Raw genomic sequence first — 72,089 nt, 5'->3', positions numbered from 1 at the left:
TGGGTATACGGATAGCTCTTATTTCTTATCAGAAGGTACAATATATGACCGTTGAGGAGCTGACCAAGTGGAGCCTTGCAGGATTCTGTCACAATTCCGGTTCGTTCTGGCCGTCATATCTTGGAATATGTTTTATTGAATCAAATATTTCTATTTCCATTTCAAAGTAGTCCTTTCAATTGTCAACGGAGAAAGTATAACTTTACAAGCATGCATATAAAAATTTTTTATTATATACATTTTTTGTCAGAATTATTATGAACATTTGTTATATAATATTAGGTCAAATTTAATATTTTCAAGTTTTTTTGGCCAATATATTTTCAATTTCTTTAATTTAATTAGACTGTTTAAACTATTGACTTAGCTAAAGAGTATTGTTTTAATACCATATTATAGCTAATTCTAGATTACCAAATCATGTACACACTACACTACTAGTATATTTTATTAAATGTAAAGAAAGTTCTCCTGGCCTGAAAATGTGTGGATTTCAATTTTCAAATAACATGCATGTATGGGGAATGCATTTAATGACGGCCATTTTCTTTTATCATCCCCAATTCTTCATTAAAAGTGCGTCTCCCCTCCCCTCCTCTCTACACACACAGTTACATTACATATCTTAAATGCTATATCCATCGAAATGGAACGAAGTTTAAACAGAAACTTTAACATCCCATATTATTTGGTGGCAAAGCCCAAAATGACCAGGCAACGTATAACAATAATGCAATATTTGTAAATAAACAATAAATAAATAAATGTAAGAAATGATAACACGTAAATGTGCCGCATAATCATGTGCATACCGCGCCCATGGCCAAAGAATTAATCAAATAAAATGACACAAGAAGGATAGAAAAAGAGAGGATCGGATAAACCAATCCCATTGCAGGAGGACCAATCCCGTTGCAGGAGGGGACGCACAACTCAGAAATCGACATCGCATTTAGTGGGTTCAAACCCACTCGCAGTAGTGGTGTTAGAACTGAGAGGAACCTTGAGTTCACATTTCACCCTGGGATGGTAGTCGCCGGATATGACATCGCCTAGCCTGAACCTTATCCTGAAGTAGAGCTTCACGTCTATGTTAAAAGCCCCGCTTGCCTTTTCTTCATTGTACTGGGCTAGATCATCGGAACCCAGCGGCATCACATGCTGGCCCGAGAAGTAGGCGCTCATGGGGTCAGATCTCTTGGTGTACTGTCGGAAAGAGTTCATATGGGTGATGACGTCGACGGCGTCGAACCTCTGGTCCTCGTAGAATGCCCTGCCTTCCACTCGGTCATAGTAGACGCTGAGCTTTTTGTTAGGGTTACGAGCGGTGAAGTTGAGGACAAGGTCGTAACGGAGGGTGTTGTCGGAGTAGTCGAATTGGGTGAGCTTGGCGTCGGAGACGTAAAACTTGAAGGCGCGTGGTTGGACGATGAGCCAGAAGATGAGGATAGCGAGGCCGACGATGACGATGAGGGCGACGAGGAGCTTCCAGAAGAATCCGAAAAGGCAGCAGCAGCAGCTTCTGCCGCGGCGATAGCGGGGGTGGGGTTGCTCGGCCGGGGGAACGGAGGGACCGTAGTAGGCGCCGTTCAAATGGGGTTGCTTATCAGCCATGTTATACCCTTCCCTTGGAACGTTATGACAATTGAAAGAGAATGGGAAGATGAGAGGTGCACAGATGGATGACGGAGAAGGAGGTGACTTTGTTGATGAGAAGGAGATGAGGATGGACGCGTATATATAATTTTTCGACCTGAGACGCGTATATATAACGAGTATAGTGAGGCTGAGAACGAAGATTCAAAAGCAGAACAATGAACGCGGTAGAGTGGTTCGCGTAAGGGACTTGGCCAAATTGACGAATGGGCAGAGGGATTAAATTGACTATGGCATATTAATGCAAAAGGGGGGGGGGGGGGTTACGCCGGGTTGTTTGCCCAATTCAATAACGCATAAATGTCCACTTACACGAAAATTCAAGGAACCCGCTCAGAAGTATATCACATCACATACCAGCTGATTTGAAGTTTTGTACAACTATTATATAAGTACGGGACTAGGGGTATGGCTAATGTTTTTATATTTTAAATTTAAATGGGTGGGTAGTTAGTCTTTTAATATTAATTTTCAGGATCTGCTTGGGCTTATGGGAGAATCATTTTAAACTGGGCCAGGGAAGCGGCAGGCGAGCCCATCTTGGCACCGGAATCTTTTGCCCCCGTTCTCAACTTTCGCTGCTGATTAGTCCAGTTGGTAAGAATTTAAATATTTGGCTCAAATTATAACAGCATAGGTTTAAATTTTAGTGTTGACGTCAGGATTTTATTAGTAAGTGATCTACAAATACTTTTAAAGTTAGGAGACACTTTAATCTTGGTTAACCTATGAGACCAACTTATCTAAATTTTTTAGTATAAAAAAACAATTAGTCTTATTTTGAAACTTAAAATTAATAGTATCATATCATGATTTTAGTTGAAATAATTGAAAATTCGGACTGTGCAGAGGCCCCCCCCCTGGGGGGAGAAGGTCTGATTTTAAAATTGAATTGGAAGTCCAGGAATATGATCAAAGCAAACAGCTGTTGCAACAAATGAATTCTACAGTTAGATTCGATGCACCTAAAATGTAAATTATTCTATCGAATAACCCCTAAAGCAGCGTACATAGTAACGCGACATATATTAGTTTTAACGCTATATATAAACTAATAATACATTATCAGAGCCCGTAAAGCAGATAGAGCATTGGATATGGAGGTTGGATGTAAGCTATTGCTTACTAATAAACCTATTAATTCTCATTGTCCATGATCATTACAAATGACCAAAGATTAATGATTCGATTTCAATTTTATTATATAACGTTTTCAAAGATCCCAATTTTAAAACCATTAATTGAAAATGTTGAGTTCAAAACTTTTAAAACAAAGTAAGCAACCGCAGGCAATCATATATAAACAACATAAATGTTATTATAAATGCCCGACTCTTGTTTCAATATTCGTTAGCCTTATCTTGAATTTATATCGAGTTTAAAATATTAATACAAACATTATGCATAATTCAAATTCATACAAGCAAAGTAAAACATAACTTAATCTTTCCAACTGGCCTGATGGCACAAATTAATCAAGGGAGTCCACAACATTTTACCATTTCACAAATATAATCACAAATTTATCTTTGATTTAGCTAACTAACCATGGCCCTCATGACACAGGTACATACGCAACACTGCCCATGATCTAATATTACACTATAAACTCACTCTGTTAATTAGTTTAGAATTTTCATTAACATTATTAAGTTCATTAGACCCTAAAGAATCTAGTTAAACCCACTATAAGTCTCCATAGCCTGTTGTTTACCCATAAGAATTCTTTATTAAGTCTGGTATTTGAGGTTAAATCCCACATTAAAGACTAAGGTAATAAATTTCACATAAGGCAACGAATTAAAGATCTAACTACTAAAAATAACAATTTAGATGTCAATAACCTATTGACTGAATATCAGCTTTATCCAACAATGAACAAATTCAAAAGCAAAACTTTACTTGAACTACTTTGTGACAATGCAAAGATGGCTATTGCAAGTGATAAAATTAAAACTCCCTAATCAAGAAATGGATAAATGATCCAACCATTGAAAATTATGAATTAAATGTTACAAACATGATGACCAAATTTAAGTCCAATTCAACGGTGACCAAATTCAAAAACGTCAATTAACTGAGACTGCTATGTGAAGATACAAAAATAGTTGTTACGAATGGCAAAATTAATAACTCTTTAATTAGAAAATCAATTAACGATCCAACCATCAAAAAGGAGGAGTTGGATGCTACAAAACTTGTGACCCAATTTAAACCTGATCCAATGATGTTGATTTATCAAGACTGCTTCGTCTAGACGCAAAAATAAGTTTTTCTTTGCTTTTCTCTCACTGTAGCTCAATCCTGAATATAATATTTCTCTCATTTATAAACTGACCTCTCTCTTCTCTACTTACACAGGAAGGATGCCCAAACTCATTAGTTTTAATTTTTCTCAAAACACAATTTAATTTTTACTTGAAGCTTATAACTTCCTTAAATTAAATTCCTAAATAAAAACATTTCAGGGGAAAGTTACCTGCCACGAGAAGTGAAAACCCAAGAGGAGGATCAACATTTATTAACAGCTATTTGTTGATAAAAAAAATTAACAGCTATTTGAATATTTGTAATTTAAATTTGTCTATGGGAAACGCAATTTCAGCGACACCAGAACCAATTGAAATTGGAATCCATTAGACGGCGGACTGGTAACGTTGTTCAGGACGATGCTGTGGGATTCCTATCCCCATCACGGTGCAACTTGTAGTTTGTTCTGGGCTCGGGCCCTCTCTTATCCTATCAAAATAAAAAACCTAACCCATTCCCTCCCAATTATAGCGTAAACGGCCCGTCGAAGAGTTTGAGGATTTGAAAGGCATGCACTCACGGGGCCCATAGGCCTCAAAGAAGAATACTGGTTTATAAATGCAAATGGGAAGGAAGGCAACAAGGAATGATATTTCTAATTCCTCCATTGCGCTGCTGCTGTCAAAAGTACATATGATGAAATCATCCTTCAAACGAGGAGATACATGCAATCCGCTGCTTATTATCTGCAAACTGGACCGTGGCCATTCATCATTGTCTCAGAGAAGCACTCTCTTGTGCTGACAAGCTCGCCAATAATGCTCACCATATGGAAGTAGACGCTGCTCTCCTTAATGTTGTTCCTCCTTCCTTATTGTTTTGTTGACTACTTACGTGATTTAAGGTCTGTGATCTGTTACCACGTTTCGTCTTTTCAATTTGTAAGTCGCAACTTTGATTCGGGGTGGGGGGGGGGGGAAGTACAATGAAATGAAATTATAAGGTTCATGTTAAAATAGGCGTTAAATAGGGGATTAAATGCTGGGTAAAAAAAAAAAGTGCGAATATGAGAAGCAAATTGAAGAGGGGAGGTAGGCATATGCAGAAAGGTGGAAATTGAGGAGACAGGGTTTGTTAAAAAGTTACAATTGTGGGCGTGGGAGCGTGGTCATTTCGGTTTACAAGTGCGAGTGGAAATATGAACACGTGGGGCTTTGTCAAATAAAGTGGCCTTTGCCCTTTCTAGATGAGATAGCAGCATACGTGTTGCACCGTCATTGGTCACCCTTTGATTGAACTGCGGATGAAGATAAGCTCCATCTTCATCGGCCCCTCTATTACTGATCTCTGGAATCGTAATTTAGTTACGAAGGCGAGGTGGCTACAAAAAAAATCCCCTCCTCCATCCTCCCAACATTATTAAATTCAACTTTAAGCTTCATTACTCACAGTACCCCACGTCTCCGTTTCACTCCTCTCATTCCCTTCCACCATTACTTTCCGGATATATAATTACTTGCATCGTACATTTAATAATAATAATAATAATAATTTGCGGAACATTGTACATCATATAAATGCATATGCTTCAAAACATCTGATTAACCAAATGAGATCCAAGAACAAGAGAAAGAATGACACCACATCCTTCGTTATGTGTACCGTGTACGCCCGTGTGTGTCCGCCCAACCTAATCAAACATTATATATATGTTTTAACAACAATCGGTTCGTCACTAATTTATAATTTACATGCTTTCGGCCTGCCAACAAAATTAATTTCCCATTGCAAAGTGCGCACCTTTCCGAGGCTTTGATTATTTGCGGTCCACTACTGGTATGCTGAGATAACAAGTGTACAAATATATTTGAGAGGAAAAAAGAAAAGAAAAGAAAAAAAGAGCACGTTAACTAACGGCGATCGGTGACCGTCCGACTTCAGACGCTAACAGAGCATCGCTGGACCAACTGATACTTGACGGCGGAGGCAGAGCTCTGGGATCCCCAGTTGATGTAAGCGGGGCACCTGATGTAGATATGGTATCGGCCGGAAACGAAGGTCCCGACTTTCCATCTGACCCGTCCGTCGATCTTGATTGTCACCAGAATGTTGCCGGAGGACTGGTCCTGACTCAGACCGACGAAGTTGTAAGGAGCCACGGGTACGTTGTTCCCGTAGACGAAGGGTGACCAGACGTCGACCTCCTTGTGACCCTGGTACGAGGGAGGGATGGCCGTGCGATACGTGACTTGCTGGTTGCGATAGTCGACGTAGGTGTCGAGACGATCGTAGTAGATTCCGATCCTTCCGTTGGGGTTGCGGGACAACAGGGTCACTTGGAAACTCGTGGTCAGGAAGTTGGGTACGGTGGCATTGAAGGCATACACGGTCACGTCCTGGAGGGTGAAGGATGGTTTGGAAGGCTTCAGGACGGCCCAGATTATTAGAATCGTCAGCAGAACTATCAGCAGGAATATAAGGATCCCCGCAAAGATTCTTCGGAATATTTTCCGGCGACACCCCTTGTGGTGCTCACACTCTTTCACCGACATCGATCGTACACCGGTGGCCAAAGGAGCTGGATGTTTATGAGGCGAAGTGTGAGAGAGGGGAAGGCAGAGAATGAGCTAGAAGATACACTGTGAGGTCGGCGTGTATAGTGAAAGGATTTGTGTGTGTTTTGGTGTTTATATAAAGAAATCAATCCGTGTATTGACAACGCGTCTGATGAGATAATGCTCCAAACGCATCATATATTATACTCTCTGTTAAAAGAATATAAAATATTTTTAATTAAATTTTACCTTTTATAAATTATTATTTATTTTTAAATTAATCTTATATTTTTATATTTATTTTTATTAAATATTTTATAATAAATAAAAATTTATTATCAATAGAGACACTTAAAAAAAATAATAATTATATTTTAAAAAATTAAAAATATTTTATATTTTTAAATATTTAATTTTTTAAAAAATATTTTACACCTTTAAATGAATGAAGAGAGTAGTATTCATGTGACTTGTATGGGGTGAAGCCCACAGTTCTTAATTGCGAGCTAATCATAAGAACGGGCGATATTTATTATCATCAATACAATTGCTTTTGTGGAAAAGTTCGTATTTTACTGCCCTTCGTTTTGCTCATCGCAACGCAAGTTCAACTTCCCAGTTTATCTTCGTATTTTTGGCTTGTGACTGTATGTCTGTGTGTGTTGCTCTGTTTCTATATTTAAAAAATTGATCTTGTCTATTTTCTTTTTTTTTAAAAAAAAAAAACATACATAGTAGTTGAGTTATTCACTTATCGTGTAGCATTATATGTGAGATGGCCACGTAATTTCTAGAATAGACCGAGACAGGGACAGACACATGTCGGTAATCATTGATAATTCAAGTTGCATAATCAAGAACAAGACTTGTCAGAAATATTTTTGCGATCATCATTTTGGGTGAAACCTTCCATGCATTAGAAGGTGTGCAAAACTCAATCATGATCTTGAGCAAAGTTAATCAGGCAGACATAGGCGCACCCACTGCAAGAGTACATGTGATTGATTTTGATATTTATTGAGAAGCTAGGCAGTCCTTTAAAAACGTCGGTGCCAATTACTGTCGGAAGTCTTGGATGTGAAGATATAGCAGCGAACTTAATTAGTTATTAGATATTAAAGAAGGGTAGCTAATGACGTGAATAGAAGCATCTATGAAGAGAGTACTGCAGAGGAAGCCGTGATGGCAGGTGGAGATAACTAGAGAAGGGAGGGGTCAAATAATGTGTTAAAACACGGAGAGAGGAGGGAGAAGGAGAGGATCGACGAGGCATGGCTTGAAACTTGGAATGGGAGGGCACTACTTTAATGGGTGTCGGGGGGCGTTGCCCAGTCAAGAAAAGGATGCCTGGAATTTGTTTTTGACTTGGTGGATGGGAAACCAATACCAACGAGCAAAAGACAAAAATAAGAGCTTTAAAAAATGAAATGTGATGAGCCGGGTCCACGTAGGTGGAGCATTACATGATAGACATGTGAGGGTGCAGGACTGCTGTGCTAATCATGAGGGCTGCGAGAAGCTTCTGCCTGCACCGACCTCATCGACGTGACGCTGGTAGCCTGAGTCACCGCGGAGGCAACACAGCACGATCCCAACACCCACAGCTTCACAAACAACATACAAATCCTTGCACTTCAGTTTTTTGGTTCAAGCATAAATAAATAAAGCTCTTTTTTTTTACCAAATTTTACCTATAATCTTCTAATTTTATATAAAGTTTTAATTTAATCATTTAATTGTATAAAATATTTTTTTTATTATTTTAATCATAATGCTATTAATTTTAAATTATTATTGTGATGCCAATCGTTATTATTTTAAAAAATTAAATTTAATATGTCTATATTTGATGATATTTTGTTAATATTTAAAAATTAAATGTAAACAACTTTTGTGATGAAAAAATGTTAAAGACTTAAAAAAATATATTTTATAAAATTAAGGGAGTAAAATAAAATTTTAGTAAGATTAAAGAATCAAAGCATGCTTTAGCCCCTTTTATTCATGTTTCCCGTTGTCTTTTTCGTTATTAGTTGATCCAGCCCGTTGTTAATATATTTCCCTGGCAAGGAGGAAACTCAGCTGTAATGCAAGCATTGACTGCACCGACAAAATGGCATAATGAAAAGTGAAGTCATCCATATAAACGAAGTGCGTGTGGGCACTGGGTGTAGGCATTGGTACACTACGTCTTCAATTGATCAGCCTCTTAATTACATGTATACATCGTATGCGGGCGTGTCTATATAATTTAATAAGGTTCCATGGGGTGACACCCCGCCAACTCCTCGCTTCTGTCTCCTATGAATTCATTAGATTCGTTGCCACTTCAACATCTTCCCACGCAAGCAACGCCTGACCATGAGCGCGCGCACACATTTTTCCAACACATTTTTTATAATATTCAATGGGAACAATCTCCCTGAATCTCTTCTGTCTGTTAGTCAACTACGCATGCCACTTTTTTGAAATCGTTGTTACCCAACCTTTGAAATATTAACAAGTGTCTTTAAAAATATCAAATAAAGTCGATTAATATAATGGGGTTTACGAGGACGATGGGGACGACTCTAAATGTTGACAAGTTACGAGCTTAAACATGCGGGGAAAACGTGGGAAGAGATTCCTTCCTCCTCCCTTCCTATTTTCTTCCTTATTTCTAACTATTACGTACATCAAGTTTACTTTTTTTTTTATGCTCAAAATATTTAATTTAATTTGATTTTTATTGCATTGTTTAATTATTAATGAGAAAATGTGGAGTTGACCAAGCCCTTGCGGGTAGGCCTATCTGCCATGAATTCTTAATTTTTCTCACCTGCTTCCAGAATTTAACCTTAAAAGTTCCCATGAAATTAATTAATTGTTGGCCAGCACCAATAATTAAGTCCCAGAAAACCAGCATTGCGACCTGCTCCCTCCTATGATCATTGATCCTGTCCTGTTACTCCCTCCATCCCAAATTATAAAGTATTTTTGAAAGAAATTTAACATCTCAAAATATAAATCATCTTAACAAAATTAACATTTTATTAAAAGATAAAGTTGTTAAGCATGTTCAATGAGATTTATTGATATATGAAATTTTATCTAAAAATATTTTACAATTGAAGGTGTAGGGAGTACTTTCTAAAAAATATTGATAATTCTTAATGTAAAATCCTTGGTGCATTGTTAGTTATATTTTTTTTAATATTATCTCTTTTTAAGCTCATGAGAATGAAATAAAATTAGATTTATAATTTTGTCATTTAAATATAGACAAAAAAGTTTATTCTTGATTAGATAAATATGATGATTTAATCTTTTTTTTTTTTAATTCCAACGAGATGGTTGGAGGTGGCTTGCACCTGCTAGGAACAAGAGAGAGTAATATGAATGTTTGGTAGTTGGCTTAAGCGTGTAGAGCCCGACTTCAATTTCAATGATCCAGTCATATTAAAGGAGCACACTGTCTCTCGACTACCAAATCCATTTATCTTTCTTGTCCTTTTCCAACGACTTATTTAATAGGACGACCATGGCCTGCGTTGTATCTCAACCCATTCGTAGATCATAAACAAAACCGCGGGAAGAAGCTCGGCTGAGGAAAACTAGCATACTTACACGTGCTAGTATTTTTTTAACTGGTAAAAAAAAAAAAAACTAGCACGTGTAAGTGTATACTGTCTCCTATTTCAAACAAGTATCGAACAATTTTGACCAAGTTACATAGTTTAATAAAAAATTAACTAATCATAATAATTATGTTTAAAATTAAAATATTTATATTAAAATATCTTTATAATTAATGTTTACTTTTTTAAAAAAATTTTAAAATACTATCCACTTATGAGGGGACAATTTAGGAAAAATATAATTAATGCTTATTAAAATTTTTAGAAAAAATTTATCATTTTATCATTATAATTTTAATTTAATTGTAACTTAGTTTCTAAACTTTAATTGGTTGTAACTCAATTCTTATTATTTTAACTTGATTGTAATTCAGTTTTTAAATTTTTTCTCTTATAATTTAGTCTCTAGAGTTTTAATCACTTAAATATTGATCCTTATATTTTAAAAAATATAATTTTAAAGATTAAAAATATTTTAAACTTTTAATATTTATAATATCTTAAAATTTTATTATTTATAATATTAGTAATAAAATTATAAAAATTTAAATTATGTTAAAATTTAGTGTTAATATTTTAAATTATTAAATATTAAAATTATAATATTTTTAAATTTTAAAATTTATAATATCTTGAACTTTTAATATTTATAATATTAGTAATAAAATTGTAAATATTATAATTATGTCAAAATTTATTACTAATATTTTAAATTATTACCCTTTTAATCTTTATAAACATTATAACTATTAAAAGTTTAAAATATTTTTATTTTTTATAATTTTATTTTTTAAAATATAGGGATCAATATTTAAGTAGTTGAAACAACAAGAATTGAATTGTAAAATCTAAAGTTTAGGTATTGAGTTACAACTGAGTTAAAATTATAATAATTGTTTAAAGACTGAGTTATAATTGGATCAAAATTATAAGGATCAAATGATTAATTTTTTTAATAAATAAATATAACCAAGCGGGTGTGATACAGGTAGTAGCGGTTTGGGCTTCATAAACATTATGCCAGAGTTCAATTTCTAGATGTGCGTATAAAGAGCATCGCTTGAGAGAAGCCAACTTCTTAAATGGCATTAAGATTCTTTAAAAGATTAGTTCCTTCCAGCTATAGAGATATTTTAGAGAAAATATAAAATACATAAAATATATAAAAAAAGGAGTTTATCTTATATTTAAAAATGGAGTAGTATGCCAAAATTAAAATGCACACACACACACAAGAAATTGGTTATAACTTTAATAATCATCTTTTACACACACACAAAAGAAATTGGTTATAACTTTAATGAGTCATCATTTTATATGAAAAAGATGACAAATTAATTATTTTCTCTTAATTCTACCATTCATAAAAAATGAGTAGAGTAAGAGATTAAATTACATATAAAAAAAATATTTTTAAAGACGATATATTTAATAATAATAAATTATTTTTTATTTTTCAAACAATATCAATAATTTAAATTTTAATTGAGATAATTAAAATAAGTTATATATAAAACTGGGGAAATTATTTAGTTAACCCTTGTTAATTTTAATAAATCAGTTAAAAATAACGTGTATAAGCGAGAGTATTGCTTTTGCTTGACCCAAGCTTATTGAAGAGAGAGAGAGTGCGCGCGCCTGTAAAGGAGGGAAGAAAGAAAATGCGGACGTGCACCTGCGCTGACACTGAAGAAGATTCTTGTCTGGAGCTTCCTACTTACGCAAAGGTTTCCACTTTAAACTAGAGCTAAGAAAACTGGCCTCTTTTTCATTTAACTTGTCAATTTTAATAGGTTAAGTTAAAAAAAATTAACTTTTTTTTTTAGAATGTCCAACCCACAAAATTGGTAAGTTAAAACGAGCTGATTTATTTTTAAAAAATTAATTTATTTTTTAATTATAATATATCATTTTATAAATTTACAATAATTATAACATTTTTTAAATTTATAATTTGTAATTTTCAAATATATTTTTATATCCGAAAGATAATATAAATGTTTTTTATAATTTGTAAATGAAATTTTTGTTGAAGTTTTTAAATAAGTGATTTATTAGTTTTTATAAAAAATATTTTGAATATATGTTATTTGTTAATCTCATAAGATCTATTAATTGAAATCACAAATGATTCATTGGAAAAAAAATATGAATTTATATTTAATTTTTCTTTCTCAATAAAAAAATAATACATTTAGGTGAGAAGATAATTAATAGTAAAAATTTAACATTTTTTTAATATTTTGGCTTCATTTTTCTATTTAATTCTTAATCCATAAAAAGTAAATATAAATAATATCAAATTTACATTTAAATTTTTAGTGATAACAAAAATGTTTTTAATTCTAATTCTTTTTCTTTTGTCAATTTGATATCTGTTTTTATTATTCAAACTCACTTTTAATGCGACATCCAAGTAAAGGAAAAAAGGTTTGGATTTTAAATTTTTTTTGAAGTGGTGCGGGTTTTTAAGAATACACAATAAATCATTTAAATTTAGATAAATGTTGAAAAAAATAAAGCTTATTGTATGGAATTTATCTAATAGAATTTAGATGGGTGATTTAATTATTTATATGTATATGTGATATATTAATTATAAATTTTAAATTATTTTTAAAAAATAAAATTGTATTTTGCAGACTGGCATATGCAGGTTGGATTGAGTTTGTCTAATTAATTTATTTTGATGGCCTAACCCAATTCAACTCGTTAAAATTTTAACTTGTATGAATTCGCCCGCAATTCATTTGCACAGTTGTATCTCAAGCTCAGACTCTCAAGGTTGGAGCCTCAAATGTCCCCCAACACGATCTCGTCCGTTCTCATCCCCAGAAATTCCTAGTCTTTGATTAATTCTACTAGCTACTAATTAATTCCGTCGGATTAACCTCTTCAACTCACCTAACCATAGACGCGTGTATGAACACGCCTAGATTAATAGGTCGTGTACCCCGCAACAACTAGACCGGGCCCTACCGAACGTCACCATGCACGCAACCCAAGGTTTTCAGATTCTTCTTCTCCAAGTTTTGGTTGAAATCAGGACTCTGGCTTTTCTCTGTTTTGTCCGGTAGCAGGCACATGACGCCAAGTGAAATGACACCAAAACAGACACGTAACTGAGAGAAAAGAGCACTCGGAGGCCCCCTGGGGTGATCGCAGATTCTTCGATGACAAGAGGAAAACAACAAGATTTGGATAATCAAAACAGAAAGATATCGAGATTAGTCTTATTACATATTTCGTCTAAACACCAATGACTTTACCAATCACAGTCATGCTGAATAAGCAATCTTGCAACTGCTAGATGCAGGTCCGATAATATAATTTGATGACTCAGGCTTCAAATATATAGTTACTAAAAAAATAAAAAATACCATAATTGTTGGTAAGAGACACTCATTCTATCTGTACTGGTCTATAGGTGATTTCCTCAATTCCTCTCACTGTTATATGATCTCTATCCAACCCAAGTGGTAGATGTAAATTACAACTTTTATTAAAGCAGCTTGTTTTGCATATCCACATCAAAACACCCATTTTTGTCCCCTGCTTTCCTGAATAGCTTTTGATTAAAGGAGGATTGATTAGAGGAGAGATCAAAATACAACGATGTGATGTGATCGGAAGGCGACTTTTCCAATGAGCATGAGCCATGCATTTGAAAATAATGAAAGCAAGCACTAACGAGGATGTGGGACGAAGCACTACTATCCTACTAACCAAACCTAACATTTAGGAGCGTCACCTTGGAGGCTCCACCATCCTTAATATTTGAACAGTGATATAAGTATGACGCACAAATTAACATGCTATTATCTTTACGTTCTCATTTCAAATTCGTCTTCAAGGACACGGGAATTGCTCTGCTTCTGCACGGGCTTTCAACAGCCACACGTGGGACCAAAAGCATTCGCAGGATTGACATTGACCATCAGGTTGAAAAGCCAGTGTCGTAGCTTCATGGATCCACATTGGACATGTCTGGATGCTGTATCCAAGAGGTCCAAAATCCAGTTTCTAAAACACCCTGAAACTAGGGCCTCACATGCTGGGCCCAAATTCGCGAGACCTTCGTAGGCAATGTTTCATAGTCTTGGGCCAAATTGTATTCCTGTTTCCTGGACAAACTATTTCAAACAAGCAGACCCGTTTTAATGGGAACGCCAACAGTACTTTAGTGATTAGGGATCTAGATAGCTTCACTTGAGATCTCATGTTCAAGTTTCAAAATACACAGCAGCACAGGTGAGTATGTAAATCATATCTCATTAGTGGTACCTGCGAAATCTCTTTAAAGAGGGCCCTACCTAAGCAAAATTCATATTAATATGGAGGAGATTAGGCCAATAATGAACCCAACATACCCAAACATTTAGGATACCAAATGTGAAAGCAAAAAAAAAAAAAAACACCTAATATGAATAATCTCTCTCTCTATTTAAATTTTTCTTTGTTAAAAAAGCGTTGGGCAGAAATTTTATTTATTTTAAGTTCTACATTTATTAAAACAAAAAAAAAAAAACTGTCCAACCATTTATCTAGATGGTCCACATCAATGGTAGGGGATGAGTAGCATGGAATCCATTTTGATACTTAGACAGGGTGGCATCTCTCTATCTATACAAGTATACATATATTATAAACCCCCCCCCCCCAACACACACACACAATTTTTAAGACATGAATAGTCTTGATGGATACTTGCTCCCGTGTTGTTTATCTGTCGTTCGCCATCATATACCAGCTTTCTTATTATTGAAAATGAAAGTTTTTTTTTGGGGGACATGAAAACAAGTAGGGGGTATGAAAAAGAAGCCCATGGCAATAAATGCAGGAAAGCATCAATTTATGGTGAACAGAGACGCCGAGTCAACGCAAGAAGTCCGTCTCATTATAAAGGGCTTGCCGGCACCTCAAGCAATATATTATTAATTCCTTTCATATTATTTCAACTCACTTTCTTGAATAAAATCCAAAAATATTCCCGTGAATAACATGTAGAGCTAATTACATGATTTTGATTGTTTCGCTACAACAAGCTTTGGACACGATCCCATTCAATCAAACCGGAGCAAGAGATGGCGTCACCGCGGATTAACATGGCCGAATCCTTCTTCTCCGGCGGAGGAAACCGAACTTCCAAATCGAGGCAGGTCGGGTGCGCGATGAAACCCCAGGCCCACTCACCGGTACTAAGCTCCCCCTTCACCCTTATCTTCAAACTAAACCGGATCGCTCCTCTTCTCCTATTTTCTGCCATCGCTGAAATCACCGTATCGTCTACAATAGGCTGATCCTTCTCCCACCCCGTCGTCTTAAATTTCAAACTCACTCTCTTCTCCTGCTCCGGCACCACACCCAAATGTTGGGCATTCAGGGGACCGATAGAAGCGAGAGCTTCATTGTCCTCGTACCAAATGGACGCATCCAGGCATTGCATGGTGAGGTTGAGGGCATCGGTGATGGTCAAATTGACATCCCAAGTGGCGGATAACTCGCCGTCGGAGATGTTGAAGTGGGGAACATAGAGGGAGTTGAGGAGGAATGTGAGTGGGATGGGAGGCGGCGGCGGCTTTGATTGCCTCAGACGGTGGGCAACGCCGAGCATGAACAATGCAATCAAGGCGAATCGAAGCGCCATCTGCCACCGAGGGGAATGTCGCTGTGTTTGGAATTGGACGTTGCCTTCCTCAATGTCTTGAGGAAGGGGCGTGAACTCGACTGTGGCGCCCATTTGCTTTTGATTTTGTTGTGATTGATTGTTACTAGAGATTGAAATGAAATTGTGAAACACTAGTTAGTTACTGGGGAGAGATTGATTGTGATATCGGAAATGGAGGATTAAATAGAAAACCAATTTTGTTCGTGAGGCATAGCTGTTCATGATAACTACTTCGGTTAGTCGAATAGGCAAGGCAAGGAGCTGAATCAGACACAACTAAGATCAGTCATGGTGATATTTTTAAACTGAATTTTTGTTGCTTGTAATTGGTACCCTGTTTTGCTTTTCCTTATTTATTTTTAACCATTCATAAATGGCCAAACAGCCACGTTAGGAATATTGTCAGGTCAACTCCTTTTTCCCCTTAAGGTCCGATATTAAAAGCTGGTCACTTTAATGTTCTTTTACTGCTCTTTTAAAATTAATAATTAGTTGTCTACTCTTTTTCATCTCAAAATATCAAAATCATCCCATTCTCCACCTACAACTTCCTAATACCCGTATTATCAACTCCTATACACGCATCATAATGAATTTACAATTACAATTACAAATCAGATTCTTATAATAGAAGCAAGGTTGAATTTGAATTTTGACCCACCTGTATGCTGAAGTTCCTATCTAATATAAAATTAGGTGAAATGATTGGCACTTGGCAGCATGTTGTCTTCTACTCTTTAAAATATGCTCTACATGTTCTATTATAATTTATAATATAAGAAAGAGTTTCTCCTCTGGACATGCTACACTCTCTGGTCTTGTTTAAAATATAAAGAGAGAAGATTTTTTTTTATTTTATTTATAAGTCATTTTATTAAATTTTTATTGTAAATTTTTTTATTTGACCTTCATTGAATATTAAAAAAATAAAATATATTATTAAAGTATGTATATTTAATAGAGACAACATTAAAAAATTATTAAATTTTTAAATAAAGTTAATACATTTTAAAGTTTTTTTTTAATTTTGATGAAATACGTTAGAAGTGCTGTAAAAAAAAAAAACTAGAAGAGTGAAGTATAAAGAGATTTTTAATAATCTAATTTAAGTATGGCAACCACCCATTCCTTGAGGTCTTGTACTTCTAATTTTTTTTTTAAAAATTTTTATCTATCTTTCTTTATTTTGTGTAACAAATTGCTGCATCCATTTTATTTGTGTTTAAAATTTATTTATGATCATGTTATTCCCCTATCTTTTTCTTTGTTTGGGTTATTACATACTATTATTTATTGATCAAGAAGTTATTTCTTTTAATTGTTTTACTCGTATAACTACTTAGTATGTATTAATTACCGTTGTTTAACACTTAAGAGAATTTATAAAAATGACATTTCGTGTAACGCGCTGGTGATCAACTGATTATAATATAAGAAAGAGTTGCTTCTCGCCTGGATGAACGAGTTTGTTTTGGGAAGTAGAATTTATGGAATCAGATCTGGAAAGAACACTACAAGACGAGGAACCATTTGAGTCTTCATTTTCCAAAATATAAAATTAATGAGTTTAGCAAATGTACACTATTAGGAGGCTTAAAATTTTAACTGTTCTAGACGATCGAATGTTAAAAGATTATAACCTTCATCGAAAATAAATTAATAAATGTCTTAGTGTTCTTGACTGGTCTATGTGTTGGACTTAAGAGGATGTTGAGGTATTACACTCTAAGCAATATTATCTCTCCTTTTGATTAGTATGAGTGGAAATAGTAGTATAAATATGGGTATGAGTATCTAATACAATAAAGCATGATATGGTAATACGAAAAATTTTTGAAATTTTAAGATATAAGTATGGGCATATTTATAATGTATATTTCAACATTTTATAATATAGATATAAGTATTTTGATTTTTAAATAAGAATTTTTAAAGTAATATAAAGATATTTATAACAATCAAGTAAAATATTTATGTCTCGTTTAGTTACTAAAAATAAATTAAATATAATAGATTGAAAAAATTTAAATAAAAATGAACTAAATCACTTTACCCATGACAAGTATGATAAAACTCATTAATACACATTACAAATATAGAAATCATTACACCATTCAAACATATCATGAGTTATGATTCTTAATTTCATAAACTAAATTACCCCTCCCCCTTATGAATGTGCTCACCTTTTTCCTTTAATCATATTGTTTTTACTTTTATTTTTTTAATGTGTTGGGCATGGACAAGCAAAAGTCTTTTTAATGTGAGACGTAACATCATGCCACAAAAGGGTTGGGCATGGACAAGCAAGATTCACAACTACCACACCGTTTGGTTTTGTCTAATTGATTTGGGCATGCAAAAGGCATGCTGTCACAATACTCGCGTAGGAGTTGATTGATGCTTGATCCTGTGTGTTCATTCATATGTTGCTATTATTTGTTGTGCTCGCTTGTCTTTTGTGTCATATCTTTTTATTTTTGTGCGTAGAGATCATATCCTAATTTTAGTTACAGTGTTAGGCGCTGACAGTGATGTCATACATTGTATAGTAAATTGATTGTGATGCTGTTAATGATAAAGGAATATTTCATGGCCAAAAAGAAGATTGGCACTACCATGGCGGATAAGGATAACAGGGAACGAACAAGGGACAATTTGATGACTACATTATTACTGATCAATCGTAGTAACTAAGCGCCTAGAATGTTAAAACATGAAGTGTGCTACTATTCACCGCTTTTGTTCATTCCATGTCTTGCTTTCAAAAAATTCACCCAGCATTTGCTCAAGATTCTCGGGAGAGTATTTTATGTACTTCTGAGGATTTTTGCCATTCTCTATCATAGGCCTGAAAGTTTAAAATACAATATCATAAACAAGCAGTGGGGTGTATTTTAGATGGGTTAGAAGAGTGGAAACAAAATACATCCTCATAAAAACGTACCCAAAACGTTTAATGAAAGATCTATAGGCGGGCAAAAGCACTTCAGCAACGGCCAACCTTAGAGATTCGCGCAACTCGCTATCAGGAACTGTCCATTGAGATTGTCTTTGATGGAGCTCCTCAAATTGAACATTAAAAGTCTTGAACCTATCTTTTATTGAAGCTCTGGAAACTCCACTATTGCTATCTCCACCCCCACCTGATGAATTAGCTCCTTGGACAGTGAGGCACTGTAATATCTGCAGGATCATAAATCCGCAGTTACTGACTGTGTCGACCTTTGTCATCCAGCCTCAGGTAAAGTCAACATTATTCTAATTATCATCATAATGCCCATTTTAAGGGATAAGGACTGCAATCCTAAACCAGTAAATACAATAAGCAGCTTGATCATTATCCCACGAGACATCAAGTAGAATCAACAAACATGTTGCCATACAACTCAAAAACAATGAGCCAGCATAATTTTATATAAGAAACAATAGCATTTTTTGATAAGAATGCATTCTATGACGAAGTATAAAAAACTAACATTTTGGTTCCTTCGGTACCACAACTGTATGGCGATATAATTTCAAAAAATTCAATCATTGACCATACAATATACAAATGAACAACCTTCCCATACAGATCAATCAACATAAATAAAAATAATTAAAAATAAATCGGGAAGTTAATATATCAGACCAAGGAGCAAAAGTGTCAGTTTCTTCTCAAATTTCCAGCACTCAAGACCTCCTTAGAGGAGAAGCGTAGTGAAGATATATATCTAGATATGAACCAAGAGGTCAATTATGTAATTTATGCTCATAATATATATACATACATAGAGAGAGAGAGAGAGAGAGAGTAACCAAAAAAAAAGAAAGAGATGCTGCATCACAAACATTCATAAATTTGATAAATTAACCTTTGCCCACGAGATTCTTTTATACTGATTTGCATGCTGCTGCACAATTCTTCTGTGTATCTGCACCCAGTCATCCCCCAACATTTCTTTTGCCTCTGACCTGCAAGTACAGTATTCAGAATGACAACGGATCCGGATAGAAACTGAACCTTCCAATCTTTTATTCAACAAACCTTCTTACGGATCTGACAATGTAGTGGATATTATTCATAAGAAACAACTGGGTCAACGCAGGATCCTTATACTGTTTTGATTTTCCATCCAAATTATTTTGAAGTGCCTGCATAATTCTTGTTGTTACAGATGCTAACTGCTCTTCTGGATCACCAGCATCAAATTCTTGAAAAAGTTGTTTCAAAGTTGATTGATAACTGTGCACATTCGGTGTCCGCGGGGAGGAAAAAACAAGTTAAAAACTCAACTACAAATAGAACTGGAAAAGGCAAGGTATAAAACGGGAGAAGTGAGTCGATGATTTACAATCCTCTCAATCAACAAAATCACGAGGGAATGAAGGGAAAAGGCTACCATAGCTGGAATGAATGAGAAAGCATGCCCGAATTTCAAATACAATATGCAAGGATTTAAATCCCCTAAACAGGAAACAAACATTATTTTCAGGAGGCGAATATTTTCAAAATTGCATAACGAGTAAAAATTAAGAAAAATAGAAGAGTGTACATAACCCTGGGTCAACTGCCATATTTTATGAGTTATGGACATGAAGAAAACTATAGCAGAAAGCCGCTAACAGGAAAAAAAAAAAGGAAATGGAAAAGGGGACATATATGCATAAAGACATAAATCTATCAAACAAACAAATGGCAGCTCCAAGAAACCTAAAGGCAAACTGATCACTTACTCATAGAGAAATTTCACGTAATTGATCACGTAGCTAGTTAGAGGATGGACAGTTCCATCTAGTACAGTAGTCTTAGTGGCATCCTTCTCAACTGCTTCCTCGAAGTCACCAAACGTTTCTTGGGCTGTCTGAGCTAGCCGCTTGGTCAAACTCAATGCAGTATCCCGCATTTCCATGCAAGCTTTGCTTCCAAAAATTGTCTCAATCTGCCTCCCATACACCATGAACATAGAAAAGAGAAAAAAATACATTAAAAAAATAGTAAGCTTCAAAGTAGGAGGTAAGCGTCTCAACTCTCAAACCACATCCCTAACCTAAAACCAATATCACTTCACCTCTTTCCTGTCAATGTGTCAGGCATAAGCTTACCACCGGCATGAGGCCAACCTAAAGGTAGAGGCTTTAGCAACTACTTATTATATTGTGCTCCAATTCCATGGTGTAAATTTTATAATAGATGTTACTAAAATCAATAGTCTTCATCGTCAAATCACCGTTTTTTACCTCCCTCTTTGCTTTCATTTGGTTGGTTGGTCTAGGAAAAGTTCTTAATTTGTGGATTCATTTGTCTAGGAATAACACATTTTCTTCATACCCATCTGAGGTCTGGGGAATCGTGAAATCCTAATAGATAGCTAAAAGCATAAAATAACAACAATATTGATATCTTGAGTCTCAATCCCTTGTCAGACCTCTTGCAGTTAGTGTCATTAGATTCGGAATGAAAACCTGAACAGAAACTATGAAAACTGTGGTCTTGAAATATAAACTGACCATACCTCCGATTGAAGTTCTCTCATTATCTCATACATATCCAGCAGAACAAATAATTTTTCTGGAGATCTTTTGCTTTTTGCAATAGCCTCTCCAAAACTAAGAAGCATAGCCACACTGTTAGCAGTAACTTCAGCAAAACATTGAGATCTCAAAGATTCAACCCCCTCAAATATTTGATCACAGATTTTCTTCTCCCCAGAAAATAGCAATTTGATCTGTTCAAGCAAAAATAGGAAGATGCGTGAAAAAAAAGTCCAGAGCAATTAACATGGAATATTATATTCATCCTTACAGCAATCCGCATGTAGTGAATCCAATTTCCAATCTTAGCCTCCAAAACTTCCCACTGCATTTTCTGAACGTCATCTTTGCTGAGCCTCTCTACACCTAACTTCCTAAGGCTCTGTTCCAGGACTGCAGCACGGGTGTCCCTGCATATTTTGAATCACAAAATTACTATATTTAAATAGAATTTGGAAGAAGTGCATGGACAGACTTTTTACAATTAAACATGATTTTTTGTAATTACAAAAATTTACTAGTCATGATTTTTTGCTTTTCTAAGGTTAATTTTATCAATCTAATTCATTGTACGCATGTGTATGTGTATGTGTAAATATATATACTTTTATGCAGTGAAAATTTGCTTGGAACTAGTTTGGAAAGAGTCTGGCGAAAAAAGAATCGGACAAGAAAAAGAGGAGATATCCTAACTCTGTGACAAGAGGTCCCCCAGATTCAACTTGAAAAGAAGTAAGGTTCATTTTATTAAATGGACAAGAAGAGACGAAGTTACCTGTAAATTCGAAAAAGCTGTTGCTGATGGCCAGCTTGAACCATTTGTAGTGCCAAATCATGTAGCAAAGGCAGAACTCTGGGTGGAATCAAGGTTGGAAGTGTGAAAACAGGCTTTTCCAGGGTATTTTTCTGGCTTTCAGAATGACTTTTGCCACCACCCTCGCCTTGTTGTCCAGTAGTTGATGGCCTCAGAGAGTTTGGCAAGCAGTCAAAAAGGCGATCAGGTTCCACAGGCTTGCTGATATTCACACTCATTTTGTTTAAAATTTTGTCATGATAGACGTTTTAGGATCCAATAATACACCAGCTATCATTCCAGTTTCTAAAGTGAGATTTACATAGGAACCAACATTCATATGAAGAAGATAGCTTATTTTATAAGTGAGAAATAAATAAATGAGGTTTTACCTGTTCTCGCCAAAGTTCAATAGGCACTAATATGTAGTAAATTAAACTACAATTTGGAATTTTGCAATGAGTTGCAGATGAACAATGATCATGCTGAGTGCCTTTAGAATCGAAAACCGAAGACCAATCAACTTTTTTTTATAATTAATGTGTGTGTGTGTGTGTGTGTGTGTGTGTGTGTGTTTGTGACAAGGAATCCTCCTGATGGCAATTAACTTTAAAGTTTCATGGCCAAATTCAACCACAAAAAAATCAACACATAAACAAAAACAAGCGAAAGTAACAGAATGTATACATTTGGTCCTCGTCTAAAGTCTTTATCACATCTTTCCTTTATCATTCGGTTCTTTCCAGCTTAAAAAATTTTAGAGACACGGAACGAAACACATATGAATCAGCATGCGTGCAGGGAGAGGATAGGAAAGAGAAAGATAGATTACGTAAATCTGAGAAATGTGACCTGTAATTTGTCAAGAGATTTCTGAACTCGTCTTCCAACTTCGAGATAGCTTTAGAAAGTAAATTGTTCGCATGATTCAGGACGGTATCTGTATTTTTCATACTCTTATAGTTGCTGAAGAAATTAACAATGGATCTAAGCTGATCAATTGCTTCTAAATAGCTTTCAAGATCTTCGTGTGGCCCTCTCAATATTTTTGCCTCCGCCTAATATTGAATTTGGATTAAAAATCAGCAAAACTTGTAGCATTTAGCTACTAAGAAGATTGAAATGAAAGTCATGAGGAAAAAAATAAATAGTACTCATCGATCGTCCCTCTAGTGCAGTGGTTTGAATAAGTGATGCAAATTGAAGATGACTAATGCCAAAATGGATAAGTGGGAAGCTCAGTACTGAATTTTTATTATGAAGTGGAAGATATTAAGCGACTTTAATACGAATACATGGAACCTTGAAAAGGGGGAGAAGGAAATTAAATGTCCGTCAAATTCATCGCTGGAAAAAATAGAAGTATTATGATAAAAGACTGTTTTAAAGGCCATCAATTGCAACATACAGGCATATATTAAAACAGAGGCTTTAACTTGCGGGATTGGGGTGCGTATACAGAGAGAGAGAGAGAGTGTGTGTGTGTGTGTGTTGGGGGTAAGTAAATTACATGCAAACAAAAATAGAGGCCTACCTTGCGGGACAGGTCGAAATGCATCAAGATGACCTCAGCAGCTTTTAGTGTCTTGTCAATGTTTTCATGCGCCCTTCGAATCGAGTGTGTTTTTATCTACCAAATGCCAGAATGCATTAAGGAAAAGGAAAATTGAGGTAAAACCCAAGTCACTCTTTATCCAACTGAAATCGCCAGATCATCTTAGCTCGAGAAAGAAAGAAAAACAGGGATTAACAATACAATGGGGAAGAAAAACTTGTTAGTACACCTCCTTATGCTTTACCACATAATAAACGTTGTTTCAAGCGAGGAAATCAATAATTGATTGTGAGCATTCTGTATAGACGTTTCACAGCACCTTACATTGATGGGTGGAAAAGAAAACAGAGGAAGAGGAAAGTCCACCTGAGTAGGACGCATAGCGGTCTCAAGGGCGGAGAGGCGGTGATCAAAAGAACCGAGAATGGCGACCATGTTGTCGGTAATGGTCTGGCTCTTATGCAGTGAATCCCTCACAAATGCTGCTCTGTCCTTGAGAAAATCCATTGCTTGAGGGATCCCCATCGCTCATCCCGGATTTTCTCACACTTTCGCGTTCTTGTTGGATCCCGAGGAAAACTAAGATAGAAGAGGCCAGTGATGAATCAATATTCGCCAAATCCCTTTTATTTCGAAATTCGACAGTTGCTGTTCCACTTTCCGTCCTTCCTCCCCCGACGAACCCAAAGGCGTTGGAGAGAATAGCACGAGCCCACTAGCGGGTCCGGTGGTTATATGGAAGGGAGAATGTCAATAAAGAACCCTTAATTAAACTTATTTACATTTAAAATTTTTAAATTTTTAAATTTCAACATAGTCCAGGATAATAATTTAATATTAAATTTTAAAGAAAAATGACAAAATTACCTCTACTTTAAATTACTATCAAAACTTTCCTATTTCACTTATTAATTATCATACTATATTTATTTATTTATTTATAAAATATTATTAATTGTCTTATTTAACTTATTTTCATTTTAAGTATTTAAATGATCTTTAGACAACTTGTTATTTTTTATACTGTATATTATTTATTTACTTACATATTATTGTTAATTATCCTATTTTAATTATTCATTATTTTACTTCACTTATTTATTATTAGACTTTTATTTTATTTTATTTTAGAAAAATAAACAAGTGAAGTAGGATGGTCTTGATATTAATTTAAATGAAGAGTAATTTTATCATTTTTTTAAAAAATTTAATGTTAAATTAATACCTCAGACTATAATAAAATTTTAAAAATTTATGAGCTTTATATGTAATTCAGTATGGTTGAGAAAATTTTATTGAAACTCTCTCTATATGGAATCCATCCGCTACGTTCTTTGTGGGACCGCTTGTGGTTCCGAGCTACCTTTCCCTGCCATTTCTTTTCACTTCATATTAAAAGCTAGAGGAGTGGCTTCAATGTTTAAACTTCGAGAAACCTTATTTTTTGTAGTAATTGTTAAATGGTCATCTTTACTTTTAATTTTAGTCTTGATCGTGACACAGTTAGAATAATGAACTTTCTAAATCTCAGACTGCGCCAGGAAATCAAGGACTGGAATTTCAAATTAATTTCAATAAATTTATATTACGTAATTCATATGAAGATGAAAATACTTTATTTGTAAATTCAAACACCGGTTATAAAGATTATTGGTGTAAAAAGTGCCTTCTTTTTTACTTATCACGTATCTGTTATATGTTTGATTTTTTACACCGGATGTTTGAACAATGTAAAAAGTAAAATTACTTTCAAGCTGTGTAAAAAGGGGTTCTAAGTGGTGTAAAGTGTCACCCTGCAGCAAATGTTATGTGGGGATTATTTAATGTTTCAAGTTGCGGGTTGGCTGGTGCGTGTTGTGTGTGCATTTATAATTAAAAGAGAGGGATTTTAATTTGGAAGAATTCGGAAGGTGATGCTAAGGTAAAGCATGAACAAAGGGGAAAGCAATGAAATGCCACCGCAACCTCCCATCCAATCCTTTAGAGGCAAGATAATTAATCCTAAGGGTAGGGGTGTTCACGGGACGGGACGGGATCGGGACACCCCCGTCCTGTGTCCCGTCCCGAAAAAAATATCGGGACTGAATTTTGGTCCCGTGTCCCGTCCCGTCCCGAAAGTCGTCCCGTCCCGTTAAGAGTCGGGACGGGACCGGGACAAGATCGGGACGTCCCGCCGTCCCGATAAATGGAATAATGTGAAAAAAAAATTTGAATAATAATGTTTTTTAAAATTTTAAATTATATAATTTATTAAGTTTAAAATCAAAATAACGCAAGTACATAAATAACAATAATTTAAAATCAATTATTGAATTATATTAATCACAACTACATATTATAATAAAAAATGCAAGTGATCTTTATGCTATAAGATTAGCAACAACAGGCAAATCAAACACAACATTAAATAATTGTTCTTCTTCTTTAGTGAAGATGTATTAAGCCAATTACTCTTCTAAAAATAAGTAAGAAATATGTTATAAAGAAAATTTATTAAATAGATAGATATAAGAATAAATTATATTAATATAATTAATATATTATAAAAAAAGATATCACCATGATTACTCCATGCCATTAAAATTATCAATATAAAACAACTTTAGTTTTAAATAAGAATTACAAGTATTAAAATTATAATTGATATAATTAATATAAGTATAGATTATGTTGATATAATTAATATATTTAAAATAAAAAATAATATATATAATATTCGGGACGGGACGGGACGTCCCGATGGTAATCCCGTGTCCCGTCCCGTCCCGCACTCCTTTCTTGTCCCGTCCCGTAAAGTCCCGTCCCGATTATTTTCGGGCCGGGACAAGACCCGTCCCGATATGATCGGGACGATACCAGGCCAATCGGGACGGGTTCGGAATGAACACCCCTACCTAAGGGTGTAGTACATTTGATACAAGCGAGCCGTTTGACATCATAACATATCTTGTACTTGTATATTGCTATATATAGTTATATACATTTATTTATTTATTACGCTAATTGTTGATATAATATATTAGATTTTTAAAATAAAATCATTTCTTAATAATTGTATTTCATTATTATCACTTTGGTGGGTTGTTTCAAGGGAGAAATTCTATTCAAAACTTTCTGAATTTTCGTGGAAAGGATTAATTATGCTTCAAAATATACTCTTGAAACTTATGTACGTGGAAGCATTGTGACCGTAACTTCATGCGCGCGCATGTATCGCTCTCACAGTTTCACTATTTGAATCTCTTTCTTTCTTTCTTTCTTTCTTTCTTGGTGAATGTGGCAAAACTCTACTTTATTCCATTACTAAAACTCTTCTTGAGTGAGCAACGCCCAAAGGGTTATTATACAGTAAGCTCTGTAAAGAATGGAGAGGATCCTACAAATGAATAAACAAAAAATTATGTAAAAAACTGTAATTAGCAAGTCAATTCATACGTTGGTTGCCTTCCCTCTATATATGTGTGTGTGTGACAAAAAACAATACTTCTAAAGAAATCAAGAACTCTACATATATCATCAAGAAATATACTATTAGATTTCTTCTCCACCCAAGCATTTTTCAACATTAATAAGACAATAGCTAAATCTCCTTTAATGATTAAATTTTTCATTAACAGCTCCTTTACCAACCTTACATCCCAAAGAACACCCTATAATTCAGCATTTATAGTAGAACAATCACCAATTTTCTTGCAAAATCTAGCCACTTAGTGTCCATGATTATTCCCTAGCAGACTATCACACCTAGCCATACATAAGTTACTCTTTGCCACACCATCAAAATTCAATTTTAACCACCCTAAGGGAGGACAAGACCATCTAACATTAATAACAGTTTTTTTTAAAAAATAATAGATAATCCACCACATATTAAATTATCCAATTCCCAGACAAAATGTTTTATAATGCCTGCAGGGTTTTCAGGCATCACAAAATCACAATCAAATAAGGCTTTATTACACCAAAATCATTGCCACACTACCAAGTAGTCACGGGAAAAATTTTACTCCAATCAGATCTACTCCTCATATTCACATCAATCCAATAATTAGGATTTAATTATTTGATATTAACTAAGTAACTTTTAGACGGGAAAAAATATTGTAAAAATTGAATGTCAGGATTCTAAAGATTAGAAGAAGATTTAAGATACAGTGGCCAAGTCTTTGTTTCACGTTTATCGGCTAATTAAGTCGTGATAATAAAATGTATTTTAATTGCTTGACTTTAATGATATTTGCAAATCCGCATACATATAGAGAGGAGAGAGAGAGGGAGAGAGAGAGGAGGGCCGGAGATATATGAACAGATGGGCAATAATATTAAGGACACACACGTGTGTGTGTGTGTGTGTAAGAACTGAGGTAGGTATATTTAAAAAAAAAAAAAAAATAAAAGGAACTGAGATTCATCATAGAAGTTTAATGATGTATATAGATCATCCAGTTGAATAAACGTACATGAACCTCTTATTGGTTTAGAATACTGGTTGCATAGGATGGACAGAGGCACGGTTGAGAAGGAGATGAGATGATGTTGGAATCATCAGTATGGCCACTCGCTGGGCAAGACCACGTCATAGTCCGGTTGAGATCGAGGGCATTCCTCCTCCTCCGCCTGTTTCTCCAGCCTTCCCTCTTCCGCCGACTTTGTGCTGCTCTCTGCTGTCTTTTCTACACCTCCGTTCTCATTCCTCTTTCCTGCCCCACATTTTCCATTTTCAAATCTCTCATGATTAACCCCCGACATGCAGCTATACATACAAATCTATCCATGCAAATAATTAAGTACCCTGAAGTTAATACATTTGAAAGCTCGGCGTTGCCATATACCGCACTTGCATCCTCCGAATAGCTTTCACAGCCAACAATTCAACAATATACATATATATCTATCACAACTAACAAGTAATAGAAATCCACGTCGCCGGTCCCCACGAACCGTAGATCAGTGAAACAGAAACCAGGAAAAATGAAATCATGTTCACGCGTCTGTAAATGAATAACGTAGGATGTTTCGAAAAGGTTACCTTGTTCAAAATGTGAACCCAGTTTGGCGTTACTCGCTAAATAATTATAATGGTTAAAGCAAGCAATCATGCACAAAACTCTGAAACATTAATAGCGCCGATATAGAGATGCGTGACGAACTTATATGGACAAATTACAGACACATACAACATACATGTATAGGGACAGTAACCACCTCTTTTCCTTGCGCGTTTCTTGTTTCTGGGTACATGGTTGTGATCTGGGGGATGAAACACACCGGTCCCGCGGCTCTCCAGCTCGACGATCCTCGGTTGAGAAGCCGAAATGCGGTTGCGCTGCTCCTGCTGTTCCATCGACGTCCCCGTTTGCAAACGCCCATGGACCTTCAAACCATCAAACCAATGGGCGTCCCTCAGTTTCGTAACTTAAAAGATGAAAGGGACAAAAACAAAAGAAAGCAGGCATGTCGCTGGGTAGAAGAGGTCAATTTGATTCATCACCTTGAGTTGAAGTTGAATAGGTAGAAGGCACAGATACCCGTAAGGTCCGACGAAGCATGGCCCAACACCGTAAAATCCGCAACCAGACAGGGCAAAACGATAGGCGCCATAGTTGTCGATGGTAGCATACGGCGTGGCTGTAGCCTGCTCAGGCGGTGGAGCGAAACCCTGAAAGCCGAATCACAATAAATAATAAAGGTAACGAACGAGATTACGAGAGAGAGAGAGAGAGAGAGAGAGAGAGAACCTGTGGGAAAATTGGAGGGTGTTTGAATGGGGGAAGGAAGGGAGATATGGGGGACATGCAGGAAGTATGGATGAAAGTGAAGGAGAGTTGATGGAGGGGAATAGGAAGAAAAAGCCATGGCAGCGGCTGAGGTGGAGATGGAGAATTGTTACGAGTGAGGCCCGTCATGATGGGGTGGTGGGTTTGGAAGGTGGGGGAGAGGGCCGGGAGAGAAGAGAGAAGGGGAATCGCAAGAGAGATGAGAGGATCCGGACCCGAGTGAGTGTGGAGTTGCAGTGCGGTGAGAGGAAATTTAAGAGAGTTTGGTGTCAGGATGACCTTCCCAATTCTCTTCTCTCTTACAAATCAAATCACAGGAAGGCTGCTAGGCCTTGCTTGGACGTGGCCTTTTGCTTTTCAAATCTCCCACCGCATGACTGCCGTATTTTTATCCCCTTTTCTTTTTTCTTTTTAAAAATAAACCACACAGTCAGTTTTTCACTCTTTCCGTTTTAAAATATAAAATATTTTTAATTAAATTTTATTTTTTAATAAAATAATTATTTATTTTTAAATTAATTTTATTTTTTTATATTTATTTTTATTAAATATTTTATAATAAATATAAAGTTACTATCAATAAGGATATTTTTTTTAAAAAAATAATGATTACATCTCAAAAAATTAAAAATATCTTATATTTTTTAACATTTAATTTTTTTAAAAATATTTTATATTTTTTAATGGAGTAAATACTCTTCTTTCCTTTTTGTTAATAAAAATAATTAAATAATTAATATTGTCAACAAAATTTCCCTAATTAAATATATCATTTTTAACAATTTCCCTCTTACATGCAGCCTCTTGCCCTATTTATCAAATATTACAAAGGAATAAAATTAAAAGAAATTAATTAATAATATATTTTTATGTAAAATAATTTATAAAAAAACCATTAATTTTTTAATAGCAGTGTGCCAAAACATGTGTTCAAGGTAAAAAAAGGAAATTGATTCTTGTATGGGCAGTAGTCATTACTATTTTTCTCAATGTTAAACAAATTTTATTGACAATTGAAACAAATGATATATTGGTTCACAATTTAAATGCCAAAGCATGATTCAACTGATCATAAATAAATTGATATATTTTGAATAATTTATACTTAAAATAAAAAATAATTATATATAATAATAATTAATAAATGTGAATTTTTAAATTTTTAAAAAATAACATAAAATAAAAAAGATAATATTTATCAAAATTCCATCAGTTTAATCCAAAATATATATGCTTATTTCATAGTTTATAATTTACAACATTAAAATATACAAGTATATACCTATTCTATACATATTTTTAGCATATTTGTTTATTTTCTCATTTATCAATACTTACTAGGTACACATTGATATGACAAATTGTAATTTATAAATTCAAATGTTAAAAAAAATAAAAATTTTAAAAAAATGGCCAGTTTAACTAGTTGGCCTACCATTTTCTATTGGTTTTGGTGGATTCAAGACCAGTTTAGTGTGTTTTTGAGATATTCTCAAGTCGGATGGTTTTTTGTTGCAGTCGAATCGAATTTAGAGTTGATTTTTGGTTTAATCGATCAAACCAACTGGTCTAATGTGGGTCTCATATCATTGATTTTTCTTTCAAAGTGTCATGACTCTTGTCAAAATTGAATTCTCGTATTTTTTTTTTTAAAGAAAAACTTCTCTTTCAAGGCTCTAAATTGTTGAAACTGTTGATGTCAGGCAAATAACATGTTTTGTGCCAGGCTGCCCGTCATTTTTTGTTTCCCACTTTCTTTTCAAGACTATATTTATGATTATCATCAAATATTTTTTTAATAAAACAATCAATCTTTGCAAAATTAAAGCTCATTTCTATTCTTTAATTATATACAAAAGGTTACATATCTTTTAATTTTAAATTTTTTTTATCATTATCTTAATATTAAAAATATTTAAATCTATTAGTTATTTGTAAGTCTCACTATTCTTTAATATTTTTTATTAAGTTAAGGGTCTTTTTTTCTCAATTTCTATTTAAAGGATTATTTTTTTAATTTAAATATTTTATAATAAAAATATTAAAAATGTAACATGTAGCCCACTAGGTGTCAAATAAAGGTGAGAAAATGGCAGAGTGATGAGAAAAAAAATATTTAAAATTAAGGGACAGAATTGATTCATAATTTAATTTAGTGACATTTATGACTTTTTGTATATAGTTTAAAAACAAAAATAATCCTTAATCTATTTTTGTAAGTTGATATATGAGCATTCTATTTCCTCATATTTCTTAATAATACAGATGTATTCTATAAGATAATTAACGATCGTGCAGGCGCCAAACAATAATGCAAGGAATAACCATTCTCTAATTGCATTGTTAATTATAAAGTTAGGCAATATTCAGATTCACAATATTTATAAAAAGAAACGAGTTTAAAATTTGTGATTAGGTTGGGGGACGGAGAGTTTTTAGCACATATAATGCTGGAGGACTATATATTAAATGACGTGATTCAATATGTTAATTAATCACACTGTGGGTGCATGTATTTTAAAAAATTAATATAATTAATTATAATTTTGAACACGATACATCCCCAGACCCCAAGTAACATGCAGGTACCTGGATAAAATAAAAGAAATTTGGATTCTGCAACTATATATAGTATAGAACTATAAATATTAAGTGCAAGTATCATTTAAGTTATTAAAATTTAAATTAACAGTTTAGATAAATAAATTTATTTATTAATTTTAAGTGAGATATAAATTTATAATTATTAATTTAAATTTTAATATATGCATTTAATACTTATATTAAATATAATTACTGTATCTAAATTCAAATAAGAGATGCGTGGTTAGACGCTTGTTGAGCTCGACCGTTTAACATTCCCAGTCACGCGTCCCATGCATTTTTCATAAGCATTACTTTGACTTCGTGAGCTATCCATACCTTCCGCCCCCTCTTAAGACCAATTAAGAGTTACTTCCAGTTTAAGAAATTTATATTTAATTTTTTATTTTCTTTTTTCACGCATATTTTTAACTGACAATCAATTTTTATATTACTTGCGGTATCAGGTCGGGGGAAAAAAAAAACAACAACAACACTCGCTTTTCACCGCATTTCTAGAGAAAAAGTAAAAATACTCATCAACCTTTTTTAAGAATGCTTAGTATTTTTAAATGAATGAAGATATAATAATATCCATGAATTTATTATAATGAGTGCAAAAGTATTCATTTCATTAAATTTGAATGACGTTTATTACCATAAAACGTTAAAAAAATAAAAAAACAAATGTAAAGTACAAAAATACTTAAAAAAACATTTTTAAGAGTTTCTAATATTTTAAAATTAACAATAATTATGTATGGGAGCCCATTAATTATAAAAGAAGTCATACAGCAACAACTTTGATTTTATAGCTTATTCGGGTTGGCACGAATGCCTGAATTATTAAATTTTATTTTATTTTTTCTTCTTAATCAAAATCAACTTTATCTTAAAAAAATTAAGATTTCAATTTTTATCTAATTTTAATTTTATTTTATTAATAATAAAAAATTTGGGTATTTAAGTTAAGCCCATTTAAGTTTGAGTTTGGCACAAATTTCTTCAAACTTATTTGGATAGCTTGAATAACTCAATGTAAAGAAAATTTTTAAAAATTTCAAGTTCTATCTTAAGCTTTTTTCTTTTTTTTTTTTGCATATTCAAGCTAACATATCAAGCATGACCCAAACTACTGCTTTTAATTCTTTTCAATTCATTAAAATAATTTGATGTTGACCATAAAGTTCTAATAATAGAGCTTATTGAATTAGGGAAAGTTAGCATCCTTTGTAAAATTAATTTAGAGCTTATTGAATTAGGAAAAGTTAGCATACTTTATAAAATTAATGGGTACTCATATACTATTATTATTCACTTTAGAATACTAGAAGCTTCTAGAGAAAAAGTTTATGAATATTTTTACTCATTATGTTTGCTTCCTTTTTTTAATGATCCATGTTAGTGAACATTAGTCAAATTTAATGGAATGAAGACTGTTGCACTCATTAATTATAATAAATTCATAGATATTCTTGCACCTTTGTTAACTTAAAAATACTAAGTACCTTTGAAGAACAAGTTAATAAATATTTTTATCCTTTGATCCTTTCTTGTAAGTGACAAAAAATGTTTGTGTTGACATGGGCATGGATTGGTTTCACCCAATATGAGAGGAAATTGCTGTGTAGCACAACAGTAGAATTCTTTTTTGATAAAATGTAACTATATGTTTACTATTGTGATTTCAAAAAGATAAATCTGATATAATGAAAATTTGTCAGTCATGAAAGTTTTTTTTCCAGCAAAGATTAAAAGAGGCTGAATAGTTTAATTTTAAAATTGAGTTAAGAGACAAAAATACTCACAAACTTTTTTTTTTTACACTTAATGTCCTTAAATGAATTATGGTGCATGAGTATAATGAATTTGCTTCAAAGGTGCATCCTTCCCCACATTGTCAAAAATGCCTCATGTCCGATTAATTTTCCACATTAAGCCCCAAAATGTTTGCCACGTCACCACCTCCTTCCTCCCTTGCTCTCAACTCGTTGCAGCACACTTCTTCCCCCGTCACCTAGCTTTGTTGGAGCTCAACCACCCTCTCAAAAACTTCCTCCCCTATTGCCCAGCTTCACAACCCACAGGAGATATATCTCTAGTGCTTAATCGTCGTTTCACAGTCGTCTTCCGCTACTACTTATTCCAATTCAGACATTGAGAGACTTCGTGATGACACCTCTGAAATCTCTAAACCATTGGACGAACGAGCGAAACAAGGAACGTAGGAAAGTTTTGCGAGAAAGTCGTCAAAACCTCTGGAAATTTGACTAAACAACCACGAGTGACTCCTCTTAGAGTGTTTATACCAATATTTTTAAAAACTGGACTGGACAATTGAAAAAATCAACAGCTCATGATTCTCATAATTCAACTTGTTAGATTGAGGTCAAACTGATCACATAATAATTCAATAAAATTTAATATTTAAGTGCATATATATATATAATAAAACATTAATTTGACCAAAAAAACTACTATATAACACCGCAAATCCACAATATATTCTAGTTGTCAACATTAACAACACCATAATATATAATATTGTGAACAAAATAATACATCACTACAAATTCTACAACATTATAACTTATAAGTTGTAATTTCAAATAATATTTTTTACATATAAACAGAATGTGGAATATAAACATATTAGACTAAACAGTGGCATTTTACATATAATATTTTTGTAACTTATAAAGATTTTATAGTTACTTAAAATCTCTGTTAAAAAGAAACAAAACTAAACACTGGCATTCTACTTAAAATGCTTCAGGCTCACAAATCAGTACAATAGTGTAAGATATTATATGCAGTAGAGACTAAACATATGTGACCCTATCCCAATTTATGATCAATAATTAACTCTAATACATACGGCAATGCTCAGTGCTCACTCCACCTCGTAATTGAAATAATTGATAAAATGCAGTTTCACTCCACTAATGGGAAATGAGAATAATCTATTATGTCATAAATATATCAAATCTCCATTGACATGAACAAGAAATTTGTTGACCGCAAACTCACTATATGAGAAAAGCGGAGACCCTTAAATTTTAGTGCAGAATCTCTCAAATCATAATTCAGATTCTTCCAAAAATAGAGGAAAATGAAGAAGAAGGACCCCCCCATCGAGTTGTAAAATGTTGCTTGTCTGCTTGGAGTTAACGAAGAAAGATGGTACTTGGACTTGCAGCAACGAGCTATGGATGAGCCGATGAGAGAATAAATCAGGTATGATTTCTAGCGAGGGAGTGCAAGCCCATCCTTAAGTGAAGTTTCAATGACTTATTTAGGGAAGAGATGAACCTTCAGGGTTTAGATCTTGAGTTGAGTTGTGTTTATGTGTGAATAATAAATACCAGGTGTGTCAGAGACGCTAAGTCTCAATTGATAATAAAAGGGTTCTGAGCTCTCTTACTACAGTTCACTTGAATGTAAAAAGATACAAGACTTTGATAAAATAAGTGTTCGATTACTATTAAAATGTGAAAAGATTACAGACCTAAAACTAAAAACTATAAAGGGCTAACAAAAGTAAAATTGTGAGTCTTTGATTGAATGTTGACTAGTTTTTTTTGTATTTTTTTCTTCTATTTATAGTGTCAAAGTAGTGATAGCCTTTTCCTTGAAACCTAGCACGTTTTGCCGAAGAATCAGGGATCTTGTAAAACTTATGGCACGGTCTTTATTTCATGCTTTCTATTTTGGTAACCAGCCTGTTTCATCGAGATACTTAAGCATAGATTTCGGCATTACTTAAGATCACGTTTTCATTCCAACGGTCCAATATTTGAAACTGACGAGATTTTGACATGTTTACTTATCGTGGCCTTTATTGAGCCTTGGAGCTAGCCCCTTTAATTCATATTGGGTTTGACACTTCAATTACTCAGCCCAACTAACCCCGTGATTTATTTAAGCGACATTTTATATTTAGCCCAAACAAGTTGCAGATGGCAAGACGGGGCTTGTAAAGGATGAAGAAGCATAAAGACGCAATGAGGATGGAACGAACAAGCCAAGAAGATGGAAGCCAAACTTGAATCGAAAGAGAAGACCTATAAGCAAGTTGTTGGTCAGTGATCGCATCTCAAGATTCTGAGATTCAAGGTCAAGAAGACAAAAGCAGGTCACTTTTCTCTCAATCCAACATTTCAGTTTTCAAGCTTCAATGATTTAGTGACCCAAGTCTCAAAGAACAAAGAGGTTTATTTTTGTGCCATGACCTACTTTAAGTCCTTTTCACTTGTTCTTAGGTTTTGGATTGAATCCAAGTCTTATAAAAAAATGCTTGACTTGAAATTGCTTAACAAGCAAAATTGAGCTGTCTCACTGTTTAAGAAGTGGCTAAACCGGTCTAACCATTTGGATTGGTTCAGTTGTCAAAACAGTACATGATACTCAAAGAGATGATTCATGAATCTAAAATCTGAGGACAAAACTCATAGAGGTTCCTGCAAAATTCTAATTTCACTAGTTGTTAGCTAAACAAAACCATGCAAATTCATTCAGTAGCGATCAACATTCACATGTATTAATAAAAAAATTGAAATTAACATTTTCAAATTGAGAATGTTTCCAACCAAAATTTCATATTTATATTTAAAAAAGAGCTTGCCAATAACTTTGAATCCAGCTTGAGGAGGTCATTGAGATTGTTGAGATAAGCGAGATGCAAGTAGTGAAGGCCCAGTCATGATGAAGATGAGGAATAGTTTGCAAGTAGTGAGATCGTTAAGATGCAATGTTGATGAGGGGATGGAAGATGAGATTGGGAAAGATTATTATCCATCAAGAAAAGACTTTATGAAATGATAAAAGAGAGGAGTGATCAGGAGATGAAGGTTAGTGGTGTGATGGCCAATGCAACAAAGGAGAGGAGTCAATTAGGAAGAGTTGAACATGCCATCAAAGGTAAGGGATGAGGGAGCTAGAGGTGAAGTGATGGAAGAGAAAATGTGAGGATAGACAAAATAAATGCTAGCAAGGATAAGCTTGGTTAGACTATTCACTCCACATCAATAAAATTAGTTTACTCTTCTGGATTTGGATTCAATGAATAGCTCAAGTGGACTCACTTAATGAGTGTCATATGTGCAACAATAATAAATGTTTGATTTAATTCAACGGCTATTAAAGATTTTGTCATGTAATATTAAAAAAGTATTAAATTTCAAATTTTTTAAAGAGAGAATATAAGCAGGGAGTGTTTTGATTATGATAACTATTTTGAATTTTTAGAGAAAAATATATCTTGATAATTTTCAAGTATTGATAAAATTTAAATGTTATAATTGAGACATATTAAGTAAGTGTATTTAAACCATTTATCAAATCCAAATCTGCTGTTTGCTTACATATCACTTAAAATGGTCAACATTGAGGTTTTTCAACAATTTTAGGAAGGATGGACTCATTAACACTTCATGGGCACTCCTACACCTTTATTTAGTTAAAGATATTGATATCTCTAGAGGAAAAGTTTCTAAATATTTTTTTCATTTAACCCTTTAAAATTTAAATAAAATCATAAATAGGGTAGCCTACATCTTTTATTTGGAGTTTCGTGTATCATTCAAGCCTCAATGTACAGTATCATCAATTTTTTCATCTAAAAAAATATCATTAAATTATTATTCCCTCATATTCGAAATTTATTATACTTATTTTTTAAACTTACAATTATTACATACTCCATCTATCTAAAAATATAAGGCATTTTTTGAGGAGTTGGATGTCAAAAAATGTAAGGTATTTTTAATTTTTTAAAATATAATCATTATCATTTTTTTAAAAGTGCCTTTATTTATAATGACTTCATATTTATTATAGAGTATTTAATAAAAATAAATATAAAAGATAGAGTTAGTTTGAAAATAAATAACTATTTTATTATGGGTGAGATTCGGTTAAAAACGTTTTACATTTTTAAACAGAGGGAATAAAAATGAAGAAATACAATAAATATGTAAAAATATGATATAATTTATAAAATACACCTTTCTTTCTATACTTCTAAAAATATCATTATATTAATAAATTGTAAATTATTCTAAGGATAAAACATGAAACATGTTAATAAATATTATTTTAAAATTTTTTAAAAAACGTGTAATATAAAATAATTTTTTTTCTCTCAAAAGATAAATACAATAAAACAGATAAAGTAATGATATAAATCATAGAAAAGAAGATGGATGGCTTTTGGCAATGATAAATTGATAAACAAAAATTTAAAATAAAATAAAATAAAATAAATCCACAATTACTGTAATGAAGGCATGGAATATAGCGTTGAGCGCTGAGGTTTTTGGGTGAATCACATATAAGACCCACTGAAATGAAAAATGATGTGGTGACAACAAAATCCCATAAAATGAGGTAACCACACTGCAGTCTCTAGGACTTTGCTGACATTACATTGTTTACCGAATTACCATAATATCCTTCATTTGAGGGGGAAAAAAACAAGTTCCTCAGCCCTTTTGCATTCTCGCTTCACCCCTTTTCCATGAATGCTTGATGATCCTTCTTCTGCATCACCGCTTCGTCCAATAGTCCTCCTCATTAAATTTCTTCCAATCCTCAATATTTCCCATGGAGCCTAACCCTACCACCATCTTCTCCAGTTTCTCACTTAGCGAATCTAATGGCGGTGTTGGGTCATCAGCAAACACAATGGATAAATAGTGGATAAAGAAAATAAAATTCCTATCCTATTGGGTTTCCTTTTTGAAACTATTTTTCTTGCGAGGCTTTTGATTCAGTAACAACTAGAAATTACAAGGATTTGTAATTCTCTTTTATGCCTAGCCCAACTGAACTGTTTGCTATCACTGGTTAGGAAATGGATTCTTTTTATTGATTTTTCATATTTTTGCTTTCTTATATGAGATGTATATCGAATGAACATCAGTGTTACTACTTTTTTGAGAACTTTGCATCCATGATCATCACCATCTCTCTCTTCTCTCTCTCCTTAGTTCTAACGAAAGCACGCTGAATCGAACCCATGACTTGCAAAGTGAAGCCGAAGCCAACATGGCTCTCTATAAACATCAAACCATGTTTGATCCATTCTCTCTCTTCGCTCTCTCCGTGTGCAAGCAGTTGGTAGAGCGAGAGGGTGCATAAGGGATAAGGGACTTGTTTTATTTTTTATTTTTTTAAGTGAAGGACATTGTGGTAATTTGATTAAAAAAATTTAATACCATCACAGTCCCTAAGGACTGCAGTGTGATTTCGTGGGACTTTGTTGTCAGTACACCATTTCAATAGGAGTCAAGATGTCATTCTCCCAAGGCTTTTTTGCCATCTAGGATTTTTTTGGAGTCAAATAATAATATTAATAAAAAATGATAGTTTACAAAAAAAGTCACCACCATGAAAGAGAGCTCAAAAAAAGAGCCAACAAGCCATTGTTAAATTTTTGATAACTAAGATTGCATCAAAAGACTTGAGCATGCTTTCAAAGTCAATTATTCTCTTCTTAAAAAGCTAGCTCAATAGGATATAGAGTGTACCCGTTTATATGCTCAAAAACCTCCATAAATCCTTTTGATATATGATATAACAATTTCTTTTGTCAATTTGTGACACCCTTATCATAAGTGGTCCATCAGAAGGGTTCACTGGCTGAGCAGACTTATATTCAACTTTGATACTACTTTGTCATAGAATCTTTTTTTTTTCTTCAAAAATATAGCTCAATGTGGTGTATAGCACACCCACTTCTACATTCAGGAGCCTTCCTAAATTCTTTGGATGTGGAATATAATAATGTGCTGAATTTTTTGCTCGATTAAGTCTCTCTTCACCCGATTGTGGAGATGAAGAAAGTAACCCATATGATAGATAATATGCAAATGACCTTATGTCTAAGTGTTATGAGTCCAAATTGAAAGTTTAGAAAAAAAAAAAAAAGAAATAGGGTTTATAAATGTAAAGAGCTTTTACATTCAACATATTAATATTTTGAGATGAGATCTTTCTTTGTTTTTACTCGTGACATTGCTGTTTTCATTTAAAGGTCAATACCATGGAGAAAGCTGCACATGGAGAGTTTGAGTTATGACCAAAAAATTCAAGTAAAATGCTAGAGTGGTGCTGCCAGGGTGTCAATTATTGAGTGTCATTATTATGAGTTCCATTGAAAAGTCTCACTTCACAATATAAGTGAGATTTATAAATGTTAAAAAAATCTTCTACTTAATTAATCGGCTAATTTTTAATTTTTTAAATGAACTTTCTCTTAAACTTGTGCACCTTAAATTTTCTAAGTTGATGCTTTAAAATATCGTGATCCAGTAAAAAAATAAAATGGACATATGCAAAGCCAACTCATGCGGGGTCCATCTGGGGCGATCTCGAAGTCAGGATTTTTTGAAGTTGATAGTTATTCAGAAGGATGCAAGCTGCAAAACTGGTAAGATTCTTTCGCTTGGACTTAGTTGTCATGATTTTCCAGTTTTGATTGTTGAAATCAAAATGACCCACTCGGGAATTAGGAGGGCAAACCTGAAAGATTGCTGGATAAGCTCACATGCAGATTGCTATTAAATTAAAGAGAATGATATATAGGTCTCAAGAAATCAATTAATTTAAATTAAGTCCTAAAATATCAAACTTTAAAAATTTATAAATTTAGCTCTCAATTTATAATTTTATTACTTTAAATTTATAATTTATTTTTTGAAATTTTAATGTAATTAAAAAATAAATAAATTTATTTTCCTTGTTAAAATTTAGAACATAAGTGACAAATTCATCATAATAAAATTATAAAATTAAAAGCTGAATTTATAAATTTTTGAAGTTTGATACTTTGAAACTTAATTTGAATTAATTAATTCTCTTAAAACCTATTTGTCATTCTCCCATTAAATTATTTGCCATCACAAACCCAAACTTGAGTTAATCAACTCTGGCATTGTTGGTAAAAAAAAACAAAATAAAATCTGGTACAAGAAGTTAAAATTGAAGCAGAGGACTTACAAAATCACAATTAAAATGTGCATGCGCACGCATGTACGAATTGGTATGCAACTGTCACCAAAAAAAAAAAAAAAAATTGGCATGCAACTCTAATTTGGACATGGAATGCTAACTACAACTTCAATGTAAACTTGGGGTTCGAAGCGGCAAAAGAGTCATAAGGATAAGTAAATGTGATTAAAAGAGATCGCAGAGTCGGCTGCTTTTGAAGAATTTGCTGATAGTATCCGAGATATGCTTGTAAATGACTCCAGTGTAATTCTTGAACATATGAATCAAGAAGCTAAAACGTGTGCTAATTAACTTGCCCGAATCCGGAACTAGTCTGATGAAGTAGATAATTCTTCTTTGTTAATCTAATCAAACAATAAAAAATCCCTCCCCGAACAGTGCTATATAAATTCCTACTCTTGCTACATGAACTTCTCATATTTCATAGTAGAGAATATGCTCATATATAACCTTAACATTCTTAATGAAAGCATTCAAGGTTTTGTACGTAAATCAACACCATAATTAACATTATGCAATAACTACAACATCCATAATTCTATAAAAGTAATCAAAACATGGCTTAGCGGATTCAATTTCTATGACTCTGTTTTGTTGTCTCTATACACCAAGAATGATCCAGTGCCAGTGTAACTTGATGCTAATGCCATTCCAGCTGATGTTGGCTGAGAGAATGCTAACTGAGAATGGTCAAGCACGAAACCCATGCAGAAACTTTTCCTGCAACAAATTTAACAACACAGGAGAGTTAGATACGAATAAGTTGACCATTAACTGAAGAATACAATTGTTCAACTTCAACTCAATATAAAGCTCCGGTTATACAATTTTCTACATCCGCTTCTTCTGGCAGCGCAAGAGTGTCAGTCGGGCATAGCTCTTTAAGTTCAATACAATGCACCATTATGAAGATATGCTGAGTTGGACGCCCAAAAAAAAAACAAAAAGAAAAAGAAAGATTATGATATGATACGCCACTGACAAATAATTTTAGTTTCTCATATGAAGACCTTTCTAGATACTACAGTTCAACTACACATTGGACTAGACATTTTTATAAGGCGACTAAACAAAGGCTAGAATCTATAATCATCAAATTGTTTAATTTACCTCACAGCATCTAGCAAATGGGTGGCAATGCGTTTTCTTCTGTTGGAGGAAGTCACCCATATGGCTCTAATGCCACAAACTGCAGTGATTGCCTTGTCTTCACAGAATGTTGCCCCACCATGTGTTGTGTCCAATTCTGCAAATTCATTTCCCGAAGAGGCTCTTTTTTTAACTTCTCTTCGAAAAATTATATCCCCAAATTGGAGAGTGGTTGAACATGAATTTGTTTCCTTCTTTCTGCTGCCATCAGAACTTCCAGCAACTGAGCAAGAGATAACTTTAAATGCTTCTTTGATTGGTTCAGCAACAAGGCACCCAACAATCCTCTGTAGGGAAATGAACAGATAAACCTGCAAATATAAGAACAATGAATTAATCTAAGGAATAGAACCAAAAAAACATATGTGGAGGTGCTTTAGTAAACCAGTTTCATCTAATTACAAATGAGCTGTTAAGCAAAACAAAATAGCCAAACAAAGGGACGGCATATCCACCTTGCAGTGTTGATGAATTATCCATCCCGTTCCAAGGTCAATTTCCATCATTTTCACAACCTCTTCGACCTGTCAGTGATGACAACTTCTCAATAAAACGTTAATATAGTATAAGGGCCAGACTTGAAAACATGAAGAAAAAGTAGTGGGGTTTCGGAAAGTATAAGGGCCAGACCTTATTTTTCTGAGCTAGAGGGTCACCCTGCAAGACCAAAATGATTCGACCCCCTTTGCCATTAGGCATATGGACAACCCTTTCGTTTGTCCATCCCTGCATAATAAAGATAACCATCAAAATGATGTCCAGCCAAGCATGTAACCCTTGTTCAAGAAGAATTTTTTTTAGTGAACTTACTTTAAATGGAAGCCCTCGAGTATATGTTTTATGAAATTCTTTGTGTGCCTTCTCATCCTCTGCATCACCTGGAGCAAATTTGACACCGCAAGTGGAACAATTGTGTAACAGGAAATCAGATTGACCACAATCTAGATGGAACTGAGCATAGCTCCTCTTCTTATTCTTGATAATCGTCCTTCCTGTTGTAATGAATTCTTGTTTTGAACACGACTTAATAGGCGTGATTTCTTCGTTTGGTGAATTCCCGCTGTATTGCCTTGGCTTCTTTGTTGACCAAATATATATAGATATATACACAGACATCAGAAAGGGAAAAAACTAATCTCCTAAGAAAAGTACAATGCCTTCAAGCAAAGATTGTCCAGTCTGGTGTCTAAGAAAGTAAGGAACATATACATTTCTTCAAATTAAATAGCCGAACTTCATTGTAGTTTCTCAAAATTCCTATTAACTAGACATATTCTGAAAAACTAAAAAGGGCAAACCAGTTTTCAAATATAGAAATGGAAACGAAGGAGTCCATCAAGGCTTACATTTTTGGATCGGAACGTTTTCGCTCGTAGATATTGAAGATACGATGCTCTTTCTTCTCCAGATTGCTAGTTCGTCATCGTCGCCGTCGACAACCAGAGCTGGGTCACTGGATTTTGGCACATGAGCGGGAGATTTGAAGAAGGCGCTGATTTTGGACTGCATAGAGGCACCGACGCTAGGTTCGAACAGCCAACAATCCTCACTGATTTTTGATAAATTATTGAAATCCTTTAATTTGGCGCCCAAAATTAGCCGGGAAAGTGAGATTTATCATTTTATTTTATTTTTTTTTTTTTTCTTTCCCGCTGGCCGTCACTGATGGCCTTTTTTGATTTGTCCCAAAGTGGAAAAATAATGGGAGTTATTTACTTGAACAGAAAAAATAAGGTCTGTCTGATTTTAACAATGAATGAAATAAAATAAATTAAAAAAATAAAATTAAAATAAATTAAATTATTTTTTTTATTATAAGTATAATAAACTCACTAATATATAATATGAATATAAAAATCATCATACTTTTTAAAAATCTCATGAATCATTATTTTTAACTCATGAATTAAATTATTTTTCTGTTATAAATATGTTTATTTATCTTCTTTAATTAATTAATTTTTTATTTTTTAAATTTATTTCATTTCATTTTTGTTTGATGGCACCAACAGGAACTAAGAGAATGCATGGTGGAACCGTCAAAGAGGCGAGGAATAGTGAAGTTGAATGACAAACGAAGAGGAAGAGGATTCTTCACTGAAATACCAAGCCTCGCCCTTTCTTCTTCAAATTGCTCTTCGGTTGAAAAATACGACTTTGACCTGAAATCCAGAGAGAAGAAGCCGAAGAGGAACCTAATACTGTCTGCGACTGTGAGTGATGAAGAGAGGGAGTGGCCGCCCTGCATATCTCCAGGAATTATAGGTTGGAGGGGAAGCGTGGAAGAGAAACTTTTATTTTAATTGACTTTTGTCTTTTTGTTTTTGAAGAAAAATTAAGGGAAAGTCACGCATAAGTCCGTGCAGATTTATTTATAAATAAATTTTATAAAATTTAAAAATTACAGTTAAATTTTTTAAAACTTAAATATATTTTAAAATTGAGGTCAAAATATAACAGTGTTCTTATTAAAAATATATTATATCAATTAAATAATTTATAATTATTTTATCAGTAATTTATAATTATTATTTTAACTTTTAACAATTATAATTTTATATATCTAATAATTAAATTAATTATGCATTATTAAAAAGGTTGACATTAATTGGTTACAACTACTACATCACTAATTTATAATTATTACTTTAACTTTTTATAATTATAATTTTACATATTTAATAGTTAAAATATTTAAATATTTACTGTAAAAAAATTAAATTACAATTGAAAAAAATTGAAGTGATAGTTATAAATTATTAATGAAATAGTTATAAATTATTTAATTGATATAATATATTTTTAATAAGGTCATTATTATCCCTGTGCCTTAATTTCAAATCACATTTAAGTCTCAAAAGATTTTATTATAGTTTTTAAATTTTGTAAGACTTATTATAAATAAGTCTACTCTATGAGATCTATACATATTTTTTTAAAAAAATAATATGCATCATTATATTTTTTATTTTAAATCAAATTATTATAGTTTATTTTTTAATCTAGTTTTTATAGTTTAATTCGTCAAATTTGTTGATTAATCCCTAGAAATAAAAATCCTTATTTTTTCTTTTAAAACAGAAAATTAAGAACTTTTAAATTTTCATTAAAAAATTATATAATTGTAAAATTAATTACATAATTTTTATAACTCAAAATTTATATAATTAAATTATGTTTTCTTAATATTTTTTAAACATACACAATTTTTACAGAAAATGATAAAAATAAAAACATTATATTACTTTGTTTTTTTTTTTGAATAAATGTATTAAATTAAAATTTATATAAACTTTAAGAGATTTTTTTTGAAAATGTTAATAATTCATTAATGATTCTAATCTCCATGGATTAGCATATTTAAAGAATCAAATCATGAAATCTTGATTAAAACAAATAAACTATAAAGATCTAATTTAAAATTAAAAAAATTATACAAATATACAAATTTATTTTCTATTTTTTTTATATGATTTCATAAATAATATAATTTATTTTATAAGTCACAACAGTAAGGCCTGTTGTTGTATAAGTCACAATATTAAATTTCTTTTAAATTTAATTTTAATTAAAATAATTATAATAGTATATTGCTTAAAATAATTTCTTTATTGAGTTTTTCATTTTGACAACTAAATTTTTTTATGAGTGGGATTTTTTTTTCCAATTTTCAAAATTAAGCTACATAAATCGTGTAAAAGCAATAGTTGAAATTACAATATACCGAAGAGTCATTATGACTTTTAAATGGGATAAAGTGTCATTTCACCTCTTTTTTTGCACTGCTGGGTTCGGAAAGGAATCCGTTTCTCACCCGAACTCCAAAACCGGTTATTGGGCCCTGGGCTTTAACGTCGTAGTCCAATCGTTTTTTAAATGGCAACACGCATCCCAACGAAAGACAAACAGAGCCTAATGAAACCCATTTCGCGGGTCACCGCCTCACCACTAGACAGCCCGGCTAGAGAGGGTTTTATGAGTTACACATCAGTCCGTTACAGCTTTCTTTCATCTGGTTAACGTCTCTGATCTGAATATTCCTGTATTGTCACCATGGTTCGCTCCCCAAATTCAATTTGCAGTCTCGGCTACTTTACAACTTGAATATTGCATCCTTTTGCTGATTCTATGTTATGTTCTTTCTTACTTGTTTCATTCTCTTCTTTAAATGTAGCCACAAGGGGATTACATAGAACTTCACAGAAAACGTCATGGCTATCGCCTTGACCACTTTGATCGCAAGCGTAAGAAAGAGGCTCGTGAGGTTCATAAGCACTCTGGCATCGCCCAGAAGGTAAGTCTTGCACTTGTTTTGGGTTCTTTCATCTTAATTAATGATAGTTATGTTTTCATGATTCTTATTATTTTGTTCATTCGAGTGGAACAGGCTCTCGGTATCAAGGGTAAAATGATTGCCAAGAAAAATTATGCCGAAAAGGCGCAGATGAAGAAGACGTGAGTTTTGCTTTTTACTTTCTTTTTCTCATTCAATCTTAATCCTGTCCTTTTCAATAATTTATTTTTCCCTTTATTTTTCATGGGCTGACTTCATTTTTTTGTGGGAGGATTTAAAAGCAAAAGATAAACCCTGTTATAGGTTAAAAGTAGCTTACTGATTGGACTTGCATGGTTGATGTATTACTGAGTTTGTTACTGGCATAAGGATCAAACAAACGTGGCTTTAGTTTAGTTGTATTTAGAATCATTTCATGAGTGAAGACTCGATATGATAGCAAATTCTTAAAATTTTAATAAAACACCACAGAATTAGACAGGTTTAGAAATTCATCATTATGTAACTTCTTTTTTTCCCTTTTTAAGGGCGCGTTTCTTTAGGGCTAGCTGTGGCTGAAAAATTCAATAGCATGACATAGCTAACGTTTATTCTTTCCCTTTTATGTTTGCAACAAAAGCAGCCTTAGCCTTAAGGTGGATTTTAAGATTTCTTATGGCTTTGTATGGGTACCCAAACAAATTGTGGTTGAATCTATCAACCTACTTACTTTCGAAGTTATAGTAATCCGAGACTCACCCATTAGTGTTGGCACGCTGAGTACATTAATTTTTCTCTGCTCCGCAGACAGACCCACGCAAACGCTTACCGTCCAAGATTGACAAATATGCGAAACATTACATAATTTACCAATGGTTTATAAACAGTTTGGCCATGCATGAAGAGTCAACGTCTAGGCGCAAGGTAGATGATGATGTTCACGATGGAGCTGTTCCAGCATATCTTCTGGATCGTGAGAATACAACAAGAGGAAAAGTATGACTTGCATGCTATATTATTTTCATTATATTCGGCGTACTTATTAGTCTAATCTGACATTTTGCTCTAGTAGGTTCTCAGTAACACCATCAAACAAAAAGGAAGGAGAAGGCTGGGAAATGGGATGTTCCTCTTCCTAAGGTGAGATTTCAATGTTCCAATTACATAAAATGTGATCTTTTTTCTGAGTTATAACTAATTACATCTGTGGATGCCTCCTCATCACTTCAGGTACGTCCAGTGGCTGAGGATGAAATGTTTAAAGTGGTCAGGTCTGGTGAAAGAAAGAGTAAGTATTATATGCCATCATTGGCTCTTATGGTTTGTTTGTAGCTGGCTACTAGTTGGCAAATGTATTTAAAAGTTTAGTTTTGTACTATCTTTTGTCAGCTAGTGGGAAAATGTATTTCGAAGTATAGTGTACTGTTTTTTTCAAGTATTTTACTGCAAATTTTGTTTGTTGTTAGCCATATATTATTTTTTCTGCTTGAATTGTGTTGGAGTGCCAGAATTTCTGTTATTGGGCTACGGATCAGTAAAAATTCTAGTTGAAGAGTTTTACCATTTTTCTTATGGGATCTAAGGATGTTCTTTTTATCTCTAAACGAATCTGAGGGTCTTTTTGTTGTACAGTTTCTTAGTTCCTGTTTTAGCATTCTAGTTAATGGCTGGCTTCATGGCATAGCATAAAGAATGCATCATAATCCAGTCACCGCCAGAAACACATGATTAATTTATTTTGCAGCCAAGCAATGGAAGAGAATGGTCACGAAAGCTACATTTGTTGGGCCCGGTTTTACCAGAAAACCTCCAAAATATGAGAGGTTTATACGTCCTACTGGGTTGCGGTTCACTAAAGCACATGTTACTCATCCAGAATTGAAATGCACCTTCAATCTAGAAATAATTGGAATCGAGAAAAATCCTAATGGTCCTATTTATACTTCTCTTGGCGTCGTTACTAAGGGAACTATCATTGAGGTATTCATATTTCTCAGTCTTTCACTTGACAGTTTTCTTATTGAAATGGACCTAGTTGTGGAGAAATAAGACTCCTTACTCTAAACTGGATGCCAACTAATCCATTTATGTTTGCTGATCTGATTTTTTTTTTTTTTTTTCACTTATATTAGTATTGCAGGTTCAGAGCACATTGTAGTTATTTGTTAATCGTTAGTGTTAATACTTCTCTGCTTAATGTGTATTTCAGGTGAATGTCAGTGAACTTCGTCTTGTCACACCCTCAGGGAAGGTGTTATGGGGTAAGATCGTCTCTGCCATCTATATGCCAGTTCTGTCAACATGATAAACATTGGCTGAATTTTATGTTAACACTGACTTGGTGCTGTAAAGTGTAAATACAGGTAAATATGCCCAGGTGACAAATAACCCGAAAAATGATGGTTGCATAAATGCAGTTCTGGTTGTGTAAGGTTGTAGCAAGGATCGATATATTAGGTTGCCCTAATGTGTTGATGCGACCGCAATGGTGATAGTTCGTTTCTTTTAGATTGAATACGCACGGCAGGTGCACCATCGTTGCTGATATCTAAAATTTTGTCCCGCCTAACTAGTTCTGTTGCGCAATTGGTCGGTTCAATCATCACATGATAGTGCGATTGAGTAATTGAGCTGAACATTTGTCTTGGAAAATATGCAATATTTGATAGGGAGCTCCAATGAAAATATTTTTGTATTAATTCTCTAATTTTCGTGTACATTTTCTTTGTCAGCGAAACTTGAAAATAACGACGGTGAAATCATAAAATTGGTAGTTAAATTAAATTTTAAACTGATTGCCACTTTAAAATAAAATCTTTTAAAATGATTGGAGCTAGTAATTTTGGTAAAAAGGTTGGGCATAAAAAGTTTAAAATTATTTTAGAGCTTGATTTTGAAGCTCAGCCTTGGCCTTTAAGGTTGTAGGGCTGGCCAGCCTAATATTTTTTTAATTTAAAAATTTAATAAATATACTTATAATTTCAATGAAAGATATTATACATAAAATTAAATTCAAAAATAAATTTAAATAAATTCACAATAAATTTACAAAGCTTAAACATTTAAGTTTAATATCATAACACCATTATCAAAATTATGTGATCAATTGTGAGTATAAATAATAGGCTTAATATTATTTGAAAAAAGAGAACATCAATATTTTGTGAAAATATGTAAATCAATACTAAAAATTAATTTATTAACTATAGTAGCAATTGAAATAATAAGAGCAGTCATTCGTGAAAGAAATGAAAATCAATGTTGATTGTTCTTTCATCTATTCAATATTTAATTCTTTCAAATTATGCTAGTTTATCCAAATAATTCTCCAATTTAGACTTGTCTATAAAAATATCATACATACTCATATAATATTTAATTCTTTCAAATTATGCTAGTTTATCCAAATAATTCTCCAATTTAGACTTGTCTATAAAAATATCATACATACTCATATAATTATTTTGATAATCTTATATCATAATTTGTAAAGGATTAAAGAAATATCACTTAAATACAAACAAAATAGAATTGGATTAGGAAAAAAACAAATGTAATTGATGAAGTATTTAAAATATACATAGAATGCATCATCAAATATAATTGTTATTAATAAAAGACTTGAACTATGATAAAAATTTAATGTTTTTTAATTTTTACTTACATTTTTTTAAAAAATGGTCAAGTCTAAAAGAACTAATCTTTGGATTTAAAAGACTGGCCTTTTTATTTTTAGACCCATTAAGATCAGCTCTTTTAAACTCAAAATTTATTAATACTTTTTAATTTAGTAGCCTGGTCCTAATTATTTTAGGGCTTTAATGAGATGGGTTACTAGGCTCAGCCGTTTTGCCCCTCTGAAAACGGTAAGTATTGTGAAATGGAATAATCAATTTAAGAAACTCGTTTTACACTGATAGCACTGACATGGAGATAAGAGATGGATTATCATAATTCGAGTGACCTCCATTGACAACATTGAACATTGGACTTGGAGTCCGATAATATGCGCTTCCTGGAGTCTGCGAACTACGAGTTTACAACCATCATTATACCACCATTCATTATTTATTATTAATAGTAAAGTTGAACGGGGCAGGAGATCGATAAAACAGCATTAAATTATTCATGCCACCACACATTACATATCTTACATGTCAAATCTCCCCAATCAAAGGTATGATCGCTTATCTTTTGGCCCAAAAAAAAAAAAAGGTATGATCGCTTACACATTGCGACGAATAAAACGCGCGCCAATAATGTTCACTTGATGAAGTCTAACATTTGAAACGAAGGACAACGCGAATCATCGAGTAACAAGCTGAGACGGCTCACGGGCAAGGTTCACAGAAATTTGGGTTGAGGCCACCTGCAGCATGCCAGTAGCCAACCTCCTCGTCAAGTCCTCCACTTCTACCTTCACCACGTCCTTCCTCATCCCAATGTCAGCTGCATATCTGCTTGCACAGTATACTCCCACTGCTGTTGCTGCCATTCCATAAACGTTGGTTGTAACAAGACGAAGAGGAGTGGATAGTACTGCAGCTAGAGGTCCGCCTATAATGGAAACTGCCTGCCCGCTTTGCCCAATTCTTCCTTGATCAACAACAAGAAGCCCGGTTTTGCAGTAGATTGCAAAATCTTCACAGTTGTTCTTGAAAACATTGTAGCAACCAAAGCCATTTTCATGCAGATACTTTGCTCGATGTACGACAATTTCACATGGGTCAGAGACTGCAAGGGTGCATGTTCCACCACGGGCTTTTGCAAGAAACAGAGAACGGCTGACGGCATACTCAAAGCGATACAAAACACCACCCGCTAAGAAGCAATTGAGGCATGAGCAGATAACCCCGTGCACCTCTCGAGGTTGTGTACAAGTTTGGCATTGCTCGCGAGATCTGGCTGGTCCAGAACTGATGAGAAGAAGATCCAGCACCGTACCAGTTCCTACTTCTTGTCCACGTCTAGTAAAGTGAATGACTTTGCCATCACCAATATAAATGCCTGCCTAAGAAAAATTCTGTCATGATTCGAATCATGACCAACAAATGAAGCATGAATCGACACCATACGATTGAATTCATCGTCAATAACCAAAGGAACAAATAATATAACGGATAAATTTCTCTCCGCTCACTAAGAGGTGCTCAAAGCACACTGCTCTTTTCCATTATGAAAACATACACAAACCTTTCTTAAGAACCAACAGATGATTATACTACCTTTAAAGATAACATTGATTTCTTTTCAGTAAAATATCTTCTATTAGAAAATGTCTTTGTTAAACCTTCATTTCAACATTAATCATTTTAGGTTGAAACTGTAAATTTAATTTATTTTAAATTCTAAAAAATATTATATACTGGTCAAATGCATATTTAATATTGGTCATATGATGAAAATAAAATAAAGATATTAGTGTCAAAATAATTATAACTTTAACTAATTATTTTGCATGTAGAGTAGGTTAAAGAGATGCATCTTTTGATGATAAGGGGAATAAGAATAATGTTTCAAAATAGTCAATAGAGGAGGAAATGCATGCAATTTAGCAACCTCTTAGGAAATAGGTGTGCTTTTTATCCCAATTTAAAATAGAAGTACCAAGACCTAAAAGCCAATGAGGGCAGAAGGAGAGAGGAGTTAAGGAGATGTAACTGGAGAGCATATGGAAAAGGGCAAATGGCCGAAGAATTGTATGTCCTATATGAAAGGAGTTCCTGAAAATACAAGTTAACAGACAATGTCATGACCTGAATGTAGGACCTGGAATTCTCCACCGACAAGTAAGTAGTTAGCAGTAGAAAATCCAGTATAGAAAAGCAAAATGTTTCTGCTTTCTAAGACTCGGGGGTATATAGAAAGGTATACAATAAGCTGAGAGCACGAACAACAAATCCTTGATCATGCAATTCATTTATTCTTTCCAATCTAACCAGCCATTTCCAGGACAAAGACCATAATAAGCATCACATACAACTAAAAATATTATGATTTCAATAGCCAGATTAACAGTTCCTTCGTTTAGTGTTGTAAGGACTTAATAGAGTTAGTAATTCAGTTAACTGTGGCGGTTGTTAGCTTGCTATTCAGAGCTATCTATATCGGAATCAGAATGCAGCCTACATAAAAGCATACAGTGAATGAAATGCAATATAGCTTTCTCTGCCTATCTTCTCACATTTCCATTCTTTTTTCTTCCTTTCTCCGCCAGGCAACAAGTCATTACGACGGATCAAGGACAGAAATCAGAATTCCCTTACTAAAACGCAATTTCAGCATGTGCAAGATCAGAACTAGGCAACGATAGGGGCATCCTGAACAGGTATTGATGTCCAAAAAGTCCAAAGCGTCATCATTGTAAAGAACGAGAAGGAATTTTATTTATTCTCCTCGTATGTCGTACACTCTTACATCCTATTGTATCTTCCTTTACATCATAAACTCAGAAAGGCGTAAACAGAACAGGCATATCAACTGAAGACAAATTAAACCCACAAAAAACCATGAAGTAAAAAAGTAAAGAGAAGAGAGATTGACAGAACCGTGATGAGCATAGATATACGCAGTCCTCCAAGAGTAGATGTGATCCCCGGGTTTCAGGCTCTCTCTAGAGACTCTGTTCGTCGATAGTAGTTCATCGATCGTTTTTGTTATTAAAGAAGGAAAAAGGAACAATATTCGTTAATGAAAATTCGACCTAGATTTTAGCATGTTTGGGTGAGCAAAAGAGATTCCAAACACTGCTTAAAAAGAAAGCTTAAAACATGAAGAAGAAGAAGCGACTTATGAGTGGCAGCAATGATACCTGTTGGACAAAAGCCCCATCTCTAGCTTTCGAACGTGAAGACGATTTACTTTTAATTCCTGTTTCTCATTGAAGATATAACTGGCAAGGTGAGGGGCAATGGAGAAAATGTTGCAGCGAATGACGCTTACACCCCTTACCGAGAAACCTTCGCGTTGAAGGAAATGTAAATGTAAATGTAAACGGAGGGGCGGTGGAACGGGGAAGGGGAAAGCAGAAAGGCGGAGATCTCATTCAAGTTAATGGGCTATCGGCCCAATTATAAATAGATTCTAAATAACAATTTACTTCCCTCGTAAAGCATGTTTTAAAAGTTTCGCTAATTTTAAACAATTTTTATAGTTATTTATATTTTTGCTTTATTTATTTATTTTTAAAAATAATGTATTAAAATTTTAATTATTATTATTAAATTACTTATATAGGTTATTTAATGAAAGTAAAATTGAAAAGATTTAAATTTGTTTTAAGAAAATAAGGTTCTCCTAACAATTTTTTAAATTTGTGAATTAATTACCATTTTACCAATATCATGTATTTTACAGAGGAAGTATTACATCGTTCCTGATCCTCGGCAAGTTTTTTTTTTTTTATAGTTGTTTTAAAATTGATTCGTAGATTATGTGATTCATCAAAAAAAGCATTCTAAATTTAAGTATTTAAAACATTAATAATATTTAAATATAGTAACTTAAGAAATCTAATTGTAAATTCTAGTTAATTTTTTTAAAAAATATCTGAGTATTTTCTTCTGGCTCGTTATAACTAATAAACATACTTTCACTATCAAAATATATCCATACATTGATCGAAATATTTTGTTTTACATTATAATAACTAATTTTAACTATTTATTGGGTTGTTACACTTGCACAGAATACCGATGTTATTATTTACAATGATTCAATGAATTCATCCGTTGTCCAAATTTAATTGTGTAATGCGTTTTTTTGCGCATTAGAACTTTAATTTAGCTCCTCCTATGCCGTGATTCTTAAATAGATTTTGTAGATGAGGCGCATACTGATAATCGAATTCATAGACTTATTTAAACTACATTTTCCCCCCAATTCAAGAGATATGGAGGGGGAGGGAAAAATTTTAATGAATTCATTTTTCTTACAAAAAATCAGTTAGTTTGTAACTCGGTATATGTTAAAACTATAAAGCATAATTTTTTATTTTAAAATTTGTAATCACACATAGTTTAAAAATTGATAAAGATATCATACGGTTTAAAAAATAAAATATAAAATATGCTAAAAAATAAAAATTGTCAAGATAAAATTTGATATTTAATTTTTAAACAACATAATATAAAATATGTTAATACAATATCATATAGTTTAAAAATGTAGCTAACCACACATAGTAGAATAAATTCATTTATCATTGTTGTAATATTATAATCCAAATTTAACTGTGTAATGCCCTTTTTTCGCATTAGAACATCAATATAGCTCATCCTATGCTATGATGCTTAAATAAAATTTTGTAGGTGAGGCGAATACTGATAATCAAGTTCATAGAATTATTTTAAATGCCTCAGTATCTTAAATTTGTTCAACATTTTAGACTTCCATCGTTTTACACATGTGAAGGTACAGCAGGGCATTAAATAAGAAATATAATATTATGTATAATCCATCCGATGCTTCTGCTCGCCTTTTCTTCAAGGAATGAAGGGAATGCGTGATAGAAAGATATACTTGAAAGTGAAACCTCCTTTTCATAGCAGTCCACGAAAACCATGAACAATAAGGAACCTTAAAGAAAAGTTAAATTAACCTATAGCTATCTAGATCTATAGTATTTATTACAGATCATTAAGTCTGTTTCAAGTTTTGATTTTTGCAACCATGCATAAAATTAAAGTCAAATCAACCCAGGTGACGTTACGTGAAGGTGAGGCCATCAAATTTACAACTAAAGGACCTAAGCACGGATCCGTGACTCTGAACATGACGTCTCAATCATTTTACTCGGATGAAATTTGTAATGAAGCGATATTATGTGATTCAACTCATTTTCTACTCCAAGTTGCGACATTTGTTATCAAATGAAGAAAGTTTGCGGAAGCAAAATTCACACACATGGCATATTGCCTGTCCTTTCAATTCGGACGCAGCTTTTCCTTTTTCAAGCGTGCGGTGCACGTGCGACTTAATAATTAACTAATAACCATACATTAATACAGAAAGCTGGTAGTGTATGTGAAGTTACAGACTTGGAGCATGTGATTCCCATATCGGACTGTTTGTGGTAACTCTCCGACTAAGCCATTAGGCACAAGGACGAGGCTCTCACCGTACTGGAAAAGCCCTGGAATCTTCCAGTTTAATCTCAGTTAGCCCATACTTGCTCTGCTTATATTATATATTCACCTCTTATTGTTACCAAATGCATGCATCCCGGTATTGCACTGTCCTTTTATACACACACACACATCCCTCATATCATGTTTAATTGAGAGGCCTGTTGCATCCACTTAACCAGCTGCTGCTCTTGTTATTCTGTAATGAATCTGAAACTTTGGTACGAGCTGCATAGTTCACTCATGATTTATGATTGGTTTGACCACTCCAGGAGTCTGTTTCATATTCACCATCTCCATTATGGGATAAATGTTGCCAAAAAAGACAGGGGACTAATTAGCCATTCTAAGGTCAAGCTATCTATAAGCCTTTTAAGACTTGCGCTGAGCATGTCCTTTCTAGATTCTCCTGACGACTCTTGGTCTATATTCTTTTGTCCTGTTACCTCACCAATATTATATCATTGGCTATGAACATAGCAATTCTTTTATCAGATCCAAGTGATTTGGCGGCAGCAGAAATGTCAGCTTTTGGCTTTGAACGTTGTCGCCTACTTCTTTGTCTCCGCACTTTCATTTTTAAAACACACCTTTAATCTTATTAATTATTCTTCCCTTTTTGAGAAGTTAACAAAGATACACGTGTTAGATTTCTTCCCCCCCCCCCCCCCCGGTTTTTGTCTTTCTTTAAACAAAAACAAGTTCAACGCAAACTAGCTTATGTAGTTGTGTTTATCTTTATTTTATTGTGGACGTTGCAGCCTTTTCCTCGCTCTGTCTCTCTCTGCACACACATATATAATCAATCCCCTTTTTATATCTCATATGTAGAAACCATACATAGATAGGCAAAACAAAACGCACAAAGTTTGTGGCTGAGAGCAGGAGGCAGCTAGTTTTCAAGGTAATTTTCCCTGCTGCTAATTAGTTCGGCAAGCTGATGACTAAGAAAAGTACTGAAAATATTGAAAGTGATGAGAATATGCAAGAATACAATACAAGCAACGAAAGAAATCGAGACAGCTTCTCCCTTGAAGTATTGCAGACTCAACAGTTCCCAGAATACAAAGGATATATATGAAATTGGAGACTACTATTCCACTCAGCGTCACTACGGATCAAAAAAAGGTCCAGTGAAAATCCAGTGTCCCTCAAAATTAACAACATTTATTTACAGGTGGCTGAGTTAGTTTGGTGCTGCGCTTTTATTTCTAATGAGTCCGTGTTTGGCACTTCTATGGTAATTTCCAATTGGCCGGCGCCATCACTTTCTCCAACAGGTTTTATGATTCCTCGATGAAGGAGGTGTGGCTTGTCCGGTGAGACCGGGGCATTGGGATTTACACTCCTGAAATGGGCTAAATAAGAAAGCTCGGATGCGGAGTCATGAATTTTCTCTACGCACTTCGTGATTTCTACCAGTATTGATGCAACCGTGGCCACTGGTACGATAGCTATGAGCTCCTGATCATCATCTAACGAAGCGGTTTCCAATGCAATTTCCAGGCCTTTGATCGCGGTTTTAGAATTCTCTATATGAGATTTTGCATCGCACGGGTCTGTCATTGTTTTGATGGATAATGACAATGCTTTCAATGCCTTGCTGGCTTCGGAGCTCAACTTCGTGCATGGTTCTTGAACTTTACCTTTGAACTCTAAAGAAACCTGCAGTAAGCCAAAGACATATTGGGAAATGTAGTTAATCGAATTCAAAAGCTCTAATATAAAATTCAGAAAAAACATAATCTAGATTCCTACATTTTCTTAAAGTTTTGCAATAATTACCTGCATTTATTTTTTTATATTTTAAGCTCCTATATTTTTATTTTTTAATTTTTTAGATCCTTTTATAAATGGTGTTATAAGAATTTAAAATACTGAAAAATTGGATTGTAGAAATTTAAAAAAATAAAAAAATATAAGTATTTATAACAAAACTTAAATAAAGTACAGAATTAAAGTTATGTTTTTTTTTTAAATTCATTGAAAAATATACAATGAGACAATGAGTAATAAAATTGAAAATGATGTATTTTATATACCTGGATTTCAGGGTTCAGGTAACGGTTGAGAGTTTCAATCTTGTAAGCACATTCTCGAGCAAGTGCTCCAATCTTAACATAGTGTTTCCAAGGATGGCGAAGGCGAAAACGGCCATGTCCTGGTTCCCACCACGCGAAATTTGCCTGCGGATGGTACGGATGAAGATCAATAATCATCAACTTGAAAGTGAAAATATTGCAAATATTCTCTCAAAAGAGAAAGACGTTGGCGCTCACCAATGACTCTTCACTTGCTTTGGAATTGAGAACACTTTTATATCCCTGAAGGATTGAGTTATCGGGATTCTCTTTATTCTCTGAGCATTCAAAATATACACATTCGAATCCTGCAAACATATTACATTTGACTTACGAATATCAGACTGAATAATAAATGAAGAACAGGAAAGCTAAATACAAAGGTCTTAGATTGTCAGCCTACCCTGTAGGAATTTGGCAAGCTTTTCTAAGTTGGAAGCAATCAAATTGTGAAGGTCTTCGCCTGCCCACACTGGACAGACCAATAAGGAGATGACCATGCAGGTTGCTCCCCCAACTAAAATTGTTAAGAGTCTTTGATATGCAAGCTCGAAAATATTCTCAACCCTTTGGCCCGACACTGCGACCATACTGAATGTCAATATAAATATCAGCACCCCATAATCATATTTTGCCTTGATCCTAGGAAAGAATCTGGAAAACGTCGATCCTGCGGCTGCAAACATATAACATGACAATATCATTATATATGTTCCATTCTGGCCTCAAAATCAAATGCATGCAGAGAGAAAAGTACCCAGAATGAAGACGAGGGTCCCAAGGACAACAGGTTTTCCTGTTTCTCCCAAAGAAGTAGCCAAGTGTTGACCTCCGACCCCTAAAGCACCGGCCAATAGGGTAGCAAATCCTCTGTTCATACCTTTGCTGAGAGTGGCACCTGAATAAGAACAAAATCGTAGGCATTTATATTCTTGAATTTGTCAGCTAATTTTTTTATTTGACAGTGAAGACCAATGACGCTGGCAACTTTATTACCTACTGTGAATTCAAATACGACGACCACAGTGAGGACGGCCCACATTCCAGCATCTCCAAAGCCATCGTAAAGAGGCCTGATGTAGTATAACAACGACACTATCGTCAGAGCTATTCCCACTTTGAACGAGTGAATTACTCTCCTGGGGTCAGCCAGTGCAGTCTTCTTTATGTTGCTTGTGAAGTTCATAATCTTGGATTTGGATTTCTCAGGCAAAGCCTTGACGTAACCCAACCAACGACCACAAACTCCACATTCCTTTGCTTGCGTTGTCGATTCAATATCCATCATGGCTTGCTTGCTAGTGAGTGCAGCAACAGTAAAAGACAACCAAGGGATCCAAGTCACCAACTTTTACGAGATGTGAGTGACTGGATAGAAAGAACGGGGTTGAGATGCTCGATTGACCAACGCTTTTCTGTCCTCATATTTATAGAAACAGAAAGTTTGGTCTTAGATAGGCCTGTAGTTTTTCCTTTCCTCTTAATTCTTGTTTTTTTTAACTTTAACTTTAATTTTAATTTTAATGCGACACCATATGTATGACTGACTAAGCTTTTATTTCACTTTGCGCAGAGGCAGTTGTTTATTGTTGCATGTACAGAAGCCCATGACTCCAGGCTTCATGAATTCACCCCACTGAGATCAGAAATCAGAATGGTGTGGATCTGTGTGTGTTTTCCCCCCTTTAGATTTATTTATTTTGGGGTACTGTTTGTATTGACACACTGCAGTGGAATTAAGCTTTCACTGCCAGGCTGCAGAAAAAGCATATACCCAATAGTAATAGTTGATTCTGCCATAGTAGTGCGATACAGTTACTATTAGACGTACAAATTAAAACACGAACTTTAAATAAGTTATGGGTACTATATATGTATAACTTACTATCATTGTCGATAAATTTAATGTTATATATTTAACTTTGTAACATTTTTTAATTATGATGTTGTCATCAGTTGTTTAAACTTTATAAGTGCTGTCAACGCCATTTAAATTTTAATTATTAGGAAGTCACAAAGCTATGCTCTTTTCTATTGCACGGATGAACTCGCTTAATTCCTTCAAGTGTACCACAGAAGCCACGTCCTTTTCTGCATAATGTAACAAAATTTTTGCTCTCAGCCAACACAACAAAAGGAAGGGGAGGGGGATGAGCTTGAATTGCATGACTCCGATCGAAAGTGGAAAAATGAAAAGGCATAGATAAGAAATTATGCGATTAGAGGAAAACCGAACGGTTGAGCTCCCCAAAAGAATACGTGATCAGCTGTGGATCCGAAGGGCCTTTAGATAAAGAATAGTATGTAGTTTATGTCGGAGTAAATGGAAAAGAAAACAAAAAAGATCGAGTAGAAGACTACAGGGTGCACGTCTCATTTATTCTATATATGCGTCTTCCTCACTTGGTGCGGGACCACAACAGTGTGTTGTGGATGAATCTGCTACTTTATAAGCTGACTTAATTTGAGTTTTTCAGTAACTTGATGTTGATGACGACACATGTTTATGTGTAAGATTATCTACCACCAATCCAAGAATCTCGTGAGCTCTCCGCAAGAATTTTACATATGGCTAGGTTATATTTTATTACAACGAAAACCCTCCACAAAACACTTCACTTTATTCAGCACAATCAAATTCTTAGGAGGCCGTTAAACTAGTACCTGGTTCATGAACCTGGTACCAATTAACTATGCCTGTATAGAAATGAGACGAAAAGGAAAAAAAAAAAGAATTAATTGCAGAATAAGAAAAGGTATCAGTCAGAACCCAACTATCACCTGAGACAAATGCAATTCCATATAATATCTCGAATAGAATATCAAGTTGAAAGTAGCCACATTGCACTGAGATTATACTATAAGCAGATGATTTAAAAAAACAGAGAGAGAAGAGGAGACAGGAGGAATATAAGTAGAACAGGTTATTAAGTGGTTGATAATGACCCATGTACATGAATATCTCATTTCACTCGTGAACTTAATTAAGTCAGAACAGCAGAAAAAACAAATGAATAGAACATATCTTCAGCAAACAAGGAATAATATTCTCAATTAGTTACTGAATTGATAATGATCTGACCGAGCCGAGTGTGCATTATTTATTATCACTGTCAGCAGTCACTAGGGGGTAGTAGGATCTGACTCGATCATATGCCTTCACTATACTTGTATCCCTGTAAAAGGTCGGCTATAATTTTATGTTGATAATTTATTATTGATATCTCTATTCCTCCTCAACTCACGTTAAACTCGAGCTTCTGCAAAAGTAAGGGCAGTGTGTATGAACAAGCATGCCTAAGCAGCAAGGCTACAGCTAGACAGTTGGGACTTGAGGTCCCATTACCATATCCAGCCTCTTGGATCCGTTCACAGGAGAAGGAATTTTCGATCTGTTGTCCTTCTTTAGATTTTGATTGACAGACGATAACGCACAACTTTAATTAGCATTTGACACGCTGCACATGCTTGGAATACATACACACACGTCCTTGTGGTTGGTGGGGTTATAGAGATTAATATCCAACTTGACGCAATTAATATCCCACATGGGAATTGCCAAGTAAGAACGACAGATTTTAAAGTGAGCAGCCTGTTTCCCCATCTGATAATTCCACATAGAAACTGGCTAAGCCCAATCTTGATTCTAGCTTTTTTTAATATTATATATATATATATATATATATGAAAATTTTGATTCTAGCTTGATTACAACGCAATGTAAGATACCAGTTTAACCTTTGGCCAAAAATAAAAATCAGTTTAACCAACGTATTTATGTTGGCCATTATTTTTTTAACTGTAGATAAAAAATTATTATTAAATAATTTTATTAATTCCAACGTTGGTTAAAATTCATGATAAGATAATTTTAGAACGGAGGCCCATGAGCCTATGAATCCATGGACATAGATATCAGGGCCTCCGGATGTTTTTGACCCTTAAGAGAAGTTGATGGATCTAGTGATGGCGTTTTATGGACCAGTGGGCTTATCAGTTTCTTTTTCACCATTTTAGAAAAGGCCTCCGAGTTTCTTTCTTTCTTTATATATGCTAGATTACAAACAAAATCAAAGTAGGTGGAAATTTAATCCCAAAGTATCATTATGAACTAGGGCCCTTATGAAGGTTGGGGCTGTGTCATAAGCTCGTGATTCATTGAATTCATTCTTTGCCATTGCAGCAACAGCACGATTATTATCCCTTGAGATGAATCTTATCTAAAAAATTTCTTGAGCTTTCAGTATTTCTTTGATCTCCATCATAATAATGTTGATTCTGTCCTATTTAAAGACAACTTTTTGGAGTATCCACCAAGAGTTTCAAATCAAACTCAAAAGTAACTCTTGAATACCCCATATCCAAAGCAATAGGAGGGCTCCTTGTAAAATTTAGGTGAGGCTAATAAGTTTACCTTTACTAATCTTCTATAATTTTCAAATATTAATGTAATTATTAAATTGTTAAATTATACAAATGAGATCTCAAGTTTTCATAATGTAAAATACTCCCATAAAACATCAAATATTAACAAATTAGATATTAAAATGTATGTGGAAGTATGGGATTCCAAAAATAAGTAAAAACATTTGCAAATGAAATAAGAAATTCATTTGCCACCAAAATGGCACATGCGCCGCGGCTTATCACTCTTATGCTTTGGCATATTGTTTCTGTGTCATATGCTATGGTGTATTACATGAATTTGATAGCAAATTTTACTGTCATATGACAGCATTCAGGATAAACTTCTGACGCGTCCTAAATTTCCATCCGAAGTTCGATTGAGATAATTTAGGTATCTACAAAAAGCTTTCTCCTTTTTATCAAAATCATAAACTCACTCTCAATCATATCCGATGAGTTTACTAGGTCCTAACAACTCACATTGTCATCAATGAGCTATTAAACTACCATTAATGGCCATCAAACATTCCTAACAACCTTATTTATTGCCATTTTTTAATATTAATGGCTATCAACAACTAACAACTCATAAAACCATAAACGTGGAGTTTAAATACTCTAAATCACTTTTATTGCTGGGCAAAAATAGGACAGATAATAAATTAATAACCTGAATAATTATAAATTATTGGAGAAAAAATAGAAAATTTTGAAGAAAAGAGACAATTGGAAGTGAAAAGATGCAATGAATGCTTGTAGTGTAAGAAATTTTTTAAAAAAAGGGTAAAGCATGAAATAGTAGAAAAACCAAATTAGTATGATTCACAAGTCTCTTTGCTTCCTATAAATTTATTAGGTACATTGATGTTGATATATAAATACATATATTAACTCTAAACATAATAACTTAGTTTGATAGGATAATGAGCTAATCAAGGATTCATGCCTATTCCCATATCTAACATACAATAAAATTGTCTAATTGATTCATGTATGGAAAACGCAAGGATTAAAGAGAGAGTCAACAAGGTTCGAATCCCTATGAGAAAAGGTACCTACATTTAATACTTGATTGTATCTCGAATAGAATTGTTTCTAATAAGAGAATACTTACAAAAAATAAAAAAAAATAGAGAGAAACTCCATGATTGTAGACTTGATTGTTTTCCCTTGTGTGCCCTTTAAAAGACAAGGAATCAACAAGCAAAGCTCGTGCACTCTAGTTATATCATAACTTATACCAAGCCTACTTCTTAAGAAGGAAATTCATATTATGCTAGCTAGGTAAATTGTAAGATTGTAATGACCTTTATCATTATCCACACTTATATCCTATTAATTAAGTCAATTAGTGTAATTAAGAAAGTAAGCAAGAATAGAAGGATCAATCTTACTAAAAAAGGAGATTTACAAAGATTAATTTAGAACACTTCAAACCTTTGAGATCCTAAAGTAAAATGTGAGGGCTATAGGTTAAGGCCCTTAAAAAGCACTTACAAGCAAAATATAAAACGTTACAAAAATATGAAAAATAGTTTGAGCATTGAAAATAAGTTGAATGAGACAAAAGAATTATTTTAACAAAATTGGACTTATTCACCATGACTTGTGGCATAGAGGCTACTTGCTGTAGCCAACATAATTGGCATAGAGGTTGTGCAAGTATGACAAGTCATAGCGCATGCCTCTTTTTCTGCACTGATTCTCTGTTTTTCAATTTTATGCAAATGCATTGATTCTTTTACAATCAAATGCTTCCACTTATTGATTTAACTCTAATTTTTGAATGTAAAGATCTTTTAGGATGTTTTAAATATTGAAAACTTGAAATCTCATTTGTAAAATTTGACAAGTTGGTAATTATCATGATGTTTGGTACTTGGGAAGGATTAGTAAGGTAAATCATACTTGTCTAACTTAGAGATTTTACATTTTTGGTATTAAGGGGTTGAAGAGTGAAAATGTGTTGTTGAGTATATGTGTATGTGGTGTGTTGTATAGGTAGTTCTAATTTCTTTGAGTGTGTTTTGGATGTTAGAAATAGCTTTTAGCACATGTGTACAGTTTTAGACACCTAGAGTTATGAAAAGTGTGAAAAGTTATGAAAATGTGTTTGGATATTCAACTTTCTTGTATGACTCAATTTGAAAGTAAAACCTATGCCATTAGCTAATTTATGAAAAGAAATTTTCGTAGACACTTACATCACCTCATTCAAACATTGAAATGAGAAATGGGGCACGTCAAAAATTACCTGAGTCTGCTATCAAATGATAGCAAGATTGTTATCTAATAACATGCAACACACTGAATCACAGAGCATGGCATAATGAAGGAGATCAACCATAGCATAGTATGCACAAGTCGCGATATATTGCTCTATTTTTCACTTCTTATTGTTTCAGCTGTTTTTAAATCTTTTCACTCTATAGAGGTAACCAATGCTTCCAAAACATTCACTTACTCTAATTTAAAGTTTATTAAGTAATGTTTTAATGAATTTGATTTATGGTAACCAATGCTTCCAAAACATTCACTTCCAAAACATTCACTTACTCTATAGAGGTAATCAATTTGCAATCCTATTTCTATAAATTTTAAATTTGGTAATCCTTATTGTGATTAGACCCTTGATTACCTTAGATTTAGTATTAGTTGTGATTAGTATTTGTGGATTTTACAACTACAATGGCAAATGAATTAGCTTTCAGTATTGGCTTGCACATTCTTACAAAGTACCAGCTTTCCCTCCTTTTAGAGAATGTTCAAGCTTTTATTTGCACAAGAAATTGGTTGCTTGGATGAAATTATGATGGTAATTTGTTCTAAAATGATATATTTTATTAATGTTAGTTTATTTCAACATGCTCAATTTACAAAATATGTTGTTGATCTATGTTTGTTGCAGGTGAAGCTTCTGATGATGAAGATGATGATGACAATGATGGTGAAGTTGAATTAATTAGATCAAATGAAGATAATCATGCAGTAGACAAGCTTCTAATGATATCATTAATTCAACATAGGTTATTTTAAGCATTGCATTCACTTGAAAGTTGGATTGTTAATTTGTTGTTTGATTTGAGTAAACTTTAAACTCAAGTAGTGTTAATTGTTGAACAAATTAAGATGATTGTATTTAGAATTTTATGTGTTTCTTAATCGTTAATTTGCCATAGAGTATGGACTAAAATTTGGTTGATTGAACTCTATGTTTTTTTTTTTATTTATTAGAAATTTTAAATTGTTATGAGGGAAAAAAATTTAGTATATTTATGTAGGCTAGCTTGCTGGTTGGCTAGCCCACCATAAAATAGGTTGGGTTAGGTTTTTAGCTCATTTTAATTTGTGTGCTAGCCTAACCTAACACTAAAAAAGGCTAGCCTACACGTAGTCCATTCATCTAATGCTAATCGCATTATTCATAAAGCATTAATATATGAATATTTTTTATTATGTGATGGGTTAAGTTATATATTATGAACTACTTATATGTATGCTACTGCCAACTGCCACACTATAATATGCTTTAAATTAAATTTCTTGGTTAATAAAATTGTGTAATCTCACTTTCGTTTGTTAATATTTTTCTAGCAAACACTAAAAGTAAGGCTAACGGGGGAAGAAGTAGAGACTATAAATGCTTAACTTCACAAGTTTAGTCCTTAGTTATTTACTTGTGTAATTGAATATTTAATATTACCAACATTAAGGATTTGTACATGTTTTAATCATATTTCAATTGCATAAGCCTAGCATTTAACTTGGGCATTTTTTTTTGCTTGATCTTGTATTTTGAAAAAGACCATCCATTTAAGTGTATTGACCTGATTAATGACCCTTGCTTATTGTCATAATTTGGTATATTAATTTTAGAGTAGCTTTTGCATGAGTTTAAATTACTTATATTTATTTGAAAATAGTATTCCTGCTATTACATTACTTCACTGATATTGTGGAGTTTGTCACAATGAATAACATGTTGGGCACTGGTGAACATGTATGTTTATATTGGTTGCAACGAGGAAGGCCCTAGGCCATAACAACAAGGCCTCTATGCCATGAATCATGACGTATGCATCAATGTAGGGTTGGTTGTAGTAGAGGTAATGTCTGCCATGGCAAGTGTGTTAATGTATAGGTGGTTATGGTGAAGGAGTCTTAATTGCAATGAACTAGTATGGTTTCCTAAAAATGGTAGTTTTGTCATTTTATCTTTCCTTTTCATGGTTTTCTCTTTTTTTTTAAAGAATGACCTAATCATGTTTTTAATTTTATTTTGAGAATCTCATATGTAATGATTGTTTTCTTTAAATGAATATTTGTTAAACCATGGTTGTTTAGTTTAATTGAGGTTAATGATATAGGTCATTATAAGTGTTATGTACATAGTCCCTTCAAAATAAATTTTCAAACATATGAGAAATATTTGCTATTGAAATATAATCTTTCATTCTCAAAATCAAACTTACATGAATCATTTAAAGCATCAGTCATTCTCAATTTGCAAATCTATCACCAGTATCTTATACATTTCTTTACTAGTTTCTATGCTTGCCTTCATCAAATAGAGTTACTAGAACTTGTAAAAATAGTTTTTTTGTCAATATGAGAGATATATTGTGTAAGAAAATTTACAGGCATACATATGGAAATTTATGTGTTCTTCACCATAAAAATTATGACTTTATGAGGTTGGGTAATTTAGTTTCAAAATATTCAACATTTGACATAATATATGTAATCTATTTAAGAAAGATAATACTTCAGTAAATAGAAATTTATTGATTAATTAATTGAGATTTTATCCACTTACCTCATGTGTTTTCAAGTCTAAAATTTACTCCTCACAACTTCTATTCAATTTTTCTTCCTCCAACACCCTATAAAATATATAATAGAATTTTAATGTACTATTTACAACTACAAGTAAACTCTCTCTCAATAATATCATAAACATGATGATCACCATAATAACTTGACGTTCCAAAACACCATAATTTACATCCTAAAGTTTCTCAAATTCCCTCGTTGCTTCATATAAATGCTTTCCTAATCAATATAATAATCCTACGTGAGCTTATGTTTCCAACTCTTTTATGACATTTACAAGTAAATTTTCTCTCACATTTTTTAACAAACATTTTGTATGTAATCATATTCAAGCAATTTCACTAAGCTTCCTTTTATTCCAATCTCTTGCCTATAAATCTATTATGTTTCCTAAGTTCAATTTTAAGCTCAAAGAACTTAGAACCTAACTTTCATCTCCCATTACCTTTTACAGCTATCAAAACCATTAATGTGAACTAACCCATTCAATATGAGCTCCTTAAATATCAATTTCAACTCGCTTTAATTAAACCCCATCCATTCTTCCCCAATCATGCATATCGACTAAAATTGGGAAGAACAAATTTAACCCACCTATTACAATCTACTTGCACATAGTAAATAAAATATGAAAAAGAAAAACTCAAACATTCCCATACTAGCACATCAAAGGAAAAGAGAAGCTTTATAAACACATACACAGAAGCAAGATGCATAATAAATGCAGGAGAAAAGAAGAGTATGGATTCTTACCACCACAAGTTGACCTACATTAACAGTAAATGAGAGCTTGCACATACACACATCAACACGAAAAGAGGAGAATGAAGGATTGAGGTTGCTAGCACCACCTTATGGCAAAGAAAGATATAAGAGGAAGTAGAATCACTCAACCCATGCCACCCACACACATAAATGTCAGCATCAGGAAAGGAGAAGAACAATGTTGAGTCAAGAAAGAAATCGAGCACAATGAAAGGTTTCTAGAAATTTCTTCTCTATTTTTGTTGGGGAAAGGAATGTGAAGTAAATAAAGGTTTAATTGGAAAAGGACTTAACTACCCATAGTAGAACATAAAACAAAATATATTATTTTGGAAACTTCACAATCACAATATTATGAATAGAAATAGAATTAAGAATAGAAATAAAATTTCCCATAATAGCATATAAGAAAATTGAAAATCAAATAGAGATAAGCAATATGCAAAGTTCTACTAGACCACTAATGTATTTATTCATTATGTGTGTATATAAATTATTTTCCTATACATCTTAATAACATTTAAGTCAAAATATTTACAAGAACACAATTAGTTATTTTATTTTAATTTTTTAGGTTCACATCAATGTTTGTAGCTATAATAAAATTGTTTTCTAAATATCCCTTTTCTAAAAAAACTATATATTGTATATAAAAAAATTAAAATTCTTGAGTCATTATAAAGTTAATCAAGTTTTGATAATTTGTTCGAGCTGAAGCTTTATATAGCAAATTTATAGGCCTCCCTCTATATTTTTCTTTTAGTATTTTGATGGTCCAATTTAAGATTTTTCCTAGTGATTCATACCTCTTAGAATCACTCTCGAGCTTCCCGCCCAATGATTTGATCTTTTGAGAATCGCCTAACCTTTCAATGTCATATTATTTATGAAGATTTATTGTTTTGAAATTTTTTATCTATTAAGATTTATTTGGTTAATTTTTAAGGAATATTTTATATTCATTAGATGTTATTAGGATATTCATTAATTATTATTAGGTTTATCTTATATTGTAAACTATTCATATTTATAGAATATAAATAATATTAAATCTCAACAAAATATAAATCTCAACACAATAAATCTTCATAGATATTAATATATCATAACACCGTGAAAGAAGTCAAGAGAGAAGGAAATAGACATCAGTAAAAGTGCCATATATTATAGATATAAAAATCTTACAATATATAAACTGTCCGAATAATAACTAATGAATATCATTATAATATCTAATGAATATAAAATAATATTAAATTTTAATAGAATATAAATCTCAACAAAATAAATCTTCATAGATAATATATCTTAACACTTCATCTCAAACTTAAGATGCTCTTGAGTTTGTAATAGCTATTACTTAATTTGAAGAATAAATCTCAATATATCACAATGCTCCCCCTCAAACTTAATATGATACCTGAATCATAAATCATATTAAACAAAATCTTAGATTGATTTTTGAATGAGACGAATCGGTTAGCAAAAAATTCGGAAGTAATTCTCGAAGGAGATAAATTGGTTAGTGGAAAAATCGAGAGTGATTCTCAAACTAGGAAACTCGAGAGTCATTCTCAAAATAACGAATCACTTGGTAAGAAAATTTGAAATGATTCTCAAAAGAATGAGTCATTAGGCGAGGAAATTAAAAGTAACTAGGTAGGATGCACTTTCTCTCTTGACTTTTGTGATAGTTTGATCAGGTTGGAGCTTTACTTTTCTTTATTCAATTCGAGAATAACTCCCAAGTTTCTCAACCAGTAATTTATTCCTTCGAGAATCACCCTTATGTTTCCTACCTAATGATTGATTTCCTTTAAGAATTACTCCTAAATTTTCCTGCCTAGTAAACCATTCATATCAATAGAATGAGGTACTTTTTCAATTTCCTTTTCTTCTCCCCTAACTTCTTTCAAAATGTAAATGAAAAGCACTCAAAAGTCGTAATGTACATAGATGCTAATATGGGGAGACTTCGAACGTAGCCCAAGTTGTCCTTAATAGTTTTTGTTTTGTCTTCGATGGGACTTCTTGATAGCTTTTTTTCAGTACTATTACTACACAGTCTTCTTCAAGCAGATGAACATTAATTATGTATATGGCATGGGGTAGTAATTTAATTTTTTAATTTATAAACATTAAAAAAAATAAGGGATTGAAAGTTGAGAGAGCAAAAGGGAAAGAGGCAAATGATTTGTTGGAAAGGAGTTGCGTGTGAGGACTTGAAGGATACTAGTGCCTAAATATGTACATGGGAATCTCATTATTGAGAGACAATCTCACAGACGTTGGTATGAATATAGGAGCAAGACAGGACCCATACCCCTTCATTATTGTTTCACAATTCACCAAGTTAGCTGTGCTTGATCAGCCCAACCATTCTCTCTATCCCTTTTTTGACTCCTTTAATTATATACCCCTTCCTCAATCATCACAAGTGGAAAAACCAATAAAACAAACAATGAATATGTGAAAAATGAATCTATCCTTTCCTCTACAAAACATGATTTTGTTCAAAATCTTATTCATTATGTGCATCTCGTGAATTATAATTTTAAATATATTAATTTGGCATCAAGAATATTAATGCATTAATATATTAACCTAAGGATCCAACAAAAGGAACTTCAGAGAAAGACTATAAATCGTAGGAAAAAAGACCCTCTACCGTTAGAACAAAAATGAACTTCTAATTTAGTTGAGTGACCGATCTTGTTCATGAAGTTTGTTAGTCCTTTGAAGAAATAGGATAAGTATATTAAATGAAGGGCCTGAAATTATACTTGCTTTTAGAGGCACTATGCCTTAGAAAACTTCATCTATTGCCTAAAACAAAGATGCTACAACCCCACATGAATCAAATAAAACAGCACAAAGCTAGAGAAAATACCATTTAATATTATATTTTCATGAATCTTTGCTACAATTCGCTAGCAAGGTAGTGTGCGCCTCTGTTAGGCTGAAAAATTACAACAGGAAGAGTTAAAGAAGCCTTCATGTTCATTAGCTTTGTAATACTGGGAGATCTGTTTTCCATGATATGAAAGCATAAAGTGTGTCACTCAAGTATCTTTCATGCACCATCACTTTCTTATACTTCTTAGTTCTTTATAATATCAACTTACTAGCCCCTTAAGAAATTGATGTTAGTACCATCTATCATTCCATTAAGAAAACATTTCTGATTATTCTAAGCTTTTCTTTGGATATCTTCTTCAACATCACCATCTAATACTTTATAATTTGGTAACCTATCATAATTTTTTTTAGAGCAAAAGCAACCTATCATACTTGTTTCTGTTTTTTACAACAATATTTAAATATATTGGGATAGTATGCAGAGGCAAACACATAGTCAGCACATAAATAATTGAAGTAGTTAAAATCTGAAATAGTTAGGCAAGTTGTTGTTTCTTACTAATTGTTTTCTCTCACGGCTTTCCCTTTTGCTTTGGATATATAAAGGCCTACACTACAAGTGACACATACAATTAGCTTTAATTTAAGGGTGTCCTCCTCTTAATGATATGATCATATGATGACTTTGGAATGTTCCTTGACAAGTGTCTATTTTGTGAAGCCAACAACACGTTATTTACTTTCTTCGCTGATCCTATTTATAAATCACTTTCAATATATTTTATCAATACTACAGAAAGTCTTAAAACTCATTAACTTTGTCTTAAAATTTAATAAGTCCTCAACCTTAAAACTTATTAACTCTGTCTTAAAATTTAATAAGTCCTCAACTTTGCCCCTATTAAATATACACACTTCAATAACATATTTTTTCTCTCTAACATTCAATAAAAAGTAAAAAATAAAATTTATGATAAAAATTTAATGACGTAACTCATAAATAGGACAAATTTTTTTCTTTCTTTTACTTTATAAGTAGGACTAGAGAGAGTAAGTAAAATTTAACACCTAAAAAAGGGTCAAGTAAATTAAAGATGAAGGAGGCTAATTGGAGGCAAGTTGTTGGAATTTGTGTGGATACAAACTAGCCACGTCTTCCATAACAGCTTCAAGATAAAGGTCGGAACATGATGATCCACTATTTTGGCTAAGGCTGTTTGGTAGGTATATATATTGGAGCAAGAGGATTAGAGTTATGTTGAAATAGAATCTTTTAACAACTGTTACACAGTGAACCTGATATAATTGTCAATTTAGTTAAAGCTATTATGATGTCAAGTTTATTAATGGGATCAAAAATTTCAACAACCAAATCATGGCTCTCCATATTTAATCACAATCTCATGAAATTATGTACCTTTTGAAATCCATTACCTCCACGATAATTACCATCCTCTTTTATTTAATTTGTTGTTAAAGAAGTTGCTGACCTCAAAAGTCATAGGGGCCTAACTCTGAGGCTTTCCTCAGAGGTCCAAATCAGTCTAATTCTATTTTGACCTTGACAATCTCAGATACGGTGGTAACAAGTCAATTAATGAAGAAGAATGTACA

General features: G+C 33.3%; 6 protein-coding genes and 1 pseudogene across 8 annotated transcripts; 1 reads left to right on the top strand and 6 right to left on the bottom strand.

Moving 5' to 3' along the window:
• Positions 1-657: 657 nt before the first annotated feature.
• Positions 658-1,843, bottom strand: LOC129307209 (NDR1/HIN1-like protein 10). Its single transcript, XM_054948100.1, has one exon. The coding sequence runs from the start codon at positions 1,612-1,614 to the stop codon at positions 934-936; it is 681 nt and encodes a 226-aa protein (XP_054804075.1). The 5' UTR covers positions 1,615-1,843; the 3' UTR covers positions 658-933.
• A 3,632-nt stretch (positions 1,844-5,475) lies between these two features.
• On the bottom strand, positions 5,476-6,576 carry LOC129305075 (NDR1/HIN1-like protein 1). The gene has a single exon (XM_054944991.1). It carries the CDS (start codon positions 6,456-6,458, stop codon positions 5,844-5,846), a length of 615 nt encoding a protein of 204 aa, XP_054800966.1. The 5' UTR covers positions 6,459-6,576; the 3' UTR covers positions 5,476-5,843.
• Positions 6,577-18,290: 11,714 nt separating this feature from the next.
• LOC129307323 (exocyst complex component EXO70A1-like) lies at positions 18,291-24,254 on the bottom strand. The gene is made up of 11 exons (XM_054948259.1): positions 23,978-24,254; positions 23,591-23,686; positions 22,909-23,114; positions 22,039-22,278; positions 21,535-21,673; positions 21,245-21,457; positions 20,466-20,671; positions 19,777-19,974; positions 19,604-19,703; positions 18,694-18,932; positions 18,291-18,597 (listed from the first exon to the last, which is right to left on the bottom strand). Exons 1-11 carry the CDS (start codon positions 24,134-24,136, stop codon positions 18,480-18,482), a joined length of 1,914 nt encoding a protein of 637 aa, XP_054804234.1. The 5' UTR covers positions 24,137-24,254; the 3' UTR covers positions 18,291-18,479.
• A 16,988-nt stretch (positions 24,255-41,242) lies between these two features.
• On the bottom strand, positions 41,243-43,641 carry LOC129307468 (protein CHROMOSOME TRANSMISSION FIDELITY 7-like). The gene is given in 7 exon segments (XM_054948444.1): positions 41,243-41,703; positions 42,094-42,443; positions 42,588-42,656; positions 42,763-42,858; positions 42,943-43,120; positions 43,479-43,536; positions 43,539-43,641. Coding segments are annotated over 7 exon segments (996 nt in total). The 3' UTR covers positions 41,243-41,561.
• A 2,408-nt stretch (positions 43,642-46,049) lies between these two features.
• On the top strand, positions 46,050-49,090 carry LOC129306746 (uncharacterized; annotated as a pseudogene).
• A 1,364-nt stretch (positions 49,091-50,454) lies between these two features.
• Positions 50,455-53,412, bottom strand: LOC129304552 (protein LEAD-SENSITIVE 1). Of its 3 annotated transcripts, XM_054944238.1 has the most exons (4): positions 53,217-53,412; positions 52,954-53,027; positions 52,067-52,128; positions 50,455-51,412 (listed from the first exon to the last, which is right to left on the bottom strand). In XM_054944238.1, exons 3-4 carry the CDS (start codon positions 52,074-52,076, stop codon positions 50,712-50,714), a joined length of 711 nt encoding a protein of 236 aa, XP_054800213.1. In that variant the 5' UTR covers positions 52,077-52,128; positions 52,954-53,027; positions 53,217-53,412; the 3' UTR covers positions 50,455-50,711. The 3 variants fall into 3 exon arrangements, with proteins under 3 accessions (XP_054800213.1, XP_054800211.1, XP_054800212.1); XM_054944236.1 differs by lacking the exon at positions 52,067-52,128 and having other exon boundaries at positions 53,217-53,411; XM_054944237.1 differs by lacking the exons at positions 52,954-53,027; positions 53,217-53,412 and adding an exon at positions 52,590-52,930.
• A 3,059-nt stretch (positions 53,413-56,471) lies between these two features.
• On the bottom strand, positions 56,472-58,896 carry LOC129304644 (aluminum-activated malate transporter 8-like). The gene is made up of 6 exons (XM_054944366.1): positions 58,608-58,896; positions 58,369-58,509; positions 58,015-58,287; positions 57,810-57,919; positions 57,573-57,716; positions 56,472-57,195 (listed from the first exon to the last, which is right to left on the bottom strand). Exons 1-6 carry the CDS (start codon positions 58,894-58,896, stop codon positions 56,698-56,700), a joined length of 1,455 nt encoding a protein of 484 aa, XP_054800341.1. The 3' UTR covers positions 56,472-56,697.
• Between the last annotated feature and the right edge of the window lie 13,193 nt (positions 58,897-72,089).

Source organism: Prosopis cineraria, unplaced genomic scaffold, assembly GCF_029017545.1.
Source record: "Prosopis cineraria cultivar Desert tree isolate PC_DT_omini unplaced genomic scaffold, ASM2901754v1 PC3, whole genome shotgun sequence".
Lineage (NCBI taxonomy): Eukaryota > Viridiplantae > Streptophyta > Magnoliopsida > Fabales > Fabaceae > Prosopis > Prosopis cineraria.
This window is presented reverse-complemented; position numbering and strand designations above follow the sequence as displayed.

Coding starts and splice junctions, on each gene's coding strand:
- LOC129307209 (XM_054948100.1), bottom strand. CDS start 1,614: ATGGCTGATAAGCAACCCCATTTGAACGGCGCCTACTACGGTCCCTCC.
- LOC129304644 (XM_054944366.1), bottom strand. CDS start 58,896: ATGGATATTGAATCGACAACGCAAGCAAAGGAATGTGGAGTTTGTGGT. Junction 57,717..57,809: donor AAGCAAGTGAAGAGTCATTG/GTGAGCGCCAAC, acceptor TACCATCCGCAG/GCAAATTTCGCGTGGTGGGA. Junction 57,196..57,572: donor ACCTGAACCCTGAAATCCAG/GTATATAAAATA, acceptor GGCTTACTGCAG/GTTTCTTTAGAGTTCAAAGG.
- LOC129307323 (XM_054948259.1), bottom strand. CDS start 24,136: ATGGGGATCCCTCAAGCAATGGATTTTCTCAAGGACAGAGCAGCATTT. Junction 23,687..23,977: donor CCGCTATGCGTCCTACTCAG/GTGGACTTTCCT, acceptor GGCATTTGGTAG/ATAAAAACACACTCGATTCG. Junction 18,933..19,603: donor AAAGAATCTCGTGGGCAAAG/GTTAATTTATCA, acceptor ATGATCCTGCAG/ATATTACAGTGCCTCACTGT.
- LOC129304552 (XM_054944236.1), bottom strand. CDS start 53,236: ATGGGGCTTTTGTCCAACAG. Junction 53,028..53,216: donor ATGGGGCTTTTGTCCAACAG/GTATCATTGCTG, acceptor ATCGACGAACAG/AGTCTCTAGAGAGAGCCTGA. Junction 51,413..52,953: donor GTATATCTATGCTCATCACG/GTTCTGTCAATC, acceptor TTTCTTAGGCAG/GCATTTATATTGGTGATGGC.
- LOC129305075 (XM_054944991.1), bottom strand. CDS start 6,458: ATGTCGGTGAAAGAGTGTGAGCACCACAAGGGGTGTCGCCGGAAAATA.